The 69,169-nt window shown below is 37.8% G+C and overlaps 9 protein-coding genes and 1 non-coding gene across 22 annotated transcripts; 6 read left to right on the top strand and 4 right to left on the bottom strand.

Moving 5' to 3' along the window:
- Positions 1-8,788: 8,788 nt before the first annotated feature.
- Positions 8,789-19,460, top strand: LOC122045361 (uncharacterized ATP-dependent helicase YprA-like). Of its 4 annotated transcripts, none has more exons than XM_042605563.1 (27): positions 8,789-8,967; positions 9,171-9,887; positions 10,709-10,811; positions 10,902-10,999; positions 11,601-11,735; positions 11,877-11,945; positions 12,033-12,155; positions 12,231-12,380; positions 12,518-12,649; positions 12,734-12,813; positions 12,976-13,070; positions 13,154-13,221; positions 13,672-13,767; positions 13,909-13,979; positions 14,436-14,543; positions 14,676-14,751; positions 15,463-15,599; positions 15,680-15,839; positions 15,980-16,105; positions 16,179-16,295; positions 17,500-17,655; positions 17,928-18,092; positions 18,178-18,290; positions 18,489-18,612; positions 18,769-18,864; positions 18,944-19,006; positions 19,071-19,460. In XM_042605563.1, the coding sequence occupies exons 1-27, from the start codon at positions 8,818-8,820 to the stop codon at positions 19,140-19,142; spliced, it is 3,600 nt and encodes a 1,199-aa protein (XP_042461497.1). In that variant the 5' UTR covers positions 8,789-8,817; the 3' UTR covers positions 19,143-19,460. The 4 variants fall into 4 exon arrangements, 3 of the variants coding, with proteins under 3 accessions (XP_042461497.1, XP_042461491.1, XP_042461505.1); XM_042605557.1 differs by having other exon boundaries at positions 15,926-16,105; XM_042605571.1 differs by lacking the exon at positions 15,980-16,105.
- Positions 19,461-22,922: 3,462 nt separating this feature from the next.
- Positions 22,923-24,127, top strand: LOC122045344. The gene has a single exon (XM_042605533.1). It carries the CDS (start codon positions 23,497-23,499, stop codon positions 24,037-24,039), a length of 543 nt encoding a protein of 180 aa, XP_042461467.1. The 5' UTR covers positions 22,923-23,496; the 3' UTR covers positions 24,040-24,127.
- Positions 24,128-24,382: 255 nt separating this feature from the next.
- Positions 24,383-25,300, bottom strand: LOC122045352 (mediator of RNA polymerase II transcription subunit 32-like). Its single transcript, XM_042605545.1, has 2 exons — positions 24,791-25,300; positions 24,383-24,660 (listed from the first exon to the last, which is right to left on the bottom strand). The coding sequence occupies exon 1, from the start codon at positions 25,232-25,234 to the stop codon at positions 24,791-24,793; it is 444 nt and encodes a 147-aa protein (XP_042461479.1). The 5' UTR covers positions 25,235-25,300; the 3' UTR covers positions 24,383-24,660.
- Positions 25,301-25,614: 314 nt separating this feature from the next.
- LOC122045331 (ATP-dependent DNA helicase DDM1-like) lies at positions 25,615-36,318 on the top strand. 2 transcript variants are annotated; one of them, XM_042605521.1, is made up of 16 exons: positions 25,615-25,832; positions 25,918-26,011; positions 26,246-26,554; positions 26,635-26,730; positions 27,390-27,736; positions 27,797-27,983; positions 28,087-28,262; positions 29,933-30,002; positions 30,077-30,266; positions 30,430-30,534; positions 30,611-30,705; positions 30,792-30,911; positions 34,878-34,997; positions 35,085-35,183; positions 35,257-35,358; positions 35,694-36,318. In XM_042605521.1, the coding sequence occupies exons 2-16, from the start codon at positions 25,940-25,942 to the stop codon at positions 35,919-35,921; spliced, it is 2,316 nt and encodes a 771-aa protein (XP_042461455.1). In that variant the 5' UTR covers positions 25,615-25,832; positions 25,918-25,939; the 3' UTR covers positions 35,922-36,318. The 2 variants fall into 2 exon arrangements, with proteins under 2 accessions (XP_042461455.1, XP_042461446.1); XM_042605512.1 differs by having other exon boundaries at positions 26,632-26,730.
- A 3,255-nt stretch (positions 36,319-39,573) lies between these two features.
- LOC122045323 (sucrose transport protein SUT2-like) lies at positions 39,574-51,348 on the top strand. The gene is made up of 6 exons (XM_042605502.1): positions 39,574-40,198; positions 41,763-42,508; positions 42,581-42,644; positions 42,724-42,767; positions 49,936-50,105; positions 51,039-51,348. The coding sequence occupies exons 1-6, from the start codon at positions 39,685-39,687 to the stop codon at positions 51,052-51,054; spliced, it is 1,554 nt and encodes a 517-aa protein (XP_042461436.1). The 5' UTR covers positions 39,574-39,684; the 3' UTR covers positions 51,055-51,348.
- A 634-nt stretch (positions 51,349-51,982) lies between these two features.
- On the bottom strand, positions 51,983-54,435 carry LOC122045303 (pentatricopeptide repeat-containing protein At3g49730-like). Its single transcript, XM_042605467.1, has one exon. It carries the CDS (start codon positions 54,400-54,402, stop codon positions 52,528-52,530), a length of 1,875 nt encoding a protein of 624 aa, XP_042461401.1. The 5' UTR covers positions 54,403-54,435; the 3' UTR covers positions 51,983-52,527.
- A 1,030-nt stretch (positions 54,436-55,465) lies between these two features.
- LOC122045313 (growth-regulating factor 6-like) lies at positions 55,466-59,849 on the top strand. 2 transcript variants are annotated; one of them, XM_042605489.1, is made up of 5 exons: positions 55,466-56,009; positions 56,433-56,639; positions 57,490-57,799; positions 58,711-58,883; positions 58,976-59,146. In XM_042605489.1, the coding sequence occupies exons 1-5, from the start codon at positions 55,613-55,615 to the stop codon at positions 59,008-59,010; spliced, it is 1,122 nt and encodes a 373-aa protein (XP_042461423.1). In that variant the 5' UTR covers positions 55,466-55,612; the 3' UTR covers positions 59,011-59,146. The 2 variants fall into 2 exon arrangements, with proteins under 2 accessions (XP_042461423.1, XP_042461414.1); XM_042605480.1 differs by having other exon boundaries at positions 58,711-59,849.
- Positions 59,850-60,520: 671 nt separating this feature from the next.
- On the top strand, positions 60,521-60,594 carry TRNAV-CAC. The gene has a single exon. It is a non-coding gene; the product is annotated as a tRNA-Val (tRNA).
- Positions 60,595-60,832: 238 nt separating this feature from the next.
- Positions 60,833-66,609, bottom strand: LOC122045261 (putative pentatricopeptide repeat-containing protein At1g19290). Of its 8 annotated transcripts, none has more exons than XM_042605418.1 (5): positions 63,410-66,609; positions 63,252-63,325; positions 62,714-62,843; positions 61,619-61,696; positions 60,833-61,492 (listed from the first exon to the last, which is right to left on the bottom strand). In XM_042605418.1, exon 1 carries the CDS (start codon positions 66,488-66,490, stop codon positions 63,614-63,616), a length of 2,877 nt encoding a protein of 958 aa, XP_042461352.1. In that variant the 5' UTR covers positions 66,491-66,609; the 3' UTR covers positions 60,833-61,492; positions 61,619-61,696; positions 62,714-62,843; positions 63,252-63,325; positions 63,410-63,613. The 8 variants fall into 8 exon arrangements, with proteins under 8 accessions (XP_042461352.1, XP_042461344.1, XP_042461359.1 ...); XM_042605410.1 differs by having other exon boundaries at positions 62,719-62,843; XM_042605425.1 differs by lacking the exon at positions 62,714-62,843 and adding an exon at positions 61,788-62,026.
- A 622-nt stretch (positions 66,610-67,231) lies between these two features.
- Positions 67,232-69,165, bottom strand: LOC121992595 (4-hydroxy-3-methylbut-2-enyl diphosphate reductase, chloroplastic; the record flags this gene model as incomplete). The annotated part of the gene is made up of 8 exons (XM_042547083.1): positions 67,232-67,591; positions 67,691-67,777; positions 67,866-68,051; positions 68,392-68,486; positions 68,564-68,669; positions 68,744-68,818; positions 68,907-69,038; positions 69,133-69,165. Coding segments are annotated over 8 exons (780 nt in total), but the record flags the coding sequence as incomplete, so codon positions are not given.
- Between the last annotated feature and the right edge of the window lie 4 nt (positions 69,166-69,169).

Raw genomic sequence — 69,169 nt, 5'->3', positions numbered from 1 at the left:
TATGTTCTATATAAAAAATGGACGACCGTTTATATTTTTAATAAAAAGCTTTTTAATTATAATATAAAAAGGAGCGATCGTTGACGATCTATCGTACGGCTCAAAGTGCCCATCAAGGTTTTCACGAATCACGAGTCCTTGTCGAGTTCGCGTCACTTCTCTACTTGCGCTATTTATTTCACGTGTAACTCATGCGCCAGCCTCGATTTTAAACCATTTCCTTCCGAGCTACGACTCGGAATTGAGCCGAGCGGAGCCGAAACGAGCCGAGCGGAGACGTGGGAACTGGGCCGTCCGTTGGTGGAAGAGCACGTGAGTAGGACGTGTGGCGGGGAAACAACGCCGAAACCTTTATCTAATTTCTTTGTGGCCTTTGTATTTAATACAAATTAATTTAATAATTTTGTAATAAGATGATTAAAAGCCTGCTCAACTGACGTGCTAAATATCTATGGAAAATCTAAGAATGAACGGCGGTGATTTCTGCTGCGACGAAAACTGATCTAAATCCTTTTGAGATATTTTTGATCGAAAACAATATATATATATATATATAAATCTTATGCTGCGGTGCCGTACGATTTTGCTACGGTACTTGCCTGATCGGTCACCAGTCCGATCAGGGAACCTCCTGATCGGTCTATGGTTTCTGATCGGTCCAGAGACCGATCAGGAGGTTCCCTGATCGGACTGGTGACCGATCAAGTAAGCACCGCAGTAAAACCGCACATAAGACACCGCAGCAAAAGATTTCTCTATATATATATATATATATACAAGAGTGTTATACTGCGCGACGTTGTTTCCGCGGCTTGTGCGCGACTTCAGCGCTGGCACATGACGTGGCTCACACATTTAATCTCTCTTCCCTGTGTTTCATTTTCTTTTCTATTACTCACCTAACGTGTTGACTTTTTTGCTTCCCTTTGTTTTTCTTTTTAAGCTTTTTCTTGCTTTTTTATTTTTTCCACAAACCACGTCTTTCATCATCGCCTCCAAAGCCGATCATTTTTTCCACAGAGCGAAAACTAGGGCAACCCTCTTGCTGCTGCGGCGTCGTCCTCACCGTGCGCCCTTGTTCCTCGCGCGAAAAACCTTCGACGACTAGCTAGTCGCATTGGTATTTTGTCGTCGTCGCCACTGTCCTTGCCCATTTTTGCTGCTCCGGTGTTCCTCGTCCTTGCCCCTCGCCGTCGCGACGCTGGATCTGCGCTGTGGTTCCGCCGAAGCTGTCCTTGCCTCTGCGCTGTTATTCCACCGAAACTAGGCAGATCCTCGCGCCCCTCACCGTCGCGACGCTGGATCTGCGCTGTGGTTCCGCCGAAGCTGTCCTTGCCGCTGCGCTGTTGTTCCGCCGAAATTAGGCAGATCCTCGCGCCCCTCGCCATCTCTCTGCGCCATTGTTCTCGCTGCCAACCTCACGCCACGAAGCCCCTCTCTGTGAGACTCCTTGTTCACAGTTTTGCTTCCTCTTCTACTTCCCATTCTTTAATCTTGAAATTAACAATTGCTGGACAATATGATATTACAACTGTTGGATCTTGTGTGTGAGTTTCATAGTTTAAATGTTCAGGACAGCATGTATCAAAATCATACAGGACAACATTCTTCTTGTTTGTTTGTTTCACATGATAGTACTATGTTAGCTTACTGCAACATTCCTTTTTTTTTATTTTATGTATATGTATATTTGATTTAGTGTGTGAGTTTCATTTGGATGCATTCTTCCTTTTTTTTTTGTTTTTATGGATCTTGTGTGTGAGTTGTATCGTTTATATGTTCAGGACAGCATGTATCAAAATCATACAGGTTATGGTTATGCTTATTTCTAGTTCCATGAGTCTTCAGTGGATGCATTCTTCTTGTTTGTTTGTTTCACATGATAGTACTATGTTAGCTTACTGCAACATTCTTTTTTTTTTTTTTATGTATATGTATATTTGATTAGTGTGTGAGTTTCATTTGGATGCATTCTTCTTTTTTTTTTTTTATAGATCTTGTGTGTGAGTTGTATCGTTTATATGTTCAGGACAGCATGTATCAAAATCATACAGGTTATGGTTATTCTTATTTCTAGTTCCATGAGTCTTCAGTGGATGCATTCTTCTTGTTTGTTTGTTTCACATGATAGTACTATGTTAGCTTACTGCAACATTCTTTTTTTTTTATGTATATGTATATTTGATTTAGAATATTTTTTCTTGCTATATGATGATGATATGCAGACTCTAATTTCATCTGAATCTGAAATTTTCTATCAATGGATGAAAATTACGGTGAAGATCAGTTATACATTCCACAAGTTGTAGATGCCCGAAAGCCAAAATATGGGATGGAATTCTCATCAATAGATGAGGCATTTTCATTCTATAACCAATATGCACGTGAATCTGGATTTAGTGCCAGGATAAATAGTAGCAAGAAAAATAAGATGACAAATGAAGTTGTGTGGAAAACATTTGTTTGTTTTAAAGAAGGACATACGGATGATCAGCGGAATAAACAAGCAAAAGGTGATCAACGGACAAGGGAAAGAGCACGTGGCGAAGTTAGAACTGGTTGTAAGTCAAAGATTTCAATTGTCAAGAAACAAACTGGGCATTCATGGGTTGTCACTAACTTTATAGAAGGTCATAATCATCCACTCTCAACACCTTCAAAGGTCCATTTACTACGCTCACATCGCAATGTTTCAGAAGCAAAAAAAGCATTGACTCAAAGATTTTCAGAGGCCAATGTGCCAACTTGTCAACAAATACGATTATTAGAGATAGAGTATGGAGGTCCCGAGCAAGTAGGCTGCACAGAAAGAGATATTAGAAACTTTGAAAAAGAGCTAAGGGATCAACAAAAGGGTATCGATGCCGAAACACTAATCGAGCTATTTGCATCTGAGAAAGAGAAAAATTCAGCTTTTTTCTTTGAATATGAGACTGATTCAGATAACAGATTCAGTAGGTGTTTTTGGGCTGATCATGTATCAAGAACGGCATATAGTGTATTTGGTGATGTAGTTGTATTTGATACAACATATAACACCAACAAATATGGGTTGATTTTTGCACCATTTGTAGGAGTTAATCATCATCACCAGACAATTATTTTTGGTTGTGGTTTTATAAGTGATGAGAAAACTGAATCTTTTGTTTGGTTGTTCAACAAGTTTATAGAAGCCATGCCTAAAGGTGCACCAAATGTGATCATCACTGATCAGGATCCTGCTATGACCAAAGCCATTGCCCAAGTTTTCCCTCAGACAGTGCATCGATATTGTTTGTGGCATATACTGAACAAATTTCCAGAAAAATTGCATCCTTTGACTTTTCGTGACTACTATCAAAGTATAAATAATGTAATTAGAAATTCTACAACACCAGATGAATTTGAGAATTCATGGGAAGAGGTTATCAAGTGTGCTAACTTAGAGAAAAATGATTGGTTGTCTTTGATGTATGAATTGCGACATAAGTGGGTGCCGGCTTATTTTAGCCTTGTTTTTTGTGCTGGAATGTCAAGTAGTCAGAGATCTGAAGGCTCACATGCATTTTTCAAGAGATATGTCTCAAATAAAAATTCATTGATGGACTTTATTACCCGTTTCAATAGGGCACTGAGACATCAAAGACACAATGAGTTAGTTGCAGATCATATTGATTTGAATGAGCATCCCAGGGTTAAGACAAACTGGCCAATGGAAACTCAGATGGTTAAGATATACACAAAAAAAAAAAATGGATGGAGTTTCAAGGTGAAATGAGTGAGAGTCATGGTTATTATGTGCAACAATTATCTATGGAAGTTGACTCAGTAGTTTATCATGTGATGAATTTTCAAAGTTGTTCTTCCACCAAACCAAGGGTGCTTATGCATGACAAACAGAGGGACCACATATTCTGTAGCTGTAGGAAATTTGAGTTTGATGGCATTCCATGCAGGCATATGTTAGCTTTTTTTCGTATAAACCAAGTATTTCATTTGCCTGATAAGTATATACTCAAACGATGGACACGAGATGCAAAGGTTGGAGCAATATATTCTTTGGGGGTAGAAAATTTCATTGATGGTCCAGATAGGGTTTTGATGTCAAGGCACTCAAGGTTATCCTTTAAAGCTTCAGTATTAATTGATGATGCATCTTTGACTGATGAGGGGACAAACTTCTTAGATGAACAATTGGATTGTATCTACAGTAAAATTCAAGAGATGAACATTAATAGAACATGTGACAATACAGGTCAAAGGAAAAAATCTATGGATGAGTCCCCTACTATTATGGATCCTTCTTTAGTAAGAACAAAGGGATGTGGGAAGAGGTTGAAATCATCAAAGGAGAAGTCAACCTCAAAGTCTCGATTATGTCATGGATGTGGCCATCGTGGTGTGTCACATGATAAGCGTAATTGTCCAAATTTACAAGGGTATGTGTCAATTAATTCTCTATTTTATGATAATTTTATTTACAAATTAATTACCTTTATTAAATTGTATAAATATGCTGATTAAATATGCTGATTGACAGATCAACTTTAGATAATCATCATAACAACGATGATGACACATACGAAGAAGAATTGGCATCAATAGCAGGCAAGGACTATCCAAGTTTAATTTAAAATTGCTGGTTGATTGATTGAAATATTAATAATAAAATTTGTCTTTATTATTGTAGGTTCTAACAATATGCGCTAGCAATTGACAGATCAACTTTGAAGGTTTCTTTTTTTACTTTTGTTAATTATGTCTATTTAGTTCCATAGAAGATGCATGTACAATTTATTTTTAATTTGTTGGCTATTACACTTATGTTAGCTTTAGTTGTGCTTATAGATGTTCATGGAGGAGTTGCATAGACAAACACCTGAATCTGAAGCTGCTGTATCTAACGGTGGAGAAGACGATGAAGTCCCAGACCTCGTGCTTGGAGAGACATTGAACCAACTTGATACTTTTCACATTTGAGGAGACTGATATGACCTCTTTAAATATTTCTGTATCTGTTTAAACAAGCTTCATATGTTTCACGTTTGTGTATCTGTTGTGAACTCTCATTCTGTATCTGTTGTGAACGCCGGGATTGATTCGGCTAGGGTCTAAACCACCAATCAACTTAGTTTTAAAGTATGTTCAGTAATTTGAGACTGGATTTAAGCTCAAGTTATGGCACTACTGGATTATCTCTGATGGAATTATGACAGTTGCAGATTTTCTCTTGGAGGGGTTTTGTATTTGTCCTGGGATGTTTATTTGCACTTGGATCCATGTAATTATGCACTTAATCCTTTTTAAAGGTAAAATGTTGCTAATTGAAGCATCTCTCGTTTTATTTACAGGAACTTGGTCTCATCCCTCTGTACCTGTTCATGTTGTTCTACATGATTGGGTAAGGCACACAGATGGGAAACTAAGCTTCCTAGGATGTGTTAAGCTCTTGCATGGTGTCTCTAGTCGATCAACCCAATCCCTTCAGAAGGCTCGATAAATGTATGTATTCCTCTTCCTTTTCGTTTTGATTAATTGGCCTGCCATTAATGTCTCCTTGCTGATCAGCACATCTTAACGTCTTGCTTGTCGATGCCATCCAATTCCATAGTTGTGAAGTGATCAGAAAGTCTTGCTTGTTGATGTCGTCCAATTCTATAGCTGTGAAGTGATGGAACCAGTCCATTTCTAATGTATGTTTGTTTCGTTTTCCACAGTTGGGAGGTAAATATGCCTCCTTGCTGATGTAATTTGTAATGGATTGCAGTTAGATGGTTAATAGCTAAAGATTTAGGTTGCAATTGTATGAATCTCAATTAACATTGAGCTATCCCATGTGTATACGGAAGTAGAAAAAAATGTAAAAAAAAGTCGAATTGCCACCTCTATTGCTAATTGTATCCTGTTAATCTCAAATTGAAGGAAAGGTATTTGATTGTGTGACATTCCATAGACAATGCTTATTTTTATTTAATTCTCCGTTTATTTCTTGAGCATACATTGCAATAAGTGATTGCTACTTGATCTTGGACCATTCTGTCTCCTATCAACATCATCATGGAGACTTTTATAGGCCAAGTAATTGATGGCTTATGGCCTTTAACCAATCAATAAGCAAAAAAATATAGCTGTGAATGTGCAAGAGTTAGAGGAATTAAATGTGATAAGCTGTGGAATTCTTAGAATGCTTTGTACTGAGGGAGTCATTTCACGAAGTATTTCGTCTTCGTATTGATATTATCTTGTGTTGTTGATGCTTAGGAATTCCTATGATAAAAGACATGTTCTGAAGTAATTGAAATGCTTTATCCTGTGAATTTAATGACATGTTGCTGGAAAATTGTTGGTATTTGATGCAAGTGAGCTGGAGCAGCTTTTTAAATTGCAGGATCTGCTGAAATTGTCTCTGTAGGTTGCTGCTATTTGTTCGTATTTGATGTCGAATTCCTCAGCTCTTGCTTTGGGTGTTGGTTTTTATAATGCGAAGCTGGGTGAAGTTCCCTGATAAGGTTGGGAGTCATTTGGCTGGTTGTTTTAAATATGAAGTCGAATAAGATGGAAAATATTGTTTTTGGAAGTGTTCGGAGGATCAAGTCGTTCCAGGTGGATTTATGCTGTTAATTATGTGGTGACAAGGTGTAGTGCTGGAAGGTGGATTTATGCTGTTAATTATGTGGTGACAAGGTGTAGTGCTGGAATTTCTGCATTATTGTAGTGATGAATGCATGTGGCGGTCCCATGCTTAAAAAGCAGTTGTAATACGTTTTTGAAGCACATCCCATGAAGCACATCCACAACTTAATCACATTACTTATAACAACATAGATAAAGCAATTTAGATTGTTTCATCGTTTTAATTTCGATACAACACTTGTAATTAACAACTCAAACTAAAATCAATGTTTGAACTTTAAGTCATATAACGACTTCAAACAACATATCTAATCATCATCATTATCATCACTGATCATAAGAGAATCTAACTGATGCTCTATCTCTTTTAATGCATCTTTCAACTTAATAATTTTTTCAGTTTTTAAAAGTTTTCTCTCCAAATCTGAACTTGACCTTGAACTTGAAGTTGCACATGATATTTTATTTGGACTAGATGCAAAGGAAGTTGGTGCAGATCTTATTTCAAAGTATTCCTCATAAGCTTTTTGTGCCTCCTCTCTCGTTTTGAAAGATTTGTGTATGGCGCCCTTAAAGCCATTAACATGATCAGAAGCTTCTACCCACGTTTCATAAATTCCCGGTTTACGTCCAACAAATACAACATATGTTTTCCCCTGCATTTTAAAAAATATTCAGAATCTTATATAAACAAAATATTAGAACTTAAATCAAATGATTTACCATAGATTGTCAGTCGAAGTTTTGCAAGTTTCCTGTAAATTGTAGAATAAAAAGAATATAAGTTATCACTAGTTTTTATACTAGGAATATTTCAACAGTTTGAGATTATAAAAAATTCTCTAATTTTCAATATGGTAGTAAATAACTAAAATGGAACTCACACACAAGATCCATAAAAAAAAAAAAAAAAAGAAGAATGCATCCAAATGAAACTCACACACTAATCAAATATACATATACATAAAAAAAAAAAGAATGTTGCAGTAAGCTAACATAGTACTATCATGTGAAACAAACAAACAAGAAGAATGCATCCACTGAAGACTCATGGAACTAGAAATAAGCATAACCATAACCTGTATGATTTTGATACATGCTGTCCTGAACATATAAACGATACAACTCACACACAAGATCCATAAAAACAAAAAAAAAAAAGGAAGAATGCATCCAAATGAAACTCACACACTAAATCAAATATACATATACATAAAAAAAAAAAGGAATGTTGCAGTAAGCTAACATAGTACTATCATGTGAAACAAACAAACAAGAAGAATGTTGTCCTGTATGATTTTGATACATGCTGTCCTGAACATTTAAACTATGAAACTCACACACAAGATCCAACAGTTGTAATATCATATTGTCCAGCAATTGTTAATTTCAAGATTAAAGAATGGGAAGTAGAAGAGGAAGCAAAACTGTGAACAAGGAGTCTCACAGAGAGGGGCTTCGTGGCGTGAGGTTGGCAGCGAGAACAATGGCGCAGAGAGATGGCGAGGGGCGCGAGGATCTGCCTAATTTCGGCGGAACAACGCAGATCCAGCGTCGCGACGGTGAGGGGCGCGAGGATCTGCCTAGTTTCGGTGGAATAACAGCGCAGAGGCAAGGACAGCTTCGACGGAACCACAGCGCAGATCCAGCGTCGCGACGGCGAGGGGCAAGGACGAGGAACACCGGAGCGGCAAAAATGGGCAAGGACAGTGGCGACGACGACAAAATACCAATGCGACTAGCTAGTCGTCGAAGGTTTTTCGCACGAGGAACAAGGGCGCACGGTGAGGACGACGCCGCAGCAGCAAGAGGGTTGCCCTAGTTTTCGCTCTGTGGAAAAAATGATCGGCTTTGGAGGCGATGATGAAAGACGTGGTTTGTGGAAAAAATAAAAAAGCAAGAAAAAGATTAAAAAGAAAAACAAAGGGAAGCAAAAAAGTCAACACGTTAGGTGAGTAATAGAAAAGAAAATGAAACACAGGGAAGAGAGATTAAATATGTGAGCCACGTCATGTGCCAGCGCTGAAGTCGCGCACAAGCCGCGGAAACAACGTCGCGCAGTATAACACTCTTGTATATATATATATATATAAATATAAAATAAAAGAAAAAATCATCATAATTTTTTATCTAAAAATACTCTTTATTTTAAGGCTCCCGTAAAGTTTACCCTAATTTGAATGCGGTAATTTGAATCAACGAGAAATGGAGAAGACGATCGAGGTCCGAAGCCTCGATGGACGATCGGTCACTATCTCCATCTCCTGTGACCGCTCCATCGTCGACCTGAAGGCTAAGCTTATGGATTCATTCCTCCCAGCGAAGAACTCTCCCCATTTCCACCTTTTCTTCAAGGCAAGAACTGATTTCCGCTCTGTCTGGCCATCATATATTCTCTTGAACGTTTATTCGTAGTTCGAACTGTCGCTTGGGACAGTTCGAGTTTAGCCCTCATGTGTCATGTCTATTTTTCAACTAGAAAATTTGCACTATTAGATTACATATTTTTTGTTTTCTCCGGAATTGATGCATTTGTTAATAAAAAAAATGTTTTTAAGGGTTCAAAGTTGAGCTTAGATAGTCGTGTGGGGAGCCATTCCATTGAACACGGTGAATTCATGGTTCTCGTTCCTTATATAAAGAAATCTCAGCAAAGCGCGGTGGAATATGGTCAATCAGGGAGTAGAACGCCAAATGCCTCCACTGATAGAGTAGCAGTATCTGCAGCCGACTCTACTTGGCACGATATCATGAACGATCTTTCTTCTTTTTCAGCCATGCAAGCTGAGATAACAAAAACTGATAACAGACACTCAAAGCGATTATATTGTGAGGAAGGGGGGACTTCATTGGGTGAAAGCCGCAGAAAGACTTACTCGGATAGAGCATGCAAGAGAAAATTCGATGGCAATCATGCCCTTCACGAAGTGCTATGCTCTGATGCCCAAAATATATCCGACAAACAAGTCAGCAGCATAATTCGTGGTGTTTTAGAGTCGGTGAATTGTTTGTCCAAGGCTAATTCAAGCGGTTGCTTGTTGTTTGAAGAATATTTTAAATCCACTGGTGTTATACAGAGTTGTGTTTGCCCTTCTTGGCTGAAGAGAGTATTGAAAATTTTTATGTTTGTAAATATTATGTATGCTTTTGTTCAAAGGCAAAAGAAATGCTTCACTTGGGAGTGCATTGACAAAGCACTTATGCAATCAAATATATTTGGTCTGGAAAATGCTTGCGTGACAGATGTTAAAAGCCTTCCACTTCTTTGTCCAAAGGTAATTACTGCAAATTACACTTTAAAAAAAAAAATCTTGGTGGAATTTATGCATTCTTATACTCATGTTAAATGATCGTTAGAATGTGATGAAAGACAAAACCGTGTTTCAAAGCTAAAATTTTGGTATCATGTGCCTGATGTTCTCATGCAGCTACTTTTTAATACTCAGTAACACTCACCATTCTAAAATTAAATGCATGTTGTACATGTGAAGGAATAATAATTACACAAAATCATAAACTGTGGCATCTCTATTTATCTAAAAAGGAGTTATGCATCTGTTTACTCGACAACTAATCCAATGTTCACTGGTTAGCAATGTGTTGTCCCCACGGTGTAGCCGAGTTGGTACTTGGGTGGCAGAGTTGCTTCATTGAGCAATGGTCAATTTTTGCTCGCTTCATTCCCCGTAGGATTAAATGCTCTCCCACCTAGGAGGTCGCTTGGTATGTGATTTACCTTCCTTCGTCTCGATATGGGGCCAGCGATGAGGGGTGCTCAGGCTGACCAAAATAACCTTTTTGTTTCAATGGTTGGCAATGTGTTCAAATGCTTTAAGTATTTTTCTAAATAATTAATTCCCTCCATTTACTTAACTAGTTGGCTTCTGCTTTCCTAATAGATTACACCTGTTAGTCATGGAGAAGAGGACTGATTCAATACAATAGTTCATCCACTAAACTAGATTTTTTAATTTATCTACATTCCATATTGAGTTATTATTATATAATATTTAATAAAATATTCTACAATAACATTTCTATGTTCTTGCTTAGATGTTGAGTAAACATACCTAAATCATTATGTAATTATGCCTAGATGATAATATCTCTTTGTGAAGATGAAAGATTTCTGGACAAATTGGACACTGCCACTCTGATATGTATCTCCGCCAGTGGTCAACATGCAGTAAGAAATACAGGCAGGATCATCGTGTTCTCACTCTTTCCTTTCTATTTGTGTTTCTTTTTACTAAATTGTAGCAAGTTTCATTTTTTAGATATATTTGCAGCAAACAAAAAAGTCCCAATTTCATCAATTGTTCGTGCATTTGGTCGAAGGAGTGTTATCTTCATGTCAGAGTTATGGAAAGCTATTAAATGTTGCATGGTATGCCAGTTTCATTTATCTATGATGTCTTTTATGCTATGAGTGTTGTTCTAGATTGATTTATTGGAAGCTATGATATGCATTGTTGTATTTGAAGTTAAAAATTATAATCGCTTGTGATTCATCATATGGCTTCTTGCAAAGTATTGGAATTGAAAGAGTATTAGAGCTGAACAAATCATGGTTCCAATTTCCTATGGCACATTTACTTCTCTTATAAGAGATAAAGTTCTAATTTATCCATGTCTTACTTTACCTCTAACTAATTTCAATCTCTCTGCAAACTGATGAAGTTAATGAAGCTGATATATTAATTTTTGATATGTCAATGTTTGTCAAAATTGATGGTTAGCTTAACTTTGTTTGATTGCGTGATACATGGAGTTATATTGTATACAATAGTGGATCTTAACCAGTACCGGTGATGTTTATTGCCATCAAACAATTAACCAGGTTGGTTTCTGCTCTGTTAATCAGAAGAAAATTTGTTGGGACTTTTTTTAACCATCATTTATGTTAGACAACTTTATTACTTAGACTTTGAACTTTTGGAAAAAAACTCCTTTTGGTTCAATCATGGACTGTTTTAGATGGAATACAGGAGATAAAACTGGCAAGTGGCATGCCACTGCTGTTGCCTCTAGAGGAAAGCGTTTTGATGCAGGATGTAATTGCTGCCGTTGTTTCAGAAGGAAGTGGATCTGTGACACTCAGGAAAATGTCATCATTGTGTCGTGTAGGTTTCTTACCATTTTATAAATATCACTTGTTTATGAAATTCCAAATCATTACTCTTGAGATTCACTCAATACTGCTACTTTCTTTTCTTGTCTTATCATGCTTTTTTTTTTGAGGACCATTATTCTATAATTGACAGAGTAGGCAACTCCTGGAACCTGCTGAGATGGTTGAACATCTCAGAAAAGGCATTGGTAAACAAGGACAGGTTTGATCCAGCAGACACATCATTTGTCCATATTGTTTGCAAAATAACATTGTGAAAAATTCAATGTTTAACCTTTTGTTTCACCAGCTTGTACATGTGGAATTTATAGATGCCAAAGAAGCTGTCTATGCCAAATTCCATACTGATCTATCAGAAGCACTAACATCGACACTCAAAGGGTTTGGAATAACCATGTTATACAGCCATCAGGTGCACATATTATTTTGTGTTTAACCTATGGAACCATATCTTTTGGTTCTTTTGACCATTTTTTTAGTTATTCAGGTTGAATCTCTACTTGCTTCCCTGTCAGGGAAGAATGTTGTAGTGGCCACATCTACTTCCAGTGGGAAATCTCTTTGCTACAATATTCCTGTTCTTGAAGCACTATCAAAGAATACAATGTCATGTGCACTATATATGTTCCCCACAAAGGTTTTACCCAAATGCTTATTGATTTCTTTTTTGCTTGATGCCACTTCTTTCGTTATTTCACAAGCCTTCCAAAGACGATGTCAAGCTTAGTTGGTTAATGCCATCTAATTTCATTGAAGTTGTGGTAACTTTTTTAGGCATTAGCTCAAGACCAGTTGAGAACTCTACTGAAAATGATAGATGGCTTGAATATAGGGCTAAATGTTGGTATTTATGATGGTGACACATCCCAAGAAAATCGTAAGCTGATAAGAGATGATGCTAGACTGGTAAGTGGGCATAAGGCTCGTCTTGCTGTATTTACCTATTATTCTGTCATTTAGTAGAGGCTTGACTATAATATCACTTTGCAGTTGATTACAAATCCAGATATGTTACACATGTCTATCTTGCCATTTCATGGGCAATTTAAGCGAATTTTATCAAATCTCAGGTATCTGAAGACTTCATCTGTTTCTTTTGATCAACTGCTTTTCATTTGCATGAATGTTTTATGTCACTACACTTTGGCTTTATGGTTCTTGTGATCCTTGTTAAAGATTTTTTTTGTGTGTAACTATGATACCTTTTTGTTTAATCATTTTTGGCTTGTTAGGTATGTTGTGATTGATGAAACTCATACATATAAAGGAGCATTTGGTTGTCATACTGCTTTCATACTTAGGAGACTGCAGAGAATATGTTCTCATGGTACATAACATTAAAATTGGTTCAACCGTATAAGCTTTATTCATGATTATCTATCCTTACAGATGTTTCCTGACTTTTCACAGTATATGGTAGTGATCCGTCCTTCATATTTTGCACTGCAACCTCAGCAAATCCACGTGAGCATGCCATGGTAGCTACTAGTAACTAAAGAGTGTATTTTTTTAACCTTAGTTACTCTATATTCATTTTTTTAAAAATTTTATTAACTTGATACTCATGAATATAGAAGATGCATTCACTATTCATTGTCTTTTTTTTTTCAGAGACTCAGAAGATACATTCACTATAATGATTGCCGTTTCTATGTTTTATATATATTTTATTTATGGCTCTTCAAATTTCAGCAATACTTGTTAAGTTAGAAATGTGAAAACCTTATTCCAAATTATGCCCTTTTGCTTATTTTAATTTTGAAATTTTGGAGATGATGGCTAACTTTCTATGACCATCAACAACAAAAATCTGGCATCCAATTGCTGAGTCTTTATTCAAACATTTTGTTCCTTTGATTTAACAATGTTGGTGATGGCAACAGTGTTTCTTTACTAATTATATAAGAAAATTTTATGTTCTTTATCAGGAGCTTGGCAACTTGCAGACACTAGAGCTGGTTCAAAATGATGGAAGTCCTCGCAGTCCAAAATATTTCATTTTATGGAACCCTCCATTATATTTGGTGAGCCTGCTTGTTTCATTGTTTTTAGCTTAAGACAAATAATCAGAAATGAAGCAATTAGCTCTGCTTCCTGAGAGTATGATATCATTTGATACTAAACAATTATGATGATGTAGTAATGTATTATTTCCTTATGATTAGGAACAAAAGGCATTCAGAGGCATGAAAAATAATAACCCTATGATGCCTGATAGAAAATCAAGACGTTCAAGGTATAACTACACTCTTATTTGTCTGCATATCTAAATTTCCTTTGTTCTATGGTGACTTTAAGATTTTACCTGTGTATGTTACAGTACACAGCTTGAAAAATTACATTGCTAATATTTCTTTTTAAAAGCTCCAATCCAACTAAAATTGAAAAATAAAAAATTAAGCAAGCGTAGTAAGAACCCATTCACCTATAAGGATTCATGTAACTTGGGAAATAAATTGACTACAACTTGAAGATATAAAATCCTACCAACTAAAGTAGAAAAATAACTCAACCAAATTAAAATATACCAAGCTTTTGATACCTAGCATAGAACAATTACCAAAATCAACTAAAATTAAAATAATTCCTAATTTGCATCAATTTCTCATACAGGTACCTGAATATCTAAGATATGCCTTATTCCATATGTTCTATTCAAGTTGCTCACCCTTTTTAATTATTACATTTCTAGCCCAATTCTAGAGGTCTCTTATCTCCTGGCAGAAATGGTTCAACATGGACTTCGCTGCATTGCCTTTTGCAAGACTCGGAAATTATGTGAATTAACTCTCTGTTACACGTAAGTCATTTCCTTCATAGGTAATCTGCAATTGTATAATGATTAATGTGAATTCTGCCTTGATGGCCTCACTTTCTTTTTTTTAAGAAATTCCCATCTGTTGATCTGTACCTACTTTTGTTACTTGCACAGGCGTGAGATACTTAATTCAACTGCAAATGATCTGGTGAAATCCATATGTGTTTATCGTGCTGGATATTCTCCGCAGGTATCTTATCCATTTCCTATATTACCGTACCTTTGTGGAAAGGCGAGTTATAGTCTTATATCAAGCCTTCAAGAGGATCAATGATGTTGTCCTTTATTGTTTTTATTTGTTTAACTCTGGAGAAGTTTTCTTTGTTTGTATAATCTTTCAAACTGTAAGCACTTTGTTTAGGGATATGCCCATTCCAAGTAGTCCTTATAGGTGTTTCCGCATGTAATGTTGAATTTTCTTGGGATTTGCATTCAGTTTTACATTTTACTGCAGTTCCTCTGATGCACATCATGATAGTTTAGGAAACTTCTTCTGGTGTCTGAATGTTTTGAATTTGATGTTGTTTTAACCTTTTCATTTTGGATATTGAAGGGTTAACTGATCTAGTAGGAATATATGTGACTGACCTTGTTATTGTCATTCAAGATGTATGATTGCAATACATACTTCATCTAGTTGTTGACTGTCTAGATATATTTATCAAAATCAAGAAAAGCTAAAGAAAGATACTCCTATCCAACTTGTGAGTTGAAACTTGAAAGAACAAATAATGTCACTGAAAATAAAGGTATTATAGTTGCAGAGGAAGTTTACAGGCACCATAATGCTAGTGAGATGATCCACTGGTTACATGAGGACGTTATCTCACTAAGTTCAAGAAAAAGTGTTGCTGTTTGATGATAGTTGAACAACAAAGATTATTATTTCTGGGTTTTGCAGGAGAGAAGGAGAATCGAGGCTGATATTTCTGAGGGCAGGATTCTGGGTGTTGCAGCAACCAATGCACTTGAGGTTGGAATCGATATAGGCCATATTGATGCTACCATACATCTTGGTTTTCCTGGTACTGTTGCAAGGTATAAATGTCCCATTTATTGGATGTAATTATGTATACTGAGTTTGTTCACGGATAGTAATCCATTATATATTTTTGTAGCTTATGGCAGCAAGCTGGGAGGTCTGGAAGAAGATCAAGGCCATCACTAGCCGTATATGTTGCATTTGAAGGACCTTTGGATCAATATTTCATGAAATTCCCTAATAAGCTCTTTGGAAGGCCAATGGAGCTGTGCCAAGTCGACGCCCATAACCAGAAAGTATTAGTCTGTTTTTTTCGTTCTCTCTGATTTTCTTTTTCGTGTAAAACTTACCTATATTAGTTGTGTGAACTGCGTTTCTTTAGGTACTAGAGCAGCATATTGCTTGTGCTGCTTTTGAACTTCCTTTATGTTTGCAGTATGATGAAAAATATTTTGGTTCTGGTCTCAACTCTGCAATCATTTCCCTAAGGAACAAAGGGTATTTGTGTAATGATGCATATGATGTTTCTTCTCCAAACTCATGGAACTATATTGGACCTGATGTAAGCTATGTTTCTTCTCCAAACTCATGTAATTATTTGCTTTAGCACTTGACATTTAATCTCCATTCTCCAGGGTATGCCATCACGTGCTGTTACTATAAGGGCAGTTGAAACTATCAAGTACAAAGTGGTGGAGTGTTTAAGCAATGAAGTGCTTGAAGAAATTGAAGAAAGCAAGGCCTTCTTCCAGGTAGTTATTGCTCAATGTAAAGTTTGAGAACTGTTTGTTGACTATTTATCCTGTTTTTCTTGTAGATAACTTTATTCGGAACCTTAGGAAGTGGTTTTGATTTTTGACATTTGTCATATCAGTTCTGCAGGGACTACTGGTTATTTTTCTGTGTTAATAAAGTACGAAAGGATCCATCTTGTATTGATCAGTAACTTTTAGTCCTTTTCATGTGACTATGATTGCATGGGAGTGGGGGCACAAACTCCTCATGTCTTGAATGACTCAACAAAAGATTGCTTCATCTGTTACAGCCCAAATTTTTTGGTTCTTAATTGCTGGATTTTTGTGGTGATATGGACGTCTGGTTTGGACATCAAGTTCATTGGCTTTTATAATGGCCTGTATGTTCTTATTGTGTTGAAAGAGGAGATTTCAAAGGAGGTAAAGAGCTTGAGATGAGAGGTGGAGTTTCTTAGTCCCACATTGCCAAATTAGTCTTCTTAGGCATGCTCGAATATCCTGAGGTCCTCTACTTGGATTAACATTTTGAGTTGGATTGAGCTCCACCCTCTTGTGGCAAAAAGGCGATTCGCTCGCCCCCAGCGCCTTCGCTAATCCGTCCCTAGGCCAACACGGAGGAGGTAAATCACGGGTGACTACTAGCCATTAGTGCAAATGACCAAGACATGGGGGAGGTTATGCTTGGTCACGCCGAGTTTTGACCCCAAGACCTCATGTGGCAACACCCCATGTCTTAATCATCGCACCGCCCCGAGGGGACTAAGGATTAAGCTCCACCCTCTTGAACTTTAACATGGTACATTCAATGACTCTAGGGCCTATGGGCCTATTGGCATATTGAAAGAACACTTTAAAAGAGATAAACAGGAGGGGATGAAAGGTTGCATTTGCATGTTGGATAGTAAAAGAACTTGAGAATTTAACCATGCTTAAATATCAAGAGGAGAGACCTCTTGAATTTTTCGCACATACAAACTATATTCTTCTATTCGGAGCGTAGCTTCATTTTCTTATGCTAGCTAGAGATTTGATGTTAAATGTTAAATCAATCAATTTATAATATGATAACAGTTGCCCCTACCATCATTTGCATGTTGGATAATAAAAGGAACACACAGTATCCTAGATTGCTGGATCTCTACCTTCATGATTTGTCCTTTTGCAGCCCAAACTCTTTATTGATGGTGATTTTTCAATCTAGATATACGATGGTGCTGTTTACATGCATCAAGGTGATACATATCTCGTTAATTATTTGGATCTATCAACAAAAGTTGCCTTCTGTCAAAGGGCTGATTTGAAATACTACACCAAGACCAGAGATTACACAGATGTGCATGTGGCTGGAGGTGAACTTGTAAGCTGCTCTTTTGATTTCAAGTATTCTCTGCTCTTTTTATTACTTCAAGCCTTGAATATTTCCCCTTCTATTGCAATGCAATTATATTTTCAAAATTTTGCAACTCAAACTGTTAAACTTTTATTTGCTCATACCAATTATACCATGTGCAAACATGTGGAATAAATATTGGTATTTGAGTGAGGAAATATATTCTCTCTGATCCATGCCAACTCATAGAACAATAGGTGCATCATAATAATGATTCTAGATGTATTTTTCTTTCATAGGCCTATCTACCAGTAAAGGCATCCTGTTATGTAAAGACTACTGCTCAAACACGTCCTTGCACAATTACCACTAAATGGTTTGGTTTTTATCGCATATGGCGATCAAATAACCAGATTTTCGATAAAGATGAGCTTAGTCTACCAGAATTTTCATTTGAATCAGAGGTTTGTTTTTGATGCTTTCATTGTCTCTTTCACTTATTTAATCTCTTTAATATTCTTATGGTTCATATATTCCCAATCAAACCAGGCAGTTTGGATATGTGTTTCTCAATCAATAAAGTCTTCTTTGGAGAAACAACAACTTCCTTTCCAGCCAGGCTTGCACGCAGCCTCCCATGCTCTTCTTAATGTGGTGCCCTCGTAAGTTTTTTTATATTCATGGTTCTATTAGTTGCTGCAGAAATTTCTGCTTGTTGCCTGCCTATGTGATGCTTATTGTTCCTGGCCAAGTCATTTGAATCAGAAATCTTCCTTGTTGTTTAACTGTCATTATTGTTATGAATCACCAAATTTTATTTGAGGCTTAATTAATTAAATGATTGTCAATCTATTTTCTAGGTATATCATGTGCAATGCAACCGACTTGGCTACAGAATGTGTTAACCCTCATGAAAAGAGAGCTTTTGCTGAAAGATTATTGCTGTATGATCGACATCCTGGCGGTATTGGTATCACAAAAAAGGTAGTGTCTCTAATTTTGTAACTTGAACTGGGATTGCCTGTGCAGACTTAAATGTGCTGTGTTTCTCTGCATTCAAGATCTCTCTTTTCAGGTTTATAGAATTGGCAATCTCATATACGTTTATAGAAAATCATAAATTCATGCAAACCCTTTCAGGTTCAGTTGCTTTTTAGGGAACTCCTTACAGCAGCATTGGAACTAGTCTCAACTTGCAATTGCCTGTCTAGTTCTGGTTGCCCGAATTGTATTCAGGTAAGCACAGCAGTTGTGCATTAATTAAGTCCCCTTTCATATCAAAAGATGACTTATTTGTCAAGATGAGATGTTTCAGGCACTTTCTTGTAGTGAATACAATGAAGTTCTACACAAGGATGCTGCAATTTTGATTCTTAAGGTACCTACTTTGAGATTACACTTAAATTTGTCATGCAGAGGGATTAAACGATGTTCACATGCAGAGTGTCATTCAAGCTGAAATGTCTTACTTCGAAGGGAGAGAAGATTCTTCTAACAACTTCACTGCCGTTTAGTTGAGTCTCCACTACTCTTGTTGCAATCGCTACAATGCATGATGAGAGCAAAACTAGCAGGAATTTGCACGACACAGCGCTTCAAATAAGTGCCTTCTGCAGCAACTGTTTGCTCAATCAAATCATCATCGAATGACATCAAAAGAGCCAACTGATCTTGTCATGGACTTCTCAGTCCTCTCGACAACATGGCGTCTTTAGGATGAGCAAAAGCTTCAAGATGTTTCTTCGCCTGTGTTAGTATACTCGAGACTAGTGTTCAGAACTTGTATATTGTACTTATCTTGGATTTCAATCAAAAGATTTTTGCGCTAAAAATAAATGTCTGCCTTGGCTGATTGTCTCGCGGGTAATTCCTAATCACAATTGTTTGAGCCATTAAACAACTCATTTACCATTTTAAATTTTAATTTCAGTTATATCTAAAGTTTAGTTATAGCGGTTAGGGTTGAGCAATTGATTAATAACTAAATCTATTAAATTCAAATTGAATATTTTTTTTACAAACTGAATCAATTGAATTAAATCGATAAAAAATTGATTAATTAGGTTTAAAATTGAAATAACTAAATCTTTAGATAGTCTAGTCATTGATCAACTACTCTCCGTGTAGGAACGATGAGCATGAGTCATAAATTAGAAATTTTAAACTTCAGTTCAAACATATCAGCCAATTGCTATGGTATTTATAAATTAGATAAGTACGTTTAACCTCAATATGACACCTAATGCTATGTGGGCAGGACATTAGCTACCCATGGTTATATGAGCATGGATTCTTTGGTCCGTAAAACATAGACAAGAGGATAGATTATTTTCTATCATTAGTGGAGAGTGATGATTTCCACTTATTTTACACATGGAGTCATCATTCTCCATCAATGATTGAGAATAATCGATCTTCTAATCCGCGTTTTACGGACAAGAAAATCTACGTACATGATTACTAAAGTCCAAAAGTGCCCTTCGAAAAATATCATAAAAAGATATCTCTTTTTAATGTATCGGTTGATTTGGTTGCAATGTAATTTCCAATGATTAACTTATGCCACCGACAAGACTTGAAAGTCTTTGTCTGTTTGACCAATTCCAACTCCCCTTCCTTTCTTTGTCTGTGACTGGGAATGAAACTTCTCAGCCTCTCCCTGTCATTTCACCGGTTGACTTGACCCATAAATCCTATAAACTGACAGCTCATCCCACACTTCTCCGAAAGAGACTTCGACAGCGTCATGGATTCACTGATCTCCAAGAAAATCCTCCTCCCTGTTTCCGTCCTCTTCCTCTTCCTCTCCTGCCACGTCTACTTCCCTTCCATCGATAGGAAGGCCTTGTTCTTCTTCTGCAACGTGATCTTGCTCTTCATCACCACACACAGCATTGAGGAAGTCGATGAAACAGCAAAGACCCATGCAAGTCCCAATTACAACAAGATCGAAGCCATCGAAATCGAACCATGTCTTGTCGAGGAGACTGCTGCTGCCGCAACGACTGCAGCAGAATGCTCCATCAATCGAACTGAACCAGAGCAAGTGGTTCAGTTGGAAAAACCAGAATCCGAGGACGCTGGGTCACCCTGTGATGCCTCAGTAGAAGACGGAGAGGACGACGACGAAAGCATGATATTTAAGATTAGTGAAGTAGAGGAGGACCAGCAGAGAGATGAGCTGCAGGAAAAGATTGAGGCGTTTATAGAACAAGTGAAGAGACAGAGGAGGATGGAAGTTCTTCAACACAATGTGAAGGAGGTTTTCATGAGATCAGAATGAGAGCGGAAAATATGTTCAATAGTTTTCTGTTGTGTTCTCTTTTTCAGAGACTACTAAATTTTGAATGAGAAAAAGATGATAGCGATGGTGTTAGGCTGTGAATGTTTCTCAATCTAATGCTCTATAATTTTCCATAAAAGGGGAGACTGATCATTTATTAATGGTTGAAAGTTCATTTTTCAAATGCTGATCTGGATAGCTATGTGATCCTTCAGTTATTTTATTTTTCTTATAGCTATTTTTTCGTAGTTTATCTTTTGAATTCATGATCATTTTGTTTTTTTTTGGACTTCATGAATTGAACTAGGGGCCTGATGAGACTGTAATAGTTTAGTCTTGTTATTTCTATTAATAGTAGGAGATTTTTCTAGGATTACCTTCTTTATCTATAAATAAATAAATGACAAAAGAAGATAATAAACTTGGGGGTTGATGACTATAACATATCTATTTGTTGTAATGCCCCGACCTGAGCGGGCTCCACCCGAATCGAACCGTGCATGCCACCTAAATTGTCCATCGGGTTAACGACTAGCTCCACAGACCACCGAAGGTCTTTTCAGCATGCTTTGCCCTCACTCGCACACACGCACCCTTGGAAATTTCCCAGGAGGTCACCCATTCTAAGATTTCTCACACCTTTGGAAACTTCTCAGGAAGTCATCCATCCTAAGATTTTTCACACCTTTGGAAACTTCCAGGAGGTCACCTATTCTAAGATTTCTCCAAACCAAGCACGCTTAACTTTGGAGTTCTTAAGTTTAGGTTTTCGAAAAGGAAGATACATCTTGATGATATGAATAGAACCATCTAACATTTTAAATCATACTTAACTAGAATCTCAGAACCAGGATATTACACTTGTAACTATGAGATAAGAGTAGGTTATGTTTAACTAGGTATTAATATCTAGATGGAGTTTTGAAGTCAAAGTCAATAGACAGTCGATTGAAGTTCTCCTTCAAGCTCCTTGTTTATTTGGAACAATCGCTAGAGGTGAATAGCAATTCATGTTTCTCGTTTGATTTTATTTATTGTGTTTCCTTCTATAAGAGATTAATACATAGCAAAAATATAAATAGAACAACACAAACAAAAGACAAGTATATATAAATTTGGGATTTTTATGTAGGTTAGAACCCTCATTTCCTTTTTCACGTCCTAGCATCCCAGCGTTAGCTTCACTATTATTTCTTTTTACTCGACACTTTTCAAAGACGGAGAAACCTCTTATAAGAACTTGTTCTTATAAGCAACATGGACCCAATATAAAGATAAAGATCAAACTGTATACAATGTAAATATATAATTAACATGGACCCAATATAAAGATAAAGATGAAACTGAATACAATGTAAATATATCATTTACGTAAGAGATCTTTGCTTTACTCATTGAGTCGTCGTTTATTAATTTTGGATTGTTCCTTGAATGTCTAGAATGCAACAACACTAGCCCTCAACCCTTTCAAGAAGTGGCTATTGAAATCTTTTGTCATGGTTGAAATATGCATATCAATCAACTGATTGAGCACCACCAATTGACTGTTGATTGTTCTATTGTAATTTAAATGTTGATATGCTCTGTCAATCCAATTGACTTCATCCAACTCAATAATAGTCGATTGATAATATTATGTTTGCTCCTCATTCAACTAATGCATTAGTCTACAAATAACTCCCATCAGTTGATTGATCATATTACAAACGCCTCAAACTCAAATTCATGATTTAGAGCTTATCAATCGACTAGTAATCCATAACAACCCACTGAGACCTTTGATCCTGTGCCTTACCAAGGATAAACTCTCACTTTGTCTAGTGTTTGGTAAATTCCAACCTATTAGGACTTGTTTTGTTTATCATTTAGTCAATTTTGATGTGGTAGGACTTCACCAATACCAAACATCTTGTTCTCTTGACCTATTTAGATATATTACATCGGAAAAGGAGGGAAACAAATATTCAATTTAAAGTGAGTAAATAGAATTCCATACTCGATCTCATAAATACATATAGAATTATGTAAAAAGCCGTATTCGATGAAAGTCGTATGTACGGCTTGGAGGGAGATCTTTCATATCTTTCGAGATCCACCCTATAAAATGGGGTCAAAAAGTCAAAATAAATAATTCGTTTTTAGCCCTTTATAAAAAGAAAACTAAAACTAATTCTTGAACCTCTTTCACGCCCATGTCACGTTGAGGTACTGCAGAAGAAAAAACTACAAAATTTGATCCAATTTATCGTAATCGATTAGTTAACATGTTGGTTAACCGTATTCTGAAACATGGAAAAAAATCATTGGCTTATCAAATTTTCTATCGAGCCATGAAAAAAATTCAACAAAAGACATAAACAAGTTTGTGATTTTTTGTTCTATTATTACAAATTATCTTTTTACCACATGTAAGTTGCAATATAATTTCCAATGATTAAGTTATTCACTTCTCGATCCACCAACTTTTTAAAGATCCCACAAGCTTCGCCAACAAGACTCGGAAATCCCACCGGTTGACTTGACCCGCCAATCCTATAAACTGACAGCTCATCCCACTCCTCTCCGAAAGAGACTTCGACAGCGTCATGGATTCAGTAATCTCCAAGAAAATCCTCCTCCCTGTTTCCGTCCTCTTACTTTTCCTCTCCTGCCACGTCTACTTTCCTTCCGTCGATAGGAAGGCCTTGTTCTTCTTCTGCAACGTGATCTTGCTCTTCATCACGACACACAGCATTGTGGAAGTCGATGAAACAGCAAAGACCCATGCAAGTCCCAATTACAGCCAGATGGAAGCCATCGAAATCGAACCATGTCTTGTCGAGGAGACTGCTGCTGTCGCAACGACTGCAGCAGACTGCTCCATAAATCGAACTGAACCAGAGCAAGTGGCTCAGTTGGAAAAACCAGAATCCGGTGACGCTGGGTCACCCTGTGATGCCTCAGTAGAAGACGGAGAGGACGACGACGAAAGCATGATATTTAAGATTAGTGACCACGAGGGAGAAGTGGAAGAGGACCAGCAGAGAGATGAGCTGCAGGAAAAGATTGAGGCGTTTATAGAGCAAGTGAAGAGACAGAGGAGGATGGAAGTTCTTCAACACAATGTGAAGGAGGTTTTCATGAGATAAGAATGAAAACGGAAAACATGTTCAATAGTTTTCTGTTGCCTTCTCTTTTTCAGAGCTAAATAAATTTTGAATGAGAAAAAGATGATAGCGATAATGCTCTATAATTTTCCATAAAAGGGGAGACTAGCCAACCGAAGAATGTCCAACCTCTATTAAATCCAATTCTAAAGATTGACGAGCTAATTATGGCAGATAATTCCCTAGTCAGAATATAGATATTTTCAAGATTGACTAACATAATTGCAGAAGACTCTGATAACCAAATACAAGTCAGATATGTTAGATTTTGGTTTTCTAAGAACATCTAAAGCAAAGAAAAACCCACAAGAGCACCAAATCAGTATGCTGCAGAAGTAAGATAGAGATTTGTTTTTCACCAAATAGGCACTTCACAAAGAAACATAGAAGGGAAACCACCCACCAAGGTGCTACGAAATACAACAGATTTTAGCTTCTACTATTCTCTATTTAAGTAGAGAGCATGTTGCCTAGGTTTAAAGGTTGAGTTGAATCCTATACTTGAGCCAAGATAGTCAAACTCATTCCTGAAAATAGTTGAGATCGTAAAAGGTGGATCTTGGTGGGTGTATAATCAGAAGTGGAGTGGCTTGAGTGCACTACCTGTTGCAAAGGGGAAACGGAAAACAAATTTCACTTTAGATCCACTTCAGATCACAACAAGGGTCGAGTATGGTATCTTCTGCAACCAATAACAGTTCCATAAATAGATGACAAGGGATCACACACACACCTATTGTCCGGCGTCCTCAGAAAACCTGGCATCAAATGGGGCGGAGGCATGGGGATGTGCTGCGGCGGAGGCGGCGGCGCCCGAGCCATGCTGGAGCTCAATAACGAGCCATCGGACGGCCTTGCTCATCTGCTCGAGTCGGACGGCGCTAATCGGTGGGATCCCGGGGGCGGCGCCGAGGCTCCCGGGCTTGGAAGGAGCGGCGCCCGTGGCCTCGTCTACGAGGCACTCGGATCCGATCCGCTGCTTCATTGACTCGACGAACTCCTCCGCCTGGTCACAGGCGACGCGGAATAGCTCCCACCGCTGTTTGAAGGCCTCGAGGGCGGCGTCGGTAGCTGGGGTTTTCTGGCCGGAGGACTGGTCCTTCGCCTCCAACACGGAGGCAGCGGCTGCGACGAACTCGTCGTAGGCGGCGCTGAGCTCCTCCACGGTTTTCTCCATCGGCTTCGGAGGAGGGGTCAAATGTCACCGTGGGGTGCGGCGCAAAAGAGGGGAGATCGAGCAGCCACGGATCTCAAAGCATTTAATAGCTGGCGAAAAATATCATCGCAATATTATGTCTTGTGCATGATTATAAATCTAAATCATTGAATTTTAATAAAAATTATTTTATACAATTTTTTTTAAAATAGAAATCAGAGGCAGAAAAATAACTTTTTTTTTCTTCTGAAGAATAATTTAGAATTGAGAATTTTAGGCAAAAGCCTTTTGAAAAAAAAGGCATAAATGAAAATCATTCCCATTAATAAATGAGCATTTTTTTATTCGTTCAGGACATTCTCGTAAATACGCCAGTTTTTGTTGCCCTCGCACTTGGTCGTTTTCCCGCCGAAACCACGCCTCTCTGAAGCTTGCCCTACTCTCGCAGTCGCACCGCCAATTGAGAACAAGCGACCTCTCTTTTCCTCACCTCTCTCCCACGCTCTCGCCGACTCGTCCCTGTTTGATTCCAGTTCCGTTTCGAGCATCGATCAGGGGAACGAACGCGAAAACGATTTCGGTCCCCTTCTCCTGGTTTCTCGGAGTTGCCATTTGATTTGTATGATCGCTAACATTGGATTTGTTCTTCATTTTTGTGGATTCTATGAGTCCGTTTAATGAATTTAAAGTTCATTTTGGAGTAGATAATATCTTAGGAAGAGCGAAATGGAGGGGGAGATGGAAAATAGGATCAAGGAGGAGACCGCCGATTCTCCAAAATCTGTATTGGAAGAGGAGGTCTGCTTTCTTTTCTTTCTCTCACGCCTCCATTTTTTTTAGTGAAGATACGGGTCCTTGTTATTTTTCCTGTTCATTTACGTGTCCCATCTCTACGAATGTTAGGGTTTTTGGTGGTTTGTCTAGTAGTTTGTTCTATCATTGTAACGAAGATCTTTTTGGCACATTTGAGAACTTTTTAATTTTCTGTGATTTTTTTATTTAATTATTTCAAATTTATTTCGCTTGTGGCAGGGGATTTGTAACGTTAAAAGTGAGCTAGCTGTTAGTGAAGAGAATGAAACCCCCCAGATCAATGTTGAAGACGATACTTGTCTGCCGCTAGAGCTTGAGGCCAAGAATGGGGATACTTTTCTTATTACCGAAACCATGGAAAAGGAGGAGAATTTACTACGTGCTAGGGCAAAGGAAGAAAACTTGGAGCAGGAAGTGGCAGAGAATGCTTGGGGCTCCGAGCTGCGTTTTAGCAAGTTGGATGAACTGCTAACACAGACTCAGCTTTACTCACAGTTTCTTCTTGAGAAGATGGATGCCATCACATTTGTAATGCCTACGTTACGATTTGTGTTGATGTTTACTTCCAATGGTCCACTGACTTTTCAACTCGTTGTCTTGATTAGCAGAATAATTCCGAGAACACTCCTGAAGTAGAAAATGAGGCCAAAGGGACGAAAGGGAATCGTGCACGAAAGAGGAAGGCAACCACTCATTACAATAATGTGAGCTAAATTTACATATGTTCTGTTCATTTTTTCTTTTAATTGATATTTAATTTAAATATTAATACATGATTGCTTGTAGGGATGACACTGATGATAAACCTTTAGAGTGAATCTTTCTATCTCAAGATCCTCTAATGATGAGCTTTCATAAACTATATGACATTTTTGACAAAACTTTTGTTCTTTCAATCTTTCTGGTCTGATTTCATCTGTTCATTTTCATGCCTTACTTTTTATGAACTTAAATTTATTCCTAGCACTATTTTTTTTTTTTGTTTTCCAGAGTTATGCTTTAGCACATCTATGCCTTTTGGTTTACCTAATTTAGTTAGCAAACTTTTACTGGATAGAATATTTCATACACTTCTTAAACATGTAGTCTCTGAGTCTGTTCATCTGCATAAATAGATTTTATTCATGGAGGTAATATTGATTTATAATGAAATCACAGAAAACATCATCCTAGTTTGTGGAACCAGCTTTTTATCTAGAATGATTCATAAATATACCACTACTTTCACACATGTTTTTTTTTTTTTTGGGAAAGAAGATGCTTTTCTATTTATCTTCATATTTCATGCTGTTTGTCTATGTGATTCATTGCTGTTTAATCTATTTTCTAAGTTATATTCTATTTTGTTTATGCTGATTGTCAGAGAAAAGCCAAAACTGCAGTTCGAGCTATGCTAACAAGATCCCAGGAAGCTGTTACTCCTGAAGATACCAGCCTCACAGATGAGCAGAGGGCTGAGAAAGAGCAAGCTGAGCTTGTTCCCCTGGTGACTGGGGGAAAACTGAAGCATTATCAAATTAAGGGCGTTAAGTGGTTAATCTCATTGTGGCAAAATGGTCTAAATGGAATACTAGCTGATCAAATGGGTCTTGGTAAAACCATTCAGACCATTGGCTTTCTTTCTCACCTTAAAGGAAAAGGTTTGGATGGACCATATATGGTCATTGCTCCTCTTTCTACTCTTTCAAATTGGGTGAATGAGGTCTCTAGGTAAGACTACTTTTCTCTTCTCTATAATATTTCTGTCTCTCAGCTAAATTTACATGTCAGGTTTGTTCCTTCCATGACTGCTATCATATATCATGGATCAAAGAAAGAAAGGATGGATATAAGAAGAAAACAGATGCCCAAAGATATTGGCCCTAAGTTCCCTCTGATAATTACTTCATATGAGATTGCACTATTTGATGCAAAGATTTTAGCTAAATATAAATGGAAATATGTTGTTGTGGATGAGGTGAATTGAGAATAAAAATTCATTCTCTTTCATAATTTGATTTATTTATGTTCTTATGAACTTAATAATTCAATGCCTTCTTTATTTCTTTATTTTTTTACAGGGACATCGGTTAAAGAACAATAAGTGCCTCTTGTTCCGAGAATTGAGGCGATTGCCAATGGAAAATAAGCTTCTTCTGACAGGGACACCTCTGCAGAATAATTTGGCTGAACTATGGTCATTATTAAACTTCATCCTACCTGATATTTTTTCATCCCACAAGGAGTTTGAGTCATGGTAAGAATGCATTTTTAATTGTGTTATTGCTAAAAAAATGGATTGACAGTGCAGTATACTATGTGCACCAAGTTGGTATAAATATGGCTTGACTTGGATCACAATTTTAAAAATTTATGCATAATAAATTTGTTAAATAATTGATATGGATAGATTAACAAGGAGCTATAGATTATTAGCGGTTTTCTGCTAGGTGCTTTCTACATTTCAGCGTATTTTATTCTATCTCATTGTCTTATGTTTCTTTCAATTTTTAGTAAATTCATACTAATTTTCAGCTAATTTATTAGAATCCTTAGATTTTTAAAATTTCTCCGATCTTTATAAGATAGCCAATTTCTAGGGAAATATCAGATTGATCTCTGCTGATACCAACCCAACTTGTACAATTCTTAGTTAGTGATTTTGTCAACTATGTGCTAATGAGTTCAGTAAGCTCTCTTATTTAAGTGGATTGTTAAAAGTCATGTGAGAGTGATTCTAATCTTAAGCATCATTAGTCGTTTGAAGAAGACTACATGAGTGATGACATAACCAACTTTTGCTCTCACATGCTCAGATCAAAGATGATTGTCAACTATGAGTTGTGCCTTTGGTTTTAGTGAGAATATAATGGATAAAATTGCGATATCTTGCTTTAGTTCCATAGGGAAATTGTGGGCTAAGAAAGGGAATTCACATATTCTTACTTGAGTTAGCTACTAATAACTTTTGCTCAAGCATAAGTTCATCTAATATGCAGTTACATCATTAGAGCTATGGAGAACTTCCATACATAAAGTTGTCATCTACCTTGCTCATACATGTCAGATAAGACTCAGACACTGGCACAGAAAATCAGCAAACGACACTGCGATCAGTAATTAGATGAAAAAATTTAGGAACAAATGTATCTGATATTTGGATCCACACTTATTATGTAACTGCATAATCATATATGTTTTATTATCACATAAATATAATACTAGATATTCCTTCTTAAAAGTCCAGATACATGTCTTTTCTATGAAACAAAAAGGAAAAATATTTAAAAATAATTAGTAAATTGTAAATTATGTATTTATGTTCAAGCAAGTAATTACCCTAGCATGATGCCAAATATTAAAAATAATTTCCTACAAAAATATTGTAGGAAACATGTCTACGATCAAGTATTTATTGCTTAGAAATAATTTTATAGTGTTCCTAAAACTATTGGAATGCAGTTTTTTCTTTAGTCACTTATGACTTAACAATAGTTGCAGATGGCAATTGTATTTGTAGGAAACTAAACAATATAATTGCAAATGTCACCTGCATTTGTTTGTAATTATTACATGCAGACAGTATTAATTGCATGGTGGGTTTAAAATACATAATTTTCTTTACATTTCATTATATGATCAATCATGCAATGGTTGGTGCTGTACATGTACTGTTGCTATGCTTGAAGCACTAAAAGTAATTAGTGCAAGAAGTGTATAGATCTAGAATTTTTCTATCACATTTTCATCATCTGCTGCAAATTTTCTTCAAAAATTTGATGTCCCTAAGCTTCTATTGGTTATATAGCTAGTGTTTTTCTCAGATAAATTTTGTTACAAATTAAAGTCTTGTGTGATACATGTCTCCCACAAAGTTGTCTATAGCTTTGAATATTCCTAAAATTTTGACCTGTCATCCTATTGGAGGTTTGATTTTTCTGGGAAGGGCAATAGTGAGAGCCAGTCAGAAGAAACTGAAGAAAAGAGGAAGGTTCAGGTAAATTGTTAGTTGCTTTAGATATTCTTTATTTATCTTCTGCAGTTACTTCTAATCAGCTTTTATGCTTTTAGGTGATCACTAAGCTCCACAGCATACTACGCCCTTTCCTCTTGCGAAGAATGAAAGAAGATGTAGAGCAGATGCTTCCCCGCAAGAAGGAGATAATCTTGTATGCCAACATGACTGAACATCAAAAGAAAATCCAAGGTCACTTAGTGAATAAAACTATTGAAGATTTTTTGGAAAAGGAATCGGAGAATGGTAAGTTTATTTCACATATCAAGTTTGTTAGTTTCACTTAATGGAACTGAAGTGGAAGCATTGAATAGATACATATAGAGGCCATGGAGATATTACCTTTTGTTCCTTGCTTCACTCTTCTAGTTTGGTTTCCTTACTTGTGAAGTCCAAATGTACATTACAGTGATTTGGAGGTCTGGAATGAAAGGAAAACTGAACAATTTACTTGTTCAACTAAGGAAGAATTGCAACCACCCAGATATTTTAGAATCTCCATTTGATGGGTCTTGTAAGTATTATAAACTCTTGTTTTATTTGTGGCAATTGCTGATTGAGTAATTATCTTTTTCTGCCTTGCTGATTAGATTTCTATCCACCGGTTGAGAAACTATTAGAACAGTGTGGAAAATTCCAGTTGTTCGACAGATTATTGGCTTTGCTACTTGCTCAGAAGCACAAAGTATGCTTGGTTGCATTTCATTTCTTGCTGGTTCTTGCCTGCAAGTTTCTCCTGTTTAACTAAATGGAGATGGGTGTTGCTTCTAGGTTCTTATTTTTTCTCAGTGGACAAAAGTTTTGGACATCATTGAATATTACTTAGGTGAGAAAGGGCTTGAGGTTTGCAGAATTGATGGCCATGTTAAACTGGATGAAAGGAGAATTATGGTGAGTATCATTCTGCTACATAACATAATCTCTAGTATCTTACATATTCCTTTAAATTCCTAACATGGGAGTTTTCTTTCTGATCATCTTTGTTCTAGGAAAGATTCTGTACAGTTTTTAGTTTTAAAAATTACTTGGTTTCATTGATCGTCAACATCTATTTTATTCTTATAGATGAGAAGGTAAATATATATATATCATCAAAATGCACATCCATACAAAAGTGATCCTGAAATTCCTTATGTCATATCTGACAAAGTGTCAGATCTTGAAGGCGAACCATGATCGCGTACATGTACCAACTCGTATACCATCTATCAGTGTCTCCTCTGTACATATTGGTTGTAAGCCCATCCTTAGTACTAGGGATTGAAGCTGAGGTATCATCCAACACTGCTTGTAATTTCTGTCCATGCTGCTCATGCCCTCGTATCATCAGTGTTTGCACTGTCCCTGTGTCCTTCGCAAGCAGGCGCCCCGCACCTCTTCCAAGTCTCTCGCATCTCCCATGTATTCGCGTGAGTCTTCGGTGACTCCACATCATCTCGATCCATCTCCTCCCATGTCATGGATCAGGGCCTATGAAGTCACTTTGAGCAAGTGACAAGCTATCAATGGATTTAGTGTGCCTTTACCACGAGCCTTTTGTTGCGGGCTAGATAGGTCTTTATGATGGACCTATGCACCCTCCTCGGCTTTTTTGGCAAAGTCCCAGCTATAAACGAATTTGATGTTGTCCGAGAACATTCGAGTGGGCTTTGATAGTCAACTTGTTCTACATCTCTAAGGACCTCGAGGTGAGTAGCTTAGAAAATTTATTTTCTACATTTGAACTTAATGAATTGGGATGTGCAGGCTTAAAGAATAAAGAAAAAAAGACGGCTCAAAATCTAGCACTGAAGGCTAACTAGAAAAGCGAACCAGATTCAGACACATCATTTAACAAAGATGAAGCCGCGTTTATGGTAAGAAAATTTGGTAAATTCCTTAAAACTAATAAATTTAACAAGTTGCAGACTAAGAAATATTCACGAAGCAAACGAAAAGTGCGATGTTATAATTGCCAAGAAGGGCATATAAAGGATCACTGCTCAAAACTGAAGGACAAAGAAAAGAATAAAAGATTGATTTAGATAAAGCACAAAAATCTAAAGGCGACATGAGATGAAATGATCATCAGAATCGGAAATTGAAGGATACGCCCGAACTTGCACTGATGGCAAGCCACCAAGAAGACGATGAAGCGAGCTCATCCGAAATGATCATCGAGAGCATTGACGAAGAGGGAGCCACTTCAGAAGGAAGTAGCAATACAGGGGATCATCGGATAATAAGATCGACAAGGTAAGTCAGGTACGATTTCTATCTCCGGACAAATTATATAAATTTATAAAAATACTTTCTAAAAATTCCTGTCAGTTAGAAATTGAAAATAAAAAATTTAAAAAGGAAAATGTAGAATTAAAAATAACATTAGCAAAATCTTGTTGATTAGAAGATTTCGACAAGTTAAAAATTGAAAATGAAAAGTTAAGGGATCAAATAGAAAAATTTGAAAAGAATCAGTTATGCATATATGTTAAAAATTCTAAGAACTATCCAGGGCTAAATTGGTATTTTAAATATTAAAAGGGCCAAATTAGAAAAAAATCAAGAAAATGTAGGAACCTATTTTGTGTTCTAAAATCATGCTTATGTTAAATTTTCATACATGTGTTAATTTTAATTAGCCTGAATATTTTATTTGTATGCTTAAAATTGTCTAATTTTTTTAAAAAATTGTTTTGTATCATTTCTTTTCGAAATTACTTAATTTTTTTTTGTGAAAAAGCATTTTATTACTTATTTGTAGGAAAATTTTTAAAATATTTTGACCGTTAAATAATTTTCTATGAATTTTTTACCAAAATATTAATTTTTAATATTCAAAATTTTCAAAAAGTTAATCTTCAAAAATTTAATTTTTTTAAAGATATAATTTCCGTTTTACATACTGAGAAAATGTTGCAAGAATTTTTTAGCTCAAAATCTATTTATTAGGCATTTTTTTACAAATACATCTCTCTGTATAAAATAATTTATTATTATTTATATTAATTTTATTTATTCATGAAAATTTTATCACTATTTTGGATAAGTATGTTTAATCGTTATAAGATTTTTTAGAATTTTTCAATGATTAAAAATAATTTTAAAATTATTTCTTCCAAAATTAATTTTTAAATCATAAAAATTCAATTTTTCAAAAAAAATAATTCCCAAAATTTTTTCTAAGTGTTAGTCACTATTTGTGTAACTCTTAGAATTTGTACCCCTACTTTTAATGTGATCAAAAGGGGAGAGTTATAGATTAAGTCTAGGAGGAGGTACATTTTACTTTGCATATTAAGTGTTTTAATTTTGCATATTTATTAATTGCATAGCATGATTATTAATTATAATTATTTTATTGTTTTTTTTAAAAATTTTTAACCCTAACTTAACTTGGGTTCATCACATACAAAAGGGAGAGATTGTAAGTACCTCGTGTTAGTTTTGATGTGCTCAACCAAGTCAAGTTAGGTCATGTGTATTTGATTCTTGTGTCTAAGTGTGCAAGAGCTTAGGATTACAAGAAGTTGACCGGAAGACGCAGTGTACGAGAAGGGTGGCACGCGAATCGAGTTGACAGGCTCGGTGCATCTAGGGAACGAGAAGCTGTGAAAGAGTACGTCGGTGGAGCGAGAAGGACGGGCGAGGATGAGAAGCCGGAGCGGAAGGCTGCTCGAGGAGAAGGTCGGAGTTGAGTTCGAGTAAGCTCAACTCTAAAAGGCCGGAGCATCACCCAAGCTATCAGAGACGAAGTTAGTGATCGGAGAAGGCGTTGGACGATCAACATGAAGCTGATCGATCCGAGCGCTCGGACAAGATGGTCCGAGTGCCTAGAGTCTGGACCACCAGGGTGCCCAAAGGGCGCCTAGTCGCAGTAGATCACTTTTCGGGTCCACGTCAGTAATGGTCCGGGTGGTCGAAAATGGTCTAGGCGCTCGGACATGAGAGAATTTTATTTTCCAACCAAATCATGGAGACAGAGTTTGCTTCGCTGGGGCGCCCGGACCACGCCACGTCAGCAAATAGTCATTTCTACTAGTGAGCCTATAAAAGGAAGCCTGGTGCTCGACATTCCATACAATACTTTTTGTATTCGAAGTTGTTATTCTGTTCTCAAGTTTCTATGCTGTCAATGTCCTGTACGAGGCGCCTCTGACTTGTGTCGAAGGAGTCTTTTAGTTGAGCTACATTTGCCTTTGATTAGCAATCTCCCCGGTTGCAAACCAAGTAAATCTTTTTATCTTGTACTTTTATGCATTTTAGTTTCTTTTATTAAAGTATTTATCTTAATCAAAATCGTAAGTTTCGAGAAGGGTATACTTGTTTTTTCAGGGCAATTCACCATCCTCTTACCGGCCGCTCGGGACCTACTACTAACGTGGTGTTTATAGCTTTTTTTAAAAACTTTTTATTTCAATGTCTATTAAGTTTCCTGTGTGTGGCTCATTATCAAAACCATCAAGCCTTTGTTATTATTAAGGGAATCAAATCCCTAAAACTTGTGTATATAATTCTTTTAGATTTATAGCTTGGTCTTCTTGGTTTCGGTTAGTATTGTAAAATTAGTCATCTTAACCAGTTGACCCAACATATATAGTTCCACATCGATAACATTCTGAGTTTTCTATCTCCAGTGGCAGTTGAAAAGTAAGTAAATTAAGGTAGTGTTAGGACAAAACATAAACAGGCATCAATTTAAGTTGTATATTATTCATTAAATGTAATTTCTTGAGATGAGTATTTTCATATGCTACGGTTTGTGTTATTAACAATTTTGATTATGGTGCTTCTTTGATTATTCTGTTTTTGTTCATCGTGTTTCATTACATATAGATCCTTGATTGTATTCTTATTCTCTTGTCTATTCAATCACAGATAGAGACTTTCAATAACGAGAACAGCAATATGAGTATTTTTCTTCTCAGCACACGAGCTGGTGGATTGGGCATTAACTTAACTGCTGCTGATACTTGTATCTTATACGATAGTGATTGGGTAACTTGCTTATTCTCTAATTTTTCCATTATAGTTTCTACAATGTTGATTATTGACTTTGGTTAACTGACTTTGCATGGAACCCAGAATCCTCAAATGGATCTGCAGGCTATGGATAGATGTCATAGGATTGGACAAACACGACCTGTGCATGTGTATAGGTTGGCAACATCGCATTCTGTAGAGGTAGGAAAAGCATGAACCATCATCCTTCTCCTGTATATCCTACATAAGATAGCTTATATTTTTGTGCTTGCAGGGTCGGATTATCAAGAAGGCTTTTGGAAAGTTGAAGTTAGAGCATGTAGTTATTTCTCAAGGACAATTTCAGCAAGAGAGGATCAAACCTAATACATTAGAGGTATAGCTTATTCTATTATTGTTCTAGTCTTTGATCAGTGGATTCACTTTGGTATTACAATGTCCCAATGCAATTGAGTAATTGTGGTTTGTTGCCTTTGTTTGCACTAGAACTTTACTTGGATCTGCAACTCTTCATGAAATTCCTTAGTATCACACTGAGAGCTATTGAGTTTGCAGTTCCATTTCCATGCAGCAGAATATTCTAAAAGCTTAGAATGCTAACTGCTTTCTAGATTTACACAACTAAAGAAAACTATTTTGCCTAGTGACACAAGAACCTTAAAAGCTGACTGTTTAGTCTGTTTGCACTAATCTAGTTCACCATATGTTTAGGAATCAGAACTACTGGCACTGCTTCGAGATGAAGAAGATCCTGAAGATAAGCTGGTTCAAACTGACATCAGCGACGATGATCTATTGAGAGTCATGGATCGCAGCGATCTAGTAGATCCAAAGGATGCCAATGGGGCATCTGGTACCCCTCTTCCTCTCAGAGGACCTGGTTGGGAGGTGGTATTAACTGCCAAAAGTGGAGGTGTGTTGTCGGCGCTCGGGAGCTGATTGCCAATTGGAGGGTGGTTACATCTGCTTTTTGTCTGGCTGTCAACCTTCAAACTTTGTCCAACCAATTCTGAGCCTTTCCGTTGGGATGCATCGTTCTCTAGTAGAGATGTGTTCGTGCGTTGCAATTTTGGCAGTCAAAGTGGCATGTGCAACACCCATCGATATTTATGTAGTGCACATCACTCCTGTGCTTACGAGCCTCCACTGGCTGACTTGCATGTTTCATAAAAACGGAAACTTTGGTCTGAGTTCCTCGTCAGTGTCTCTTATGAATTGGTGCTGTCGTCAATTCTGATTTTAGATGTGGTCTTTGAAGATGGTGATTTAATTTTGAAGGTGTGGTCTTTGGATTTAAATGCACTCATTTTAATGGAGCTTGAATTTGGCCTTAAAATATTCAACATTATCATTTTCATTTAAATTTTTTCTTAATTTAAACGAAATTAAAATTAAAGAGCTAATTCGCTATATTTCTAAATGTCAGATGCTTGAGTATATACTTTGCAGTGCTTCCATTATCATTAGCAAGAAGGCGGCCAAGTATCTGTACGCGAGAGAAACAACATGAAAGACTAACATAAAGATATGTATATTGCACAACTCAGTTGACTATGTTAAACTCTATACAATGCATGTGCAAAAAAACAAAACCTGCATTGCATGTCGATGAAGTTGAATTGTATGCAGAGGAACAAGCCCGTCCCTGAATTGGGCAAATACATTCAATGAACCATTTGCAACCATATGAAAGAGAAGTTGAAGTGGAGTGCCTTGAGTGCACTACCTGTTGCAAAGGGGAAACGGAAAACAAATTTCACTTTAGATTCACTTTAGATCCCAACAGGGGTTGAGTATGGTATCTTCTGCGACCAATAACAGTTCCATAAATAGATGACTAGGGATCACACACACCTATTGTCCGGCGTCCTCAGAAAACCTGGCATCAAATGGGGCGGAGGCATGGGGATGTCCTGCGGCGGAGGCGGCGGCGCCCGAGCCATGCTGGAGCTCAATAACGAGCCATCGGACAGCCTTGCTCATCTGCTCGAGTCGGACGGCGCTAATCGGTGTGATCCCAGGGGTCAGAGGAGCAAGATGTGGGCAGGCAGACGAGCAGGGAATGGCATAGTGCGAATGCCCTTTAGTCCCACATCGGGTGCTTCTACGGCCAATGGGATGGAGGTTCTTTATAAATATGCGTCTAGGTTAATGACATTTCTTTAACCCGTCCTGTCGGGGTTGAGGATCGACTGGTCTATGATCGTATAGAGACGGCCGGTCGTGCCGACGCCACGATAGCGAACACTAATCTCAAAGGCGAACGGGGCGCATCCTACTTATGGTGTTTCTTCGTTCGTCAATTTTTGGATGGGCAGCCTTTCGTAGGCGCCCTTTAATGATTCAATATATAAATATCTTAGTTAGTTTTTGTTTCATAGTGCAGGTTCTTTATTGTTATGATTTAAAATATTGTATTAATCATTTATTTAAAAAATAAATTGAAAGGTTGATAATTTATCTTTATTAAACCGGAGAGCAGATCTTCTGATCCGCAAATAGGGAGCAGATCTCCTGGTCCGCAAATTGCGGATCGGGGATGGTTCACTACATGTGGACTTTGATTTGAATGAACCCCATTTATTTAAAGATGGGGTCCATTCAAATCAAAGGTCCAGATCAGTGGACCATCCCCTGATCCGCAAATTGCGGACCAGGAGATCCCGCCCCATTAAACCGTGAGCTTGATTAATCATTTATTTAAAATAAAAATTGAAAGGTTGTTAGTTTATCTTTATTTGTTCTTATTCAAAATAATAAATTTGTCTTTATTAATTTAAATTAATTAACTTTTATTTTCAATTGTGTTCATTATTTGTACGATTGATGAAGCCGAGTTAAGTTTTGGAGTAAGTTTGTTTGAAGTTTTAGAGTGTTTTAAGTTTGTGTGATAATATAGATTGCGTTCAATTCATTTACAATTCTAATTACTAGTCTCAATATCTATTGAAAAGTTTAAATCATTTAGGATCCTAATTATTTGATTAATTCATCCTTTTATTGCTGCAGTCTTTATCTATTTGGATTATTATTCTAATAAATTTTGAGGTTAATTTTTAATAGTGTAAAATGTAGTGAATGCCCCTCTTGATTTACCCCATTCTTTCTATTGTTAGATCTAATTCAATATATTGTTGTAAATAGATGTGATTTAGTATTGATGAGTTTTAATATATATATATATATATATATCATAAAAATATTTATTAGTTGTTTAAACAAATACTTCTTTGTTTATTGCACGTTTACCTATTATCTAAATCATGCAAAGGGACTTTAAAAATGATCAAATCAGGTATCTCATACCCATTTTGTCCCCTTACATATTTCCCAATGGATTGCTACATTGAGACATTTTTTTAAATCTTATTTATGTTAAAAAAATTACTATTATTAGTATATTATATAAAATTATAGTTGAGAACATGGATTTAATCAAGGGAATTAAACGAATAAATAGGATTTAGTTCTATTTCATTTTAAATTATTTAGGTTCGATATTGACTTAAATCGAAATCTAATTAGTTTCGATAAATCATTGCTCTCAATATATTGTGCCAAATTGAAGTTTGAGATCATGGACATAATTAAAAGAAGTAGATAAACATATAGAACTTAGTATCATTTCATTTCATTTCGAACTTTTTATATTTATTAGTTGATTTTAATTAAAATCGACTGATGAAGTTTTGAATGAAATCGAACGAAGTTTTATGTCTTTGTCTAATTATTCTGATTATATTTATGTTTTCAAATTTTAATTTAGTACAATACATCCAGAGTAATAATTTTTTAAATATCAATTAAATTTTTTTTTAAAAATTAATCAATTATTATATTGTAATAATCAATTCGGCAGATTTATATAAGTTAGTTTTTGAGGAGCCCAGAACGCGTCTCGAAATGAACTTTCTACCGGGGACCACACATCATTGTTCCTCTAACCATCCTTTACCCACATGGAATATGCTGATATCCTTCCAATAACGTTACTGGTGAACCACTCGGTGGCAATCGGCAAGTCGAAATGGCTTTTGTATTTTTCGTCGCCCTGCTCCTTCGAGTGAGACTCACTCCATAAGCCGACTCCCAGATTAATAAATTCGTTGGTCTGGAATCTGAATTACTTATTTTTGTAAAATTAACCAATAAATTTAGTTTATCTCAAACTGGCCCTCAATGCAAGCAAGTGTTCGTAAATTATTGCTGTCCGTGTTCAAGCCGCCGGTAATTTTAATTGCATAATACTACTACTACTACTATTATTCAATTGTATAAACTAAGATTTGTAAGTTGATTATAAAAATTATGAAGATGGAGGCTTCTTGTATAATATTTCTGCCGGCCAGGATCACTCATCACCTTCCGTGACCGTGGGGGCCTCCCTGCTCACAAGAAAGTGGTTGCTTACAGCTTTTGCTTACCGCCAGGTGGGGGAGACGCGGGGCCCGCGTCCTCTCTCAGCGACGAACAGGGAGGGCGCTACCCGGCCATATTCCTTGTGCTGAGCTTTCCACAAATCGCCTGTGGGCCCGTTTTAATCGGGATTAAAGAGCGATTCCGTATCTTTTTCTCTTTTCGTTTTCTTTCCTTTTCTAAGGGTGCACTCGCACTTGCTCTGAGTAGTGTAAAGTGTAAACAAGCCAAGTGACGAGAGGAAGGGGGCGCTTAATAAAGAAGTGAGAGGGGAGTAGGGCTGACGATGACCTTTCCCGGACGGCAAAGGGCGGAGACGGAGTCGGTGGCTGCGGCTTGCGGGGATGCGTTACTGGCGCCGCCTCAGAAGGTCTCGCGGCGGGTGCTGCTCCGGGTGGCATCGGTGGCGTGCGGCGTGCAGTTCGGATGGGCGCTCCAGCTTTCGCTTCTCACCCCCTACGTGCAGGAATTGGGGATCCCCCACCAGTTCGCAAGTCTCGTGTGGCTCTGCGGCCCTCTCTCCGGCCTCCTGGTGCAGCCCTTCGTCGGCCACATGAGCGATCGTTGCGCTAGCTCGCTAGGCCGCCGCCGGCCCTTTATAATCGGCGGAGCCTTTTCCATTGCTTTATCTGTGCTCTTGATCGGCTACTCCGCAGATATCGGCCGCATTCTCGGCGATACTGGCGGAGGGGAGACAAAGTACGGGGCGATCGCCGTGTATCTAGTTGGGTTTTGGCTGCTCGACGTGGGGAATAACACTACACAGGGCCCGTGCAGGGCTCTTCTTGCAGATCTCACAGGTTCATCAATGTTTATCCCTCTCGTTTGATCCTTCTTTAGTTTACTATTTTTTTTTCCTTTCAACTTTTTCAAAGGTGGTTTTCCGATTGCCGGAAATCCTCCTTTGTGACCTTGGTTGTCCGTACGCCCTAATTTCGCCTAGATTAAGACTAAGTAAAAATGTCGACTGACTTCCGTGGTTGCTATTGACATATCCTTCAGAAAGCGGTTCTAGTTTGGAAGCAGAGAAAATTTTCTTAATTTGGTGCAACCTCAAGGGCCGCTCGTGGATGGCTGTAGCAGACACTGAAGTGGGTGCTTTAATCTGTTGGATTGTGATTCGTAAGATATAGGAATAGCCATGTTAAGGACCGCTTATATCCCTCCTTCGATCCCTTTTGTTCCTTTTCCATCCTCCCAAGTTCCGAGAAACATAACATAACAGAATTCTAAGTTCTTGTAAAACTTCAACTCGATCTTTTAGTTTTTAATATTACTATTTTGTCAAAATAAACTACAAGATTGTAGCACAACCATGATTATATAGTCAAGCATATAAGTTAGCTTTGTGCATGGTTGATTATAGTAGGATTGATGTATTGGTTGTTGGGAGTTGAACACCCTCATACACGACAAAAAATAAGAATCTATTTTAACTCGAACATGGAGCAGCAAAGCATAAGATAGAGAACAAAATAAAAGACAATAAGATGACAATATTTTTTATATGGGTTGACATGATTGCCAATATCAATGACACAACAATAGAAATCTCATTAGGTATCACCAATCTTAAATGCTGCACCCACCCACATCACATTGATGCATACATAAGAGAAGGTCACATACATAAATGCATGCATAAATGAGATTGTGTCCAAGAGTGCACATGACGATTGGGAAAGGGAACATGTCTCCAATTTGATGTGTGACTGGAAGGACCGGTTAGCACTATCACTAGTGAGTCATGTTGACCAAATCTGGAACATCAGTTGGGTTGAAACAACAAGGAGATAGGTTATGAAAACCATAGCCATGCTAGGGTGTATTGGTCTTGCTTCATGTTATTTTCTACAAATCCCATGATGGCTGTTGGCTCTATAATCATGGTTAGGGAACTACCCCCTCACCCCATTGGGTCAGCGTGGCTCTTACAGGCCTTAGAGCAAGATCACTGAGGACCCCTGAAATATTAGCTGATCCTTTGTATTATTTAGGCTTGTATCCTTCAGTGAGCAAGCCTAAAATTAAAATTCATATTTGATTCAATTAACTACTGAGCCACGATCAAATGAACTTTGCCCTTTGAGCTGCTCATGAGTGTTTGTCATGTTTGCTTCCCAACCACTTTTTCACTATCTAATTTTAGTTAGTCCATAATTCTCTAACTGTTGTACCATGGTCCAACCACTGCTATGATGCAGTAGTTGAGATAGCCTCTAATGAAGAAATTGGTTACAAAGTCAAAATTGGACAGTAGCATCATTTATGCAAGTCTGATCCTTTGGCAAAGAAAAATATGAATCCATAAACCTCAATAAGCTAATTAATCTCAAACTTTTCATGTTGTTCCTGCAATTTCAGGGAAAGATCATAGGCGAACTCGTGTAGCTAATGCTTACTTTTCTCTCTTCATGGCACTGGGCAACATACTTGGCTTTGCTACTGGTTCTTTTAGTCATTGGTATAGCATACTTCCCTTCAACGTCACTTCAGCATGCAGCATAAGTTGTGCCAACCTCAAATCTGCTTTTCTTCTCGATGTTGTTCTTCTTTTGATCACTACTTGTATTAGCGTGTCATCAGCCAAGGAAATTCCTCTTTCTTCTGCTAACAGAGTTACGACTTCTGTTGGAGATTCATTAGTGCAGTCAGATAATGGACATGAGGCTTTTCTATGGGAGTTAATTGGCTCTTGCAGGTATCTTACGCTGCCTATTTGGATGGTTCTCATTGCAACTGCACTTACTTGGATAGGTTGGTTTCCCTTCACCCTTTTTGATACTGATTGGATGGGTCGGGAGATTTACAAGGGAAACCCAGATGAAGGGCAAATGTATCAAACTGGAGTGAGAATGGGGGCTACTGGCCTCATGTTAAATTCTATTGTTCTAGGTTTTACTTCAGTGGTTTTGGAAAAGCTCTGCAGGAAATTTGGTGCTGGCTTAATTTGGGGAATTTCCAACATTGTCATGTTCTTTTGTTTTCTTGGAATCCTTATATTATCTTCTCTGGCAAAGAATACTGATTACCCACCAAATGGACTTCCTCCGGGTGGTTTTGTTATTGCTTCACTTGTTATTTTTACAATCCTCGGGGCACCTTTGGCTGTAAGTCATTTTTGTGACTGTTCTTGGTGTCAGTGGAATTCCATTGCTACTTGTTTAACTATTATTTTGCAGGTCACCTACACTATTCCTTATGCAATGATTTCTGCACGTATAGAGCCTTTGGGGCTTGGCCAGGGTGGATGACTCATCACTTCTTTCTCATGCAGTTTTCTTGTTATGTAATTGTTTGGCATTAACACCTTTTATTGCTATAGGGTTGTCGATGGGCATCTTGAATCTGGCAATTGTTGTACCTCAGGTAGACATTTCCATCTGCATTCTTCTTTTATTCATGGAATAATGATTAAATTATGATTGTTGTTGTAAACTTGCAGTTTTTACTGTGTGATATTCTCTCATCCTTCATTTTATTTAGAATTTAAGGAAATCAAGACATACAGTTGTTTGACTTTAATAAGAGATGCAAAACATTTATAGAGGATAATCAATTAGGTTATAACATAAATTGGCTCTTCACGTGCTTCATCATGGTGGCGTTGTGGTCCATGAGGAATATATTGGAAGTTTTTCTTTCTGTTAGGGGGTTGTCCTAGTGGCCCATAAAATGAATATGCTTCATCAAGGGGTTCAAAATTCTATTGCTAACTTTAGATCTGACATCAAAATTCTGATGTATACCATAAATCTACAAAGGTTGAAGGGGATATTGGGATGGATTTATCTTTAGCTGGGGATAAGCAGGAATATGTGTCAAAAGTCTATGCCATGTCTCTTTCGTTCGATTGTTTCAGCTTTCTAGAGATGTTTGACACTGCAATGATGAATAGTTGTGGAATTTTGTTGAAGAACTTTAGTGCCCTTTTAATTTCTGTTGGTTTTTATTTTGTCATTGTTGTTAAAGATAGATAATGATAGATATTATCCTGGTCATAAATAGATTAAGTTTTTTAAGAACAGGTTTTTATCATGCTAAAGCTTTTAAGAAGCTTTGACTGTAATGTTTACAATCTTTAGGGAACTTTAAGCCATGTTTCCTACCAAGTAGCTAGTTAGAAGCATGTACTTGAAAAAAACACTCATATAGGAAAAAGATTGAAAATAATTTCTATTTCTTTAGGGCATGTTTCCTATCAGGTAAGGAAATAAGAAGTCAAGATTTTCCCATTAGCACTTTGAGAAGAGGATTGGAAAGAAAATTTTAAATTTGAAAACTATATTTGATAAAATTTTATAAATGCTATATATATATATATATTAAAAATAATTTTATATTTTTTTAATATTGAATTTAAGATTGTTGACGAGTGACTCATATTTCGATGAAGGTTAATATGAGGGATGTCATGGAAGAAAAATCTGTGAACATTTTTTGTAATAAAATTCTGTTAAGATTTTATATAATAGAATTTTGTTATGTTTTTTCATAACAAATTCTGTTACGTTTTTACCGGATCTGGGGTTTAGCAGTATTTATAGGGATCATTGTAAACCCATTGTATAACAACAAAACACAAGAATCATTAGATGTGATTCTCTTGTGTAGAGAGAATTCTAATAAAGCTTTGGCCTTTTTGTGGAGTAGGCACGTCGCCGAACCACGGTAACTCTTTTTCTTTCTCTTCTTCTTCGTCTTCTTCTTCCACGTGTTTGCTCCTTTTGTGCATCTTTGTCTTGTTGCTCCGTGCGATCTCTTTTCTCTCTTCCTCTTCTTCCGCGATTTAGAGGTTGAGAGGTGTTGCCCCTCTCTTTGCGCAACAATTGGTATCAGAGCTATAGGTTTTTGGCGGATTTCTTCAACATGTCGAGGACGACTTCTGCGAAGTTTGATATGGTGAAGTTTGACGGAACCGGAAACTTTGGATTATGGCAGAGAAGAGTCAAGGACTTGATGGTGCAACAAGGCATGGTGAAGGCGCTAGGAGACAGAAAACCGGAAAGCATGGAGAAATCAGATTGGGAAGAACTTCAGGCGAAGGCAGTAGCAACAATCAGACTTTGTCTTACGGATGACGTGATGTACCATGTCATGGACGAGGAGTCACCGGTGGTAGTTTGGCAAAAGCTGGAAAGCCGGTACATGTCAAAGTCATTGACAAATAAGTTGTATCTCAAGCAGAAATTATTTGGGCTGAAGATGACAGAAGGAATCGATCTGAGCCAGCACATCAACGTATTCAACCAGATTGTAAGTGATTTGAAGCGGATTGATGTGAAGATCGAAGACGAAGACAAGGCGCTGATGTTGTTGAATTCTCTACCTTTATCTCCTACGTACGAGAATTTGGTTACTACGTTAATGTGGGGTAAGGAAACTCTCAAATTGGAGGAGATTACAAGTGCGTTGCTAGGTTTTCACCAAAGGAAGAAAACAAGCGATGAAATTTCTCAAGGAGAAGGACTTGTGGTAAATAGCAACCAAGAGTGTGGTAGGAGCAAATCTCGACATGGATATGACAACAACAACAAGACTCGTTCTAAGTCGAGAAGGAAGAAGGTGATCACGTGCTACAAATGTGGAGGCAAAGGTCATATCAAGAGAAATTGTCCAGATAAAGAAACATGTTGCAGAGAACAAAAGTAGTTTGGCAAAGTCTGCAAACATAGTTGAAGAGGAAAACTCAGAGAGCGGTGATGGAGATATGCTATCAGTTATGTCAAGTTCGGAGCAGCTGACGGATGCATGGATTTTAGACTCTGCATGTTCATATCATATGACTCCAAACAAGGATTGGTTTGACACCTATAGGGCAGTGGATTCTGGTTCAGTGTTGATGGGAAACGATGCATCATGCAAAGTTATTGGCATAGGGAATGTCAGAATCAAGATGTTTGATGGTGCTATCAGAACTTTATGTGATGTCAGATATATACCAGAGCTAAGGAAGAACTTGATCTCACTAGGCACACTGGATGGTATTGGTTGTAATTACAAATCAGTGAGCGGGGTAATGAAGGTCAGCAAGGGAGCTCTAACGGTAATGAAAGGACAAAAGGTAGCAGAAAACATCTACAAGTTGATAGGGACTACAGTTGTAGGTGGAGCCGTCTCGGTGGAGTCTGAATCAGACAGTACTGTCTTGTGGCATATGCGGTTAGGACATATGGGTGAACGTGGGATGCTAGAGCTTCACAAGAGAGATTTGTTGAAGGGTGTCAAAACGTGCAAGCTTGAATTCAGCAAATTCTGTGTTCTTGGGAAACAGAGCAAAGTGCAATTCAAGACGGCAACAAACAAGACGAAGGAGATTCTGGACTACGTACATACGAATCTCTGGGGACCGGCCAGTGTAGCATCACGTGGAGGGCACTTGTATTTTATGAGTTTTACTGATGATTTCTCACGAAAGGTATGGGTATACTTTATGCGTCACAAGTCAGAAACTTATGCAAAGTTTAAATTGTGGAAAACTGAAGTGGAAAACCAAACCGGAAGAAAGATCAAATGCCTTAGGTCAGACAATGAGACTGAGTACACGGATTCAAAGTTTCAGGAATTTTGTGAGCAACATGGGATAATGAAGCACTTCTCGGTTCGCAAGACACCTCAGCAGAATGGGGTAGCGGAAAGGTTGAACAGGACAATCATTGAGAAGGCAAGATATCTCAGGCTGAATGCAGGGCTTGCAAAGAATTTCTGGGCGGAAGCAGTTAACATGACATGTTATCTCATTAATAGATCACCAAGGGCAGCACTAGAAGGCAAAGTATCAGAGGAAGTGTGGACAGGGAATCAAATAGATTACTCTCATCTTCGAGTTTTTGGATGTCCAGCCTATATGCACATATCTAGTGAGGAAAGATCAAAGCTGGATGCAAAGTCAAAGCAATGCATTTTTTGGGCTACCAGAAAGGAGTTAAAGGCTTCAAGTTTTGGGATCCTAAGGCAAACAAGGTGGTGATCAGCAGAGATGTGGTGTTTGACGAGAAAGCTATGTTACAACGTACTCAGGAAGAAGGAAAGGAAACACCACAAAGCAACATAAAGAAAGATATTGTGCAGGTGGAGCTAGAGACTCATGACTCTGATGATTCTAGCTCAGAGCACACGGAGCATCACACTATAGCTAGTGGTAGAACGAGACGAGTCGTAAAACCACCCACTAGATACGGATTTGAAGACTTGGTATCTTATGCACTTATCACTAGTAGCGGAGACCCTACATCTTTTCAAGAGGCGATACATAGCTCTGAGAAGGACAGGTAGACGGGTGCTATGGCAGAGGAGATGGAGTCGTTGCATAAAAATCAAACGTGGGATCTAGTGGAACTTCTTGAAGGAAAGAAAGCTATAGGGTGCAAGTGGATATTCAAGAAGAAAGAAGTAATGTCAGAGGGAGAAGAAGTGAAATTCAAGGCTCGGTTGGTAGCAAAGGGGTATTCACAGAGAAAGGGGATTGACTATGAAGAAATTTTCTCTCCAGTGGTAAGACATACGCCAATTAGAGCGGTATTGGCTTTGGTGGCACATCACGATTTGTATTTAGAGCAAATGGATGTGAAGACGACATTTCTTCATGGAAATTTAGAGGAGCAGATTTTTATGTCACAACTTGAGGGATTTAGTCAGCCCGGACAATAGCAGTTGGTTTGTAAGTTGAAGAAATCGCTCTGGACTGAAACAATCTCCTAGGCAATGGTACAAACGTTTTGATTCATACATGATTCAAAACGGATATAGGAGATGCGAGTATGATTGTTGCATATATGTGAAGGGCTTTGAAGATGAATCACTGATTTTCTTACTACTATATGTAGATGACATGCTCATTGTTGCGAAAAAGATGAGAGAAGTTGACAAATTGAAGAGGCTACTGAGCAAGGAATTTGACATGAAAGATTTGGGAGAGGCCAAGAAGATTCTTGGGATGGAGATTCACAGGAATAGAGCTGCAGGGAGATTATGATTGTCTCAACGTAGTTATATGGAGAAGGTGCTGGATAGGTTCAACATGAAGAATGCAAAGTCGGTGAACACACCCCTGGCGCATCACTTCAAGTTATTCAGTACACAGTGTCCAAAGACGGATGACGAGATCCAAGAAATGTCAAAGGTTTCTTATGCCAGTGCAGTTGGTTGTCTGATGTATGTCATGGTTTGCACGAGATCAGATTTGGCGCAAGCAGTTAGTATGGTAAGCAAGTTTCTCTTAAATTCTGGTTGACCACATTGGGATGCAGTGAAATGGATTTTCAGATACTTGAGAAATACAACTGATTATGACATCATGTTCAGTAGACAACTGGAAGATCCTTTAGTTGCTGGGTACGTAGATGCAGAATATGCAGGAAATTTAGATAACAGGAGGTCTACTACAGGATACGTATTCACTGTGGCAGGAGGACCTATTTGTTGGAAATCTATGATACAATCTATTGTTGCATTGTCTACTACGGAATCCGAGTACATGGCAGCAGCTGAAGCAGTGAAGGAAGCTTTATGGCTTACAGGGTTGGTCAGAGAACTGGGTGTTCAGCAAAGTGGAGTCAAGTTGTTATGCGATAGTCAGAGTGCTATCTATTTGGCGAAGAATCAGGTGTATCATGCGAGAACCAAACACATTGATGTGAGGTTTCACAAGATTAGAGAGTTGATTGCTTCCGGGGAAATTCAACTTGAGAAGGTTCACACTGCAGACAATGTTGCAGATATGCTGACAAAGCGAGTGACCACAGAGAAGTTTAAGCATTACTTGAACTTGATCCATATTTTTAGATGCTAGAGGAAGGAAGTGTGATCCGGATGGAGTTTTGTCCAGATATTCGTATTCTTCGAAGGGGTGAATATTCGCCAAGGTGGAGATTGTTGACGAGTGACTCATATTTGGATGAAGGTTAAAATGAGGGATGTCGGAAGAAAAATCTATTAAGATTTTTCGTAATAAAATTCTGTTAAAATTTTATATAACAGAATTTTGTTATGTTTTTCGTAACAAATTATGCTATGTTTTTACTGGGTCGGGGGTTTAGCAGTATTTATAGGGATCATTGTAAACCCATTGTATAACAACAAAACACAAGAATCATTAGATGTGATTCTCTTGTGTAGAGAGAATTCTAATAAAGCTTCGGTCTTTTTGTGGAGTAGGCACGTCGTCGAACCACGGTAACTCTTCTTCTTTCTCTTCTTCTTCTTCTTCTTCTTCCACGTGTTTGCTCCTTTTGTGCATCTTTGTCTTGTTGCTCCGTGCAATCTCTTTTCTCTCTTCCTCTTCTTCCGCGATTTAGAGGTTGAGAGGTGTTGCCCCTCTCTTTGTGCAACAAAGATACATTGCAAGCAAGAGTTAACTTTCCAATCAAATCAGATAATTTAATAGAGGAAAATTGGGGAAGGACTTCTCTAGTCTTTTCCTCCCCTCCCTCATTTCTTGCCAACGGAAACAAATGAAAGAAAAAAAATTGTTGGATAAACCTTTCTATCGTCTTATAATTGTCTTGCTTTCTTTCTCTTTTGGGAAATACAACCTAAGTCCCAAATGCCAAGATGAGGATTCTTAAAATATGCTTAAATACCAAGAGATCTCTCACTGCCTTGGCATTTTGAGTTTAATTGGGAACCTTTTGTAATTTAATATGGTATTAGAGCCAGACCCTCACTTCTAAAAATAATCTTGGACCTCTTATAAGTTATGTTAAAAAAGTTTGATGTAAGAAGAGAGCATAAACTCTACCTTTAATCCCACATCTCAAAATTAGGGTTCTTAAAATGTACCAAGTATCAAAATGTTCCCCTACCTAACACCTTATCATTTTGAGTTGGATTGAGCTCCCTCTTGGATTTTAATAACCTCATCCTGAAAAGCTCAATTATTTGTTTTTAAGAAAATCTACAAGTAATTGATTATTTTGGTTGATCTTAGTTGAAAATTGTTATATCAACAAGATAATAGGTAAAACTAGAAGTATATCTTCTTATGCTCATCTCTTATCACTTTCATTAATACAATACTTTTTTTGAAAGGCAAGAAATTAATTAATTAATGTACCACAATTTTTACAACTTGTTTTAAATGTAGGTAACTTTTAAAAAATTTCATATGTAGCACAACGTACTCTAAAGACACTTTTTTTTCTTCAAATATAACATTTAAATTTCTATCAACAGACAATTAAAACAATGACATGGCACTGATATGATATTAGAACAGGTCATCATGCATATCAAAAATCAAATATGGCTATTTAAAAGTGGATTTGTTTGGTAATGCTATGAGAATTTTTTATGTTTCCCGGATCCTATATTGATGTGTGCAATTTGTTTGTTGACATCACTTCATTTTAACCATTAGAAGATGGAAACTCAGCGTTCTGTATTTAGAAAAGAGTACATTGTAGCAGCTATGAAAATTTTTAAAGGTTGTGATTATATTTTGGAACAAAGTGTAAATATTGTGCTAGATTAATTAATTAATCATATATAAAAATTTATTTTTATGTTTGATGTGTACTTACAAATTGTCCTCTATCAGATGGTTGTGTCTGTGGGAAGTGGGCCTTTGGATCAGTTATTTGGAGGCAGCAATTCACCAGCTTTTGCTGTAGGAGCAATTGCAGCTTTTGCTAGTGGACTTGTGGCAATTGTTGGTCTACCTCCTCGATCCATCACTACTCGTACCACAACTCTTCGAAGAGTTCAGAGATAAGTATTTCTATTTTTAACAGCTCCATCTAAATTGCAAAGTGATAGCTGCTGCACACAGAATTTACCTGCATATATGCTGTTTCTCCAACTTAATGTGATCTTTTCTAGTTTTCTATTTAAAGTTGTTTATTGCAGTTAACTCGTTTGAAAGAACAGAAACTAAAAGTAAGATGATTAATTATTGGATAGAGAAACTAATAAAAAAATTTCTTGCTTAAAAGCAATTTAAATGACCTAAGTGTTACCAATAGTCTCGGCTAGAGATCAAAGGAAGAAATCCATATCGTCAACCTTCATTCATGTCAAATGTATGTTGCGCTAAGTTACATTCTCATCCCCAAGGAATTAGTCCATGTGAAATATATATTATGTAGTGCTGTTTCGGGTTCAAACACTGAATGTCTTATAACGCTAGTCTTGTTTTCTGAATCCAGAAATGTATGTTTTGTTCTTACTATTCATGAAAAGGCTTATGTTAATAATGAGTCCATATATTTTTATGGTAAAAAAAGAGGACTGAGAAGGTTAGATAACAAGACAATTAGGTCACATCACAAGAAATGGTGCACTTGGTCCTACTTCGAGTTTAAGATGAACCCATTCTGTCCAAAATTACCTTTTCTTTTCCATGTTTTGTCCTGAGATTTTTAGCAATTGAAGTCATCTGGAAAAATCTATGGTAAAATATAGAATGATGGATTTTACACCAAACTAAATGTTCCAGTATGCTCAACCATACATCCAAAAAATCCTTTCTAAAATCAAATATCCATCTGCTGGATTTTGCATGCATGATTGCATGTGTTTTCTTCAAGTAATGATCTTTATTCCCAACAAGATAAGACTAGTGTTTTCTTTGATCCGATCATTTGATTCGTTTGCTTTGTTTTCGTTGATTATGACAACTGATAAACGTTTGGTAATTTACAGGAATGTGAACACATGATTGGCGTTTCTGTGATGTATTGTTCTTCATTGTCTCATTTATATAGAGATGGCAAGGCACTTCGTGGAAGCCCTGTTGTATCTGGAGATTGTTACATATCATTCAAGAACATCGAAGTTGCTGTTGGTGATTTGGTCAATTTTGGTCAGATGTGATGACCTCCAGCCCCAGATTGTTGTTAATCTCCCTTATGCAATAAGAAGCATTATATGCTAGTAAATTTTCGTGCAAATTGCTTGTATCCAATAATTATTTTCTGGTTCAAATCAAAAAGGAATTCCTTTTTATTCTTTATCCATCTTATTCTAAATTACGTGTTCTTGTTTTGTTATATGAATAGTTCAGCTTGCTGCAAGTTCTCAGCAGCTTGGCGTGTGGAAAATAACACTCTAATCACTCAAAGTCTGTTTGTTTGAAACTTGTCTTGCCTAATTATATTAGGCCAGTGCTTTTTAGCTTCGCGGATAATCCAGTGTCTCCCAATGCTTAGTTTCTCTGAGTGAATTGTGTCTGATCTGATTCAACCCAGTTTCTTAATTATAGATTGATTCTGTACTATTTTGGCAGTTGGTTTCTGTGTTTTGAAAAAAGTGATCTACTGCCTATTGAGCATTAAATCTAGCTGTCAATAGTCTCATCATCAAGTTAACATGCATGACGACAGAAGCTAGGCCATGACCAGAAAACATCCAGCTGCTTGAAGTTGCTCATCAAAATGGCTGGAGGTGATCCGAAGTGGGTTGAGAGAGGAGGGTTAATTCCCTGGCTGGTTCTGCTCGTGGGAAGTAAGCTAATTCTAATTGTTAAAGGCAAAACATATCATATTTACACTGCTCTAGCCTGTTATCACAATTAGCTAAGGCTAAACATAAATGGTTCATTAACGAGGAAAGAAGAAGAAACATGGTTTGATTTTTTCTTGAATAGGAAAAACTCCCTATATGTCCCAGCTGCCATCAGCTCCAAATGATATCGACTGAGAACAACATTGAGCCAATCGATGGAGTTATTGAGTAATTTTTAAAAGGCCAGATTGTCCCATACACCAATATTATTTGACCAATATCACAAACTCTGCTTGGTCTTGCATCGAGAATACTAACAAGAATGATCTCCACTTCTTGGAAATTAAATTAACCGAGCATTGCAAGGGACTCGAACAATTGAGTGGCCAATATCCTTTTTGTCTTTAAATCAAGATCCCACTACAGAACAGGTGGTGACAATACTGAGGAAATTCTGAAGCATTGAGACTCAGATCTACTGATCCACAATTTGAGAATGTCGGAAGCATGTAACTTATTCGCCTTCCAACTTCATTGAAGGGGAGAAGACCTCCATGGTGTTAAGCAGGACACAATGTGTGCCCGATGAAGGCGGCTAGAAACTATGAAAATGACATGAAATCCAAGAGGACAATAGTAATTCTGCAAGCAAAAATCCAGTAGCAATTATATTTGAGACTCTTTTGGATCAAGGAATATAGGTTTCTTCATCGAAAGGATCTACTTGATTAGAAGGATTCCTAGAGTGTTGGTGATTGAATCTTCGTCCATGACTCTTCTCCTTTTTTCTTTTTCTCTTTGCCTTAGCCTGTGCTTTTGCCTTCTCTTCAAGGTCTCTCACCCCTCGTCTCTTATACATTTTGAAAGTAATGTGCATTTCCTCAGCCATTTTCCTCACTCTCTCTGTTATCTCAGCAGCAATCAACCTATTGTATAGTTTTTTCAAACCTTTCATGAGCTTTGCAAATGTGCTTGGTTGCGGCATCAACCCGGCATCAAGCATATTCAAACAGTAAAAGCTTGCCTCTTTTACATGCTTTCTTGAGAGCAAAGCATGAATCCATATAGTCCAAGCATAAACATTTAACTCACAACCATTGTTCAATATGCAACTCCAAACCTCCTTAGCTAATTCAAGCTTCTCATCTCTTAATAGCGCATTCAACAAATCTTTTAAGATGCCATACTGAGGTGTGGTAAAGAGACCTCGTCCGACCATATCTTTGAAGTATGTGCATGCCTCAATTAATGATCCTTGCTCGACAAAACCATGTACCATTATCACAAATGTATCAAGTCCAGGACTGAGCCCACTAGCTTCCATTTCGTTCCAGATAGTTATGGCTTGTTTGAGCTCCCCAAGCTTGCAGATCAATCTTATAACAATGTTATAGATGGATAAATCAGGAAGACAGCCACTCTTTGACATTTTGCTCATGAGCTCCAAACACTCCTCCAATTTGTCCTTCTTCTCATATGAAGCAAAAAAGTGGAAGTAAGCACTTGGATCAGGCCTCAATCCTTGCTCAACCATTGCATCGAGGAACTCATAACCTCGATCGAGTTTTCCTGACTTACAAAATCCACTAATGAGAGTCGAATATGTCACGGCATCAGCAGCACAACCATTACGCCTCATTTCCACAAACATTAGCATAGCCTCGTCCATTCTGTCTCTTGAGCAAAGCGCCTGGATCAAGGTGGTGTATGAAACAACAGTTGGTTCACACCCTCTACGCCTCATCTCTTTCAGAAGCTCATAGCCATCCTCCATCTTACCCGCAGCGGCAAAGCCACCGAGCAAAGTGTTGAAAACAACGACATCGGGCTCGAATCCGGCATCTTTCATCTGAACCAACACAAATTTAGCCTCCATGAGCTTCCCCAGCTTGCACCAACCGTAGAGGAGCGAGGTGAAGTGCTTCAGGTTGGGAGGGAACTGCTCCTTCATGTCTTGGAAGAGCGAAGCAGCTTCTTTAACACTGCCTTTCTTGCAGAGGGCGTCCAAGAGGCAGCCAAATACATGCTCATCGGCCTCGCAACCGTACTTAGGCATTTCATCGAGCACCTCGACGGCCTTGGCCACCATGCGGGCGGCAGCGAAGCGGCGGATGAGACCAATGAAGAGGTCGGGAGTAAGGAGGTCGGGGGTCTCGCGCCGTATTTCATCGACGAGGGCCCAGGCGGGGCCGAAATGGCGCATCTTGGAGAGGACGCGGACCATGGCGCGGTGAGCGGCGGGGGACGGGTGGTGATCCGGGTGACGGGAGGCCCAGGAGAAGTATCGGAAGGCGAGGGTACCAGCGTCGCCACATCGGGAGATGACGCGCTCAACTAGGCCCGGGCGGAGTTCAACGCCGGAGTCACGGAGGGCGAGGGCAAGCTTGGGCGGCCGCGAATGGAACTTGCGGAGGATGCGGTAGGTCCTCTCGACGTCCGCAGAGAAGCTGTCGACGCCGCCCTCCGCTGAGGAGCTGACGTCGCGCCGGAAGGTGAGGCGATGCGTCGAAGAGAGGGTTCCGGGGAAATTTCTCCGGCGACACCTCGACAAGATCCTCTGCATTATTTTTATTTTTTCGCAACTTTCCCGGAAAAATCCCACTTAAATCCTCAGCGTCCAAAATCGAATGAAAATGATGTCAATTTCACAAATACGATAAATTTAGAAACATTTCCATTTAATTTGAATTCGTTATAATTCTTGTGCTGTTAACCCTAGTCCTCTCATAACGGTGTGATAATTAAGACATATTACTATATAAGATTTTGGGATCGAAACTCAATGTGTCCAAGTATGCCTTCCCCTCATATCTTGTCACCTACACTAATAGTTAGTAGTCATCTGTAATTTACTTTCTCCGTGTTGACTTAGGGACAGATTGGTGAGGACGTTGAGGATGAGCGAATTACCTTTGCCACATGTGTTGTTGACCCTAGTTTTATTGTAACAACTATATTAATTTATAGAAACTATAGTTATGTTATTATTTTTAGTTGACATCGTATATTTAAATCAATGATCACAAGATAAATAAGTGCTCATAAAGATCCATCTAGACGACTAATATTCTTGACTTTATTTTTTGTTGGAGGAACAAATTCTAGTATAATATAATTATATAAATTTAAATCTTAAATATCTTAATTATCTTTTTAAAGACTCAATTATTGTACCCATTTTGGGGTATAATTATTATGTTGTTGCTTTTATTAGAAATTATATTTGTTTAAGTTTAGGATAGTATTATAAAGTGGTCATAGTTACTTAGTTCCATAGATAGTTTTATCAATTGTTTATAGAGTTAAGTATTTTATAAATCAATGCTATTATTAGGGTTAAGAAAACTATTTAAAGTAACTTAAATTTTAATAGTATATTTTAAAAGTATAATTTTATATGGTGTGAATTTTTAAGAAGTCAATTATACAATATAATAAAAGTTATTAATGTTTTATAAATTAAGTTATTCTTATTGATAAATAAATTAGCAGAGTTGGAGCCATGGTATCCTTATTATTAAGGGTGTTCTTTTGAAAATGAAAAGAGAAAGGTGTTGTATGTAAAAACTCTTTATTACTATTTACCTCACCCATCCAAAAAGAAAACCACTCTGGTTTCCCCTCCCCTCCCCTCAAAACCACCTTCCACCTCGCTCATCGCTTCTCCAAAAATGCTTCCTTGCCCCTTCTCCTCCTCCTCCTCCGCCTCCTCTCGTGAGCACATGGCCTCCCCTTTCATCTAGTTGCAGGCTTAGGTAGTCACGGAAGGGACAATGGACTTTAACGAGGCTATTGGCATGGGTGTCTCTTCTGAAACTGTTGTTGGTGGCCTCCTGTCCTGCTCATCCTTGCTTCCGGACATCGAAGTCAGCAGCCCAAGTGTTCCCTTTGGATCCGTTCTGCAGAAGCACGAGAGACTCATGGAACACGACGACTATGATCGGAGGTCGGTCAAGGCCGGGCCTGAGGCATTGGCCGCAGCACCCCCAAAGGTGACTCCTTTCCTCCTTAAAACCAACTCCTGCCCCCTATTTCCCTATGGAGGTCAAATGCTCAGTTTCTCGTCGAGGTCCAAGAGTGAGATGGTGGTCGGTGCTGATGGAACTTTGCCTTACTACGACCAACCCTCATCGACTTCTTCTGCGCAATGTTACATCCCTAGGAACGCAGGTAACTCATGCTAGTACGGTAACGGCCGTGGTGGTTTTTGTTTCGGAGGTTTTTCTATATCAGGGGTTGATAATTGATTGGAGGGGGGGTCTTGTCCTAAAGTTTTTGATCCTTTTATTTCGAGTCTTGTCAAGGAAAAAGTTGGCTCCTTTATAAAGAAAGTTGCAAGGCGAAATGAAGTGTATCGAGGAGAAAGGCCAATAATTCTTTCCCATTTACCTTGCTACTTCCCTCTACTCACACATCTAAAACGATCGGTAAAGAAAGTGGAAAAGAATGATATTTTGTGATCTAATTTTTCCAACTTGGTGTCTATTCGTCTGTTAATTCCTTCGCTCTTCTCGTTATCTTTCCCCTATCTCATTTGATATGCTTCATCTTGAGGATGCTTTTTTCCTTACATTTATTTTCTTCCTACTTCAGGTATAAGCTCACATGCGAACATGCAAGGCGTTCTGGCGAGGGTCAGAGGACCCTTCACTCCTTATCAGTGGCTGGAGTTAGAACACCAGGCCTTGATCTACAAGTACCTACTTGCAAATGCACCCATACCAGCTACTCTGCTCGTTCCCTTAATGAGAAACCCGAGTGCTTCCGGGTTCCCCCTGTCAGCTGGGTCTTTTGCTTCAGGTAGTTATTGGACTTTCAATTTAGCAAAAAGAACGGTTATCTACTTATCTTGCGGAAATTTTGTTGCCAACACATATATTGATGCATGCATTTTCTAGCTTCAAGGAAGTATTATAGTTTTAGGATCTTCATTAGCTCTCTGACATTTTTAGTTGATGGCAAATGAGTTGCAGGTGCTCATTTTGATAAACATCACAATCCTTTTTGGTTATCTATGCCTTTGAAACCTCTTCTTAGTACATGAAAACTTTCAAATTCATAAATGTACTTTGTGAAGATCTTTCATGCTTCTTTTTCTTCACAATACTTTATGAACGGCTTGCTATGGATAAAAATGAATAAAAAAGAAATTGGAAGTATATGTAGGTTTATCTTTCTACTCTAGCATGTTGCAAATTCAGTTCTAATAAGCATTAGAGACGAAATTGGTGTTAATTTTGTAAATGCCCCAAGATGAATCTGTTCAATCTAAAATGGCAAGACCATAAGTAGCATGCCCGTGATTGCCTCACTTAACAATGCGAGACTAAAGGGTGGAGTTTCATCCTCTCCTCACTTTGTCTTTTCTCTCTTTAACATTTTCCTTTGTCTCTCACATTTCACTAAGGTGAGAAGCAAAAGGTCGGGAAGTGGCATTGATACCATGTGAAGTCCATTTCAATCTGAAGTATCAAGATGCTTAGATGGAGATCTCTTTGATTTTATGCATGTCTATGATGGCCTTACCAATTTGTAACTATAATGCCTGAAGTCTTTGTTCCCACTCCTTCCTTTTGACTCCCTTTTAAAACAATTTTTGGTTGCATTTTCTTTCTGATTGTTGCAAGTGGTTGGGGGTCTCTCCATCTAGGTTATTCAAGAAATGCTGATCTAGAGCCTGGTAGATGCTGTCGCACCGACGGGAAGAAATGGCGATGCTCTAGGAATGCAGTTGCTGACCAAAAGTACTGTGAGCGACACATGAACCGGAGCCGCCATCGTTCAAGAAAGCATGTGGAAGGCCAGAGTTGCCATACTGCCAAAGTGATGCCTGACGTCACATCTTCTCAACTGACCTCAGCTGTTCCTGGTGCTACTTCTAGTACTCCCACAGTTTCACAGCAGCAGAGTAAAACCTTGCAGTCAAACATCACAGATCCACCCCCTGTGCAACTAAAGGAGTAAGTAACCTTAGAGATTAGTTTGGTTTGAGCTTTCAATCTATAGCATAGAGATCTTGTTGAACCACAATATTTGTTGGGAGAATTTGTGAATTAATGGGTTCCATAAGGATTAATAAAACAGTTAAGTTTCATAATATGTTTTAATTGTCGGGCTGATCGATTTTTTCTGAAAGATGGATATATGAAAGCATCAATGACACTTACAAAAAAGTATTTCTAGTACTATACAGGAAAATTGAACTTTCACTTGAAATTCTCACCATTCTATCAGTTTAGCCTGCTTTGTTTTGTTGAATTTTGCTTGCAAGTTCCTGAGCTTGGGAAGCCTGTGATATTCATTGATTACAACATATTTACTGTTGAATATCTTACTGTAGATCAATCAAAAGGACAACATGAAGTTGCACCAAACTAATAGCAATCCTTGGCTAGAAATACTAGTTTGCATGCCTGTTCATGGTAGAAAGAAATTATGAAATGTCAAAGGAAAAAAAGTTAAGTAAACTCTTGCAAAGGAATGCTAGAAATCATTCTAGTTCTTGAGTGTAAACTTCAAAAGTTACAGGCTAAGTACTATAAAGACAGTTGTTGTGGAATTTGAAAGAACTGCTGTTTTGATTGTGCTTTATACACTGTTGAGTAAGCTTATATTGATATACATCATGATCCAAATTGATCATGAGTCAGGATTCTGTAGGTTGTACTAAATAGACTTCCTTCACACCCAGCATTGAGCTTAAGATATCTCTCCCCCCTATATATGGTTGTAATTTTATCGCCTTGTCTATTAAATTCCAGAAGCAATTATTTGTAGATCTCTGAAATTCATAATGTGGTTGTCTTAATTCTATATAATGCTTAATGTGCTTCCTGAAAACGGCCTTTAAATCGTTCTTTTGAATATGCAGTTCTGTTGAGATCTGCAGGATGCTGAATAACAAAGAAGTTCAAGATGATTATGCCCAGAATCCAAAAAGCATCTCCATGCCGAGTCCTGTTGAGCAAAGGCCTGTTAGTAATTTATATCCTTTCGCAAAGCAACACACTCTACTTGAGGGAACCTCCCATGGAAGAGCATTTGGTCTCAATTCCAATGATTCACTTTTTAATACTATGAGGAGCTCATTTTCTGTTAACATTAGTTTTACTTCCGTTTCAATGTTCAATGACCAGCATCTCCAGTCCAGTCCCCATCGGCACATCATTGATGACTGGTCCAAAACCCAGTCTGAAGTCTTGCCTGCATCTTGCCCTGAGGTTGAAGAAACACTGTGTGATAGAACCAAACACGCCGTCTCTATTCCAAAATCTGGCTCTGATTTTTCATCTTCCTCCTTCAACAACAAGCAGGCACTTTCACCACCAAAGTTATCAAGAGAATACAACCTTGGACATGCGGGTCTAAGTGTAGGGGTTCTAAATGACGCGTGCCAAATTCAACCAAATTGTAGACCAATCTCCTGGGAGGCTTCCATGGCTGGACCTTTAGGGGAGGTGCTGAAATGCACTAGTTGCAATCCGAAGGATCAAGGAAAGAACTCTTCGTCCCTGCATCTAATGGCAGATGACTTGGATTCGAATACACGAATGGATTCCTCACCAACAGGTGTCCTTCAGAAAACTTCATTTGCTTCACTGTCTAGCAGCACAGGAGGTAGCCCCATGGCTGACAACTGCATGGTTCATGAGGGCACAAGTAGCTTGTTCAATGACCTCCTTGGTTCAACTCTTCTAAATTAATGCCCCTAGCTATCCCCTCATTCTGAGATGGCACAATGGAAACTAGAATGCCTGATCAGAATGCAAGCTGTAGACCTAATGGAAACAGTGTTGACTTAGCATTCCAGTTTGTTTATTTGTTTCTTGCTTGTGTACAATTAAGTTATATGCATCTAGAGTTTACTGAATCCCCAATCTGTTTAAGTTTGATGATTTGGAGGCATTTGGATTGATACTGATCTGATGCACTTTGTATTTACTTTGTGATGGCTGTTAATCTTCCTCTTCTGCAGTCAGTCAATTGGAAAATGGTTTTAGCTTTTAGTAATTTGCAATTGTTATTGAGTAGCATTTCTGAACTGAGTGTGTTGCTTGGTAATGTCTGAAGTTTGAGAATATTACTTGAATCATTTTGTGCATAGCTCTACCCTTCCTATGTTTCTTATATATATATATATATATATATGTGGATGTTTTAATTTGAAAAAAAAAATAATTAATCATGTTGGGTAACGTCGAACCTAGGGTGACCGGTCCCACGGAAATTTTTCATCTGCCACCAGAGTAAATCAGGAAGCGCTCGCAGCGGGCAGCAGGAGTCCAATTTCCTTTAGTTGCGTGCCTCATTTGAAGGAAAATTTTTTACAAATTCATTATAGTTGGAATTCGAATCGTAAGTATTTGGATGATAGCCTGAATGTTCTACTGCTGCACTATAACTCCGGGGGCATGAATGCTTTAATTTGAGAATGTTACATGAATGTCAACTAATATATAGGGTAAAGTTAGAAAACTTCCTAATCTTATAACTACATATTTTTATGCAAATCACACCACTGCATTGGAAAACATAGATATGGTACCATAAGATTTGCAATGCACGTTTCTTACAAAATTTTCTAGAAAGTATTGAAGGGTATCATTATTGAAAATTGATTTTGGTAATTAAGGTAATTTAATTTATGTATGAATAAAATTCAATGCTTGCAAAAGATGTGAGTCTGGGTGGTGTAGTTGGTTATCACGCTAGTCTCACACACTAGAGGTCCCCGGTTCGAACCCGGGCTCAGACAATTTGTTAAATTTTATGCCAAGCATTTTGATCTGTTATTGATTTCTATTTGTTTATTTTTATATAATGTTGGATTGGAAAAGAACAACACGGCTACTACTGGGTGTTACACATTGTGCTTATAAATTTTCGGTTTTCTATGAACTTTCCTTTTGAAAAATCTTTTTTGTTATTTCGACGATGACATTGTCCTTATTGGAAAAATGAACATGATCAAATAAACTTACAACATGTAATACTTGATAACAATACAAGAAATACCTCTTTTTTTTTATAACAAAATTTGAATCAACCAAACAGGAGTCGAAGCCTTATACGAAATTACAATTGATCTGCAACTCGAGTGAACCTCTAAATTGTTCGCTGCGCATAACACTTTGCTGGAATAAGTGTAACACTGAAGTATCTCTCTATAACAATTTGAGCATCCATAAGGAATCCACAAGGATTTGTACAGTCTATTGCAGCCACAATTACTGAAACCGAAGGAGGGTCGCCAATCCGTTTACGCCAATTCTCCGATTATCTTCAGGTTCGGTAGACAGAAATGGTAGCTAGATTATTTCACATGCATTGCTGCAATCTAACTCCAGCCACAGTTTCTCAATCCCTGCTTTCTAGGCTGATTCAAAAGAGGGTTGGGTTAATGCCATGGACGAAACCTTCCATGGATCTTCCTGAGTGGTTCCTGATAACTCCTGGACCTTGATTATGTTCATCTACTTGAGAAGCAAATTCGCATTCTTGCAAGAAGGAACTTGTGGATTCCGTGCTGACATGGCGACTCTGATCCCTGGTTGGCATGGCTGAAGAACTCCTTATTGAAGAGTTTCATTTCTCCATATCCACATCATCCAACATGCCATGTTGGGACATTTGTGCAAAAAATAATGGCAAAACTGAAAACAAATTTCCACAATTAACCTAAAGAATAGGAACTCTCCAAAAAATAAAAAACACTTAACTGTTCAGTTTGAACTACCAACGGAAAAAGGAATATATTGTCTCAGTAAAGAGACTCATACCTGACTTCGAAGAATTAAGATATCTGAGGAGGGTCCAGCCACAGGATGTAGTAGTTTCTCCAATGTTTATCAATGTATCTGTAGTTTCAAAAAAGAAGCGCCAGCACAATGAGTTGTTTGTCCAACTGTTAAGCATTACATCATAACTTGCAGGTGTCATATTGCTGACCATTTCAATTAACTATAAACCTTTTCATCAATCTAAAATCTAAATCATGCCTCTTTCAGATTCACGAGAAACCAGCTGTTACATTCTTCATAAAACATGATGATAATCCTTAATTGATAACTTGCAGCTGCCTATCACATAACCTTTCTACCAATTATAAATGTTCGCTTCAACCAAATCATGCTCTTCAGATTTACAAGGAACCAGGTGTTTGCTGGTCATGTGTTAGGATGCCTAATCTGGAACAAAGATAAGGAGATGATATTAGCAGAAAGAAGTACCTCAGATTGCCATCTAACAGAATGGTAAATTTGTCAAAAGGGAGGGCAAGAAAGGAGAAGAGACGACAAGAATTGAATCAATAGACTGTTAGGGTTAGAGGATGGTGATAAGTGTCATGTACATGTCATGATCATGTCAACAGACTGTTAGAGGGTTAATGAATGGTGATAATTGTAGTGTGCATGTTACGATCACAAGATCAGATGACCAAGATGAACAACTAACAGCATCCTTTGGGAGGAGATACCACAATCTCCTCTAACGAATGGGTGCACAAATTTGTTGAGAGAGAAACTTGTCGTTTTGTGTAAGGCAGTTTTAATAGGAGATTGATAACTCCCTCTCTCTCTCTCTCCCTTTCTCTCTCTCTCTCCCTCTCCCTCTCCCTCTCCCTCTCCCTCCCTCCCTCTCCCTCCCTCAATATGGCAATGCCTATAATAACTCCTACCAACTTAGTTAGAGAATAAACTTCATCTCGAGAATTGCCTACTTGATCTCAAAAAACTGATCCATGATGGAATATTGGAATGACACATTTCACAAAATTATAAATACAAACTGTTGGAATTAATCAACAAATACAAGCATACTTCCACAATATGAAAATAAAATTTCACTACTTGAATGAATAAAAAGACTCGGACATGACTTAGTTAACAAATGTTACTCGTTCCTTTGTCATGCTTATAGACCAGGCCCTCCTGGACCAGTCCCTGCCTTGAGAAGAAGTGCCACCCATTATTGTCACCTCCTGCAGCTAAGTGGGCCACTAACCTGGGAGGGAAGGTGAAGCGCATAAAAAAATGCACCTTTTAATTGAACATTTCAGCATGATAGGTTGTTTGACCAGATAAAGCAAACTCCTTTTTTTCCTGTTTATTTTCTTATGTGTTTTACCTTGAACTGTCTGCTCTATTTTTGTGTGTGTGAAGATGAAAACTACACTAGCCTCTAAAGGAAGATCCACAAAGAAAACAACAGAATTGGTCAATTTTTTTATAATGAAATTCAAATACATTGAATCAATTTTCCCCCTAAACCACAAATGCACAGGTGGTGTCATCCACAGCATTATTTTTACCAATAAATAAATCTATAATAAAACAGAATTAGAGTACCATGCTAGATAGCACAAGAATAAAATGAATCCATGATGACGTAAAGATAATCTCAGTAAAGTACCTCATGGTTTCAGAACAAGAATACCCAGCATAATGTGGTTGCATGTGCATCTTCACAAAGTCAATGTGGATCTCCTGAACCACAAAGGTAAAGTGAGCTAATGTGAATGACTTTGGAGAAGATACCAGGATAAAACTGATAATGATTGTGTACGTTACCCTAATAAATTCATGGAATGAAATCAGTATGTTTGAAGAATATGAAATAATTGTGAATTTTATGGAGAATTACTAAATTGTTCCTGTTGAAATTGTAATCTGGACTTTCGAATCAGCATGAAGCAGGATAAGGATTGTTTTAGTGCCTTTAAGAGTTGCAATATGAAAGATCAACAATCTAGAGCAGAATTTCCAACAAAGAAGCTACCCTTCAGAATGTATTGATACATCTAATTGTTCAGCACTATTTATCTGCCTTGTTTTTATAGTTACAGGTGTTGGACTCATGTTTCCTCTGAAATTAGACACTGGCAAAAGCCCACGTATATGCATTTCTTCGTATAGTTCTGGTATCTCATGCATTTCTCCAGATTTGATATAACCGTGGATCAACGTGCTATACGTAACATAATTAGGATCCACGCCACTACTAATCATTTGATCCAGGAGTTTGATGGATGCTTCCATTTCCCCTTGGCAACAAAGGCCATTAATTAGTGTAGAATACGTAACAACATTGGGATAAATTCCTGCCTCTATCATCTTATATTTCAGCTTGAATGCTTCTGTTAGATTACCAACTCTGCAGAATCCATCAATCAATGTGTTGAATGTAATAACATTCGGTGCTAAACCTTTTGACTGCAGCTTGTTGAATAGATTGACAGCTCTATCTAAATTTCCAGATATGCAGAGACCATTGATGAGAGAATTGTATGTTATAATATTGGGAAAGAGGCCCTTTTTAATCATTTCATCCCTTAATTGAAAAGCCTGATCTATATTGCCAGCTGCTGAATAGCCATGAATAAGATTACTGTAAGTAAAATTGTCTGGAACAAAACCCCTCTGCAACAAGTCTGCAAAAAATTGTTTTGCATCCAAAATCCTTCCAGATTTGCAAAGACCGCAAATAATAACATTATAGATAATGTTGTTAGGCAGGAGATTCTCATTTTTAGACTGAGCGAGCAGATTTGTGATTTCGTGATGGTAGATATTGTTCGTAACACACTTAAGGTACTTATCAGAATTTTCATACTTTGGAAGCATGCTAGCATCCACAATTTTTGCCAATATAGCATTTGCCTCGTCAATCTTACCCTGTCTATAAAGACCACTAACAAGGGCACTGCATATGTATGTATTTGGAGTTAAGCCTTTGGCAACCATTTCAAAATATATATCAAAAGCCCTATCCAACATTCCTTCTCTGCACCATCCAGCAATCAGAATTCCATAAGTAACTATGTTGGGAGTCAGTCCACTCTTGTGCATATTAGTTAGAAGGCCATCAATCCTATCAGAACCATTAGCTATGAAGTGCCCAGAAATAAGAGAATTGAACATTTCGATTGAAGGAGAAAACCCAGAAGGTTCCATCTCATTCCATAACTTAAGAGCTTGCTCCACATCACCAAGTTTACAATAACCGTCAATCAATGTCCTGTAAGTAATGCTATCAGGAGGACATCCCCAGGCCTTCATCTTTTCCATAATATTCACCGCCTCAGATATTTTCCCTGCTTTACAAAAACCATTTATCACTGTATTGAATGTTATTTGGTTCTTTGTGAATCCCCTAGCTAGTATCTCATTCCAAAATTTCAAGGCTTGTTCATAATTCCTTGATTTGAAGAACCCATCCAACAATGTGGAACAGCTAATCTCATTTGGAGCAACAGCTCTTTTCAGCATCAAAAACCACAAGTTCAGGGCATGATCTATTGCACCTGACAGACAAAAGCCTTTAAATAGTGCATTATAAGTTATAACTGTAACTTCGACTCCATTCCTTATCATCCTGTCACATATTCCAAAAGCATCTCTCATAAGACCCTTCTTGCAATACCCATCTAATAGAGAATTGTAACTGTAGGAGTCTGGTTTTAGATGACCCTTCTCCATATCGAAAAGCAAAATCTCTGCTTCCTCAATTCTTCCGGACTTGCAATACCCATTGATCATTGCATTACAAATAAATATGTTTTCCTTCATCCCTTCACTCAACATTTTATCCCGGATTCTCATTGCATCATCCATTCCCCCCATTTGGCAATGAATGTTAATTAGCACACCGTAAGCAACTTCGTCAGGACTCAAACCATGGAGCTGTTTCATGTCAACAAGGGCTTTCTCGGCTTCCTTAACCTTGCCTTCTTTGCAGTAACCCTTAATCAACAAAGTAAAAGAGACAACATTTGGCAAAATCCCTCTTTTAGTCATCATGTCGAACACCTTGAGTGCCGCTTCCGTCTGGCCCAAACTACAGTACCCATTGATCAGAGAATGGAAAGTCACAATATTAACATCAAACCCCTTCCTTTCCATCTCTGCCACAAAGCTCAAGGCTTTCTCTAGATTTCCACCCTTACAATAGGCATTAACTATTATAGACGTTGTGAAAACATCAGGTAATATCCCAGCTTTGCACATCTGTTCATAAACTAGAATTGCCGCGTTAATATCCCCTCCTTTAACCAAACTACTCAAAAGGCTGTTGCAGGACTTCAAACTAGGCTGACATCCGCATTTCCCCATATTATCAAACACAAAAAGAGCCTCCTTTCGCAATCCACCCTCAGCATAAGCCTTCAGGAGCATGTCAAACACCGTAGGAGAGAAAGTGAACTCCTTGTACACCTTAACCATCCGATCAAAAACAAAAGAGACAGACGGCTCCGGGCTAGCCGAGCTCATCATCGCCACCAATTCCCTCAACAACCCTCTCGCATCGTCGAACATGCGTGCTCGAGACAAAATGTGGACAATTCTGCAATAAGATTCCGCGTTGGGCCTGAAGTACTGCTGCCTCAGTGCGATCCGGAAGAAGCCCAGGCAGGCGTCGGCGTCGAGGCGCAGCCTGACGAGGACGGCGTCGAGGAGATCGTCGGAGAAGCGGAAGGGAAGCTTGGGAATGGCGTGGAAGCGCTCGAGGGTGAGGATGCGGCATATCCGGTCGACGAGCTCAGATCTGGTGATGCGGGGGTGGGCAGCGCCGGAGTGGATGGGCCGGCAGAGAGTGGGCAGGTGCGAGGGGAGGAAGAAACGCGAATGAGGGAAGAATCTAGTTGTGATCATGGGTTTAAGGTAGGGTTATGGGGTTTGGAGATCTCGGCCTTTGTTTTGTGTTGTTCGCTGGCTTTGCATCTTTCTCCGTTCTCGTTCAGACACCGTCCAGGCTGCTCTCCGTATAAGGTAAGCTGAGGGTCCCTCTAATAACTCGAAGAAGCAGGTTTCTGGGCCGGAATAATTAGAAAAAGAATCCTGTACGCTGTCTCTCGCTCTCTAGTTCTTTTTTAAAAAATAAATCATTATTTTTAAATATAAAATAATTATTTAATTTAAATAATATTTTATGGCTCTTACAAAATAATTTAAAAAATCGAGAAGCTCTCCATCACGTGCTATCTTATACGGCTAACGTTAAGCAAATGGAGAGTTGATGAAAAAAAGTAAAATGATTTATTTCATTGTTGTTATATGCAGTGATGGATCTAGGAGCGCGGAGATGTGCTTGAGTACCTCTTGTTTTTAAAAAATTCTATTAATATGCTACAGTCGGATAGTGAAGGAAGACAAACTTCAATTCTTTTCTTCTAATACCCTCTTCTTTTTTTATCTAGATCCACCACTGATTATATGTGATTCTTAAGTTTCACCCGTTATAATTAAGTTAGCATAATTCAAATTATCATAATGTTTTTTTTAAAAAAAATGTATTTAATGCAATATCTCTTTATTTTAAATATAACACACTTTATTTTATTTTTTTACTGTTAAAATGATAATATCATAACAAGGATGCTGCTGGAATCCGGATAATTAAACCGCAAAACAATATCATAACTTTATCAGACCATTTTGTAAAATGGATTGGGTGAGAGAACTCGCTGGGCTCAACCAGGCCTTGACCAGCATGCATAAATTAATGTCACAACACAAAAATAAAACAAAACAAAATAAAATAAAATAAAATAATAATGGCAGGATAGATTTTGGACTGCAGCATTTCCTGTCGATAAGGGAGTGCTCTTATGCAATCCCATTTCTAGTACCGTACAAGTTAAGCGATAGTGATACTTCAGCTCAAAACACTGCTCAAGTCCTCTCAATTTATGCCGCTTGCAGAGCTTCTTGGCTTTTAATGTCAAAGACCTTGCCCAATGCTTCCTCCACGACCTGCATAAGCCATGTGGAAATTGTTAATAAGATGAAGGAGATCCCGCGACTTAATACTTTAACCAAGGGATTTTTCAACTCTTGAATTAATATATATACCTTGTCAGGAGTAGAAGCCCCTGAGGTGACACCAATAGTGATTGGTCCAGCAGGAAGCCAATTTTCTTTCTCGACCAGCTCTCCATGCTGCGTTTGTACAAACAGATAAGATGATAATTAAAATCATCAAGTTCGCAATATAAATAATTATACAAACTGCGCGTGTACAACATACATTTAACTTATAGGTGATCTTGTTTCCTGGTCCAATTCTCTGTTCATTGTCAATCCAGTAGGACGGGATTCCCTTGAGCTCTGCGATCTCTTGGAGATGTGAAGTATTACTGGAGTTCCACCCACCAACGACCAGAATAAGATCGAGTTTCTCTTCCACCAGCTTGAACATAGCATCTTGCCTTTCCTGAAGTTGTGCAAGAGAATGTGATAAGGGGAAACTAAACCAGCAATTGAATAGATTAATACAAAAGGGACTATAAAATTCAATCACATGAAAGTATTCTATCCCCTTTCGCTTTTGGTTCACTTCCACAGAAATTGCAGTGCTCTAATTTGCAAATCTAAAGAGTAAGTAGATGGTATGATAAATGAGGTTTAAAAGGTTATGAAAAAGTGGGAATGAGTGAATTGCATGGATTTAACAAAATGTAAAGGAGAAAAACAATACCTTAGCAGTTTAAATTTTGAATTGAATATTCCAATTAGAAAAACAAAAAAGGAAAAAAAAAAATCAGTAAGCCTACCTGGGTAGCATCACATATGGTGTTGAAGCTGACAAAATGATCATTGGCATTCTCTACACCGTGTTTGCGCATCATGGTCTTCTCAACCAATTTACCTGAAATTTCAGTGTTTACTTGAACACTATATTTAGAATTGGATAGAAACAGTAAGCATTGCAAACATTAAACTTACCTATCTCCTCTGTTTCACCCTTGAGCATCGTGGTTTGATTTGCAATGCCAACTTTAGCTAAGTCAACATCTGGATCAAATCCCGCAGAAATAGCGTTTTTGAATTTCTGCAACACATGGACACATTTTTAAATCTTATTTTCTTTTGTGCAAATATTATGGAAGAAAAGAATCAATATACCTCAAGAAATGCTTCTCTTGTAGAGCTAGACCCATCTAATTCCCCACCAAGAATGTAATCGCATACATACATTGCCTGTTTTTTTAACAGAAAATGGTAGTAAAAAACGTTTATTTGTAAATATGATTCACAATAAACTGATTATTAATTAACAAATCGTTACCTCAGTCATGTTCTTTACGACAATATATCTTCCTGCAAATGAGGCTGTTGCAATAGTCTCTTCGTGTGAATATTTACCATGTATGATTGAAGTGTAATCACCCTTCTTGTGCTTCTCAACAGAGTTCCAGACCTTTAGTGGAAATTAACACATTATTTATGAAAAAGATATTCAAGGGAAATCCAAGACCTTATTCTCTACTCTGATAGAAAAGGGAAACAAATACCTTTGAAACCCATGGGCAAGTAGTATCAACTATTTGG

This window comes from Zingiber officinale, chromosome 1B (assembly GCF_018446385.1).
Source record: "Zingiber officinale cultivar Zhangliang chromosome 1B, Zo_v1.1, whole genome shotgun sequence".
Lineage (NCBI taxonomy): Eukaryota > Viridiplantae > Streptophyta > Magnoliopsida > Zingiberales > Zingiberaceae > Zingiber > Zingiber officinale.
This window is presented reverse-complemented; position numbering and strand designations above follow the sequence as displayed.

Coding starts and splice junctions, on each gene's coding strand:
- LOC122045323 (XM_042605502.1), top strand. CDS start 39,685: ATGACCTTTCCCGGACGGCAAAGGGCGGAGACGGAGTCGGTGGCTGCG. Junction 42,509..42,580: donor TCCTCGGGGCACCTTTGGCT/GTAAGTCATTTT, acceptor ATTATTTTGCAG/GTCACCTACACTATTCCTTA. Junction 42,768..49,935: donor TGGCAATTGTTGTACCTCAG/GTAGACATTTCC, acceptor GTCCTCTATCAG/ATGGTTGTGTCTGTGGGAAG.
- LOC122045313 (XM_042605480.1), top strand. CDS start 55,613: ATGGACTTTAACGAGGCTATTGGCATGGGTGTCTCTTCTGAAACTGTT. Junction 56,010..56,432: donor TTACATCCCTAGGAACGCAG/GTAACTCATGCT, acceptor TTCCTACTTCAG/GTATAAGCTCACATGCGAAC. Junction 56,640..57,489: donor AGCTGGGTCTTTTGCTTCAG/GTAGTTATTGGA, acceptor CTCTCCATCTAG/GTTATTCAAGAAATGCTGAT.
- LOC122045331 (XM_042605512.1), top strand. CDS start 25,940: ATGGAGGGGGAGATGGAAAATAGGATCAAGGAGGAGACCGCCGATTCT. Junction 26,555..26,631: donor AGATGGATGCCATCACATTT/GTAATGCCTACG, acceptor TGTCTTGATTAG/CAGAATAATTCCGAGAACAC. Junction 30,535..30,610: donor ATCTCCATTTGATGGGTCTT/GTAAGTATTATA, acceptor CTTGCTGATTAG/ATTTCTATCCACCGGTTGAG.
- LOC122045303 (XM_042605467.1), bottom strand. CDS start 54,402: ATGCAGAGGATCTTGTCGAGGTGTCGCCGGAGAAATTTCCCCGGAACC.
- LOC122045352 (XM_042605545.1), bottom strand. CDS start 25,234: ATGGAGAAAACCGTGGAGGAGCTCAGCGCCGCCTACGACGAGTTCGTC.
- LOC122045261 (XM_042605418.1), bottom strand. CDS start 66,490: ATGATCACAACTAGATTCTTCCCTCATTCGCGTTTCTTCCTCCCCTCG.
- LOC122045344 (XM_042605533.1), top strand. CDS start 23,497: ATGGATTCAGTAATCTCCAAGAAAATCCTCCTCCCTGTTTCCGTCCTC.
- LOC122045361 (XM_042605557.1), top strand. CDS start 8,818: ATGGAGAAGACGATCGAGGTCCGAAGCCTCGATGGACGATCGGTCACT. Junction 10,812..10,901: donor ACATGCAGTAAGAAATACAG/GCAGGATCATCG, acceptor ATATATTTGCAG/CAAACAAAAAAGTCCCAATT. Junction 13,222..13,671: donor ATCCACGTGAGCATGCCATG/GTAGCTACTAGT, acceptor GTTCTTTATCAG/GAGCTTGGCAACTTGCAGAC.